Here is a 70,570-nt window from a genome sequence, read left to right on the forward strand (position 1 = left end):
GGCCCTTCCCACCCGCTGCAATTCAAGGGGATAGGAGGAGCCTGTGGCGAGGCACAAGGGGACAGCTGGCGGTGGCTTTGGTGGCTTTGCCCCGAGGCGCTCAGGCCCTCCCAGGGCGTCAGCTCCGTCCGGCCCAGCATTAGCAGGAAGCGGGGGCCCCTTCAGTCCCTGGTCCCCACAGCGCGTCTCAAACCCCGAAGGAGGCACAGCTTGGAAAGCGGTTGAAAGCGGTCTCTGGACAAAACTCTGGTGACGATAATGAGAGGACACGAGTGTCAAAGCTGAAGACAAGTGACATGCTTGGTGGGTTCTGCTCACAGTCCCAGGGGCTAGTCCGCATCTAACAACCAGGTCAACACAAGAGGGTTTTGTGCCCGGGGCCCTGAGGCAGACCGTGGGGGCCCCCCCGCCAGAGTATGAGGAGGGGGCCCAGGGGTCCCAGCTCCCTGCCGCTCTGAGCCTGGGCTGTGCTCTTCTGAAATGAGCAATTCAGGCCGGCTGAGTGCTTCGCGTGGAAAGCAGGAGGTGGCCAATGGCCGATGCCTGGCTGTCGTAATAAAATGTCTAGACAGCAATCACCATTCGTTTCCCCTAAGAGTGACGGTGTCATCGGACAGTCTTCACTGCTTTACAGGAACCAAACCAGGCTATCTCCTCACGCATCGCTTTCTAAATCTGCCTGGGATTTGCGCAGACCGCGGCCAGAGGATGCGGGCCGGCCACCCAACCCTGATTCCAGGAGTCCCCTCTGTCCCTGTGCCGCCGACCTGGCTGGTGGGATTTTGAGCGCACCGTGCTCAAAGGAGGAAGAGGAAGCTCTGTTCCCTTTCTGTTCAGCTGTGAACCCTCTTGTGCTCGAGCAGGGAAGCAAAGCCTGGGGACACGTGGCTGGCGACCCGGAGCCAACCGTCCCTCGCACACGGTGGCCCGGCACAGGCAGGGACCCCAGAACCCCTTGCGGAGCTGGGACGCTCCCCCTCTGACGGTTCATCCCTAACCCCACCTCGAGACCCCACAGCTGCCCCTTTCTGGGGTCTCTTCCTTCCCAGCATGCCCCGGCCCTGACAGGTGACAGGCGGAGCGCCGTGGGTCACAGTCACGGCCGGAAGGTGGACACTGCTCACTCTTGAGACAAAAAGAAGGGTGCTCGTGTCCATCTGTTAAGCGACAGAGTCCTGATGAGTCTTTCTCAGTGAGGCAGAAATCCCAAGGGTTTTTCTCAAACCGGAGGGCGCTTGCGAGGGGGAGGTGCTGGGTGCCTGCGTGAGCAGGTCTCGAAAAGGAAGTGACGCCACTCAGAGTTCGGTGCTCCCGCGCAAGCCTTCTTATGTGTGCATTTGTATACTCCACGGAGCTGTGTCACGTTGGTGGCTGGTCTCCTGTTCCAACCGCTCGGCGATTGTAAACATGTCCCCACGTTCAGGAGCCACAGGTGATTATGCGGCGACGATGCTCCCGCAAACAGGAAAGCATTTCCTACTAATGGCCGTCTGCTCAGGTGCAGACACACGGGAGGCTTTGAGGACCCTGCTTGTGCTCCGGGCCCTTCTCCGAACAGCTCAGCTGCCCCCTGGCAGGGCCACGGTGACACGACATGGGGGCTGTGCCGCCACACCGTGTCACGGATGGACCAACTAACCCACAGAACAGCATGAGCCGAGACAAGTTTTCCCAAAAACTCACGCTCCCTTTCTCACGCTCTGGATACGCACGCGGAATTGCAGCACGCGTCACAGCCACTTACGCGTTAAATTACGGTAAGGTGTGATTCTCGAAGCTTAAATAAATTATTTTAAATGGGTTACTAAATGGGACGTGCCGACTTTCCTGTAACGTGATTAGGTGATTCGTCTCTCAGATATGGGGCTCCGAGCCTCGCGTTTTGTGGGGATTTTCTCAGGAGCGTTCCGTGGCTCGGGCTGTACGTGGGCAGAGCAGTCCTGGGTGGCCCGGTGCCCACGATGTTCAGGACGTCCTGGTTGTGCCGCGAGCCGTGCGCCTGTAGCTTCTCCATACGCCGCGGCGTCCCTCCGTGTCCACCGTGCGGCAGGATGCCCGCGGGTCGCGTGGTGGGTAGAGGAAGGACGAGATGTCGTGGCCGTTGCCCTCGTGTCCCAGGAGCCTGTGGGAGAGAGTGTTCGGGAGACCCGAGGGGGAGGAGGGAGGGGGAGGGGGTGGCTCTGTTTCCGGGTTTTGGCGCCCGGCTCTCAGGCCACACGGTGCAGACTTGGTTGAGGTGCGGTCAGTGGCCGCCGTGGGCATCGCGGTGGGCCCGGCAGGTGCTTCCCGGGCTCTCCTCAGCCGCCTCCCCCTGCACACGCGCACTGTGGGCGCCTGGAAGCCTGGCTCCAGCAGGTGTGGCCCCGCCTGCCCCGTGCCCCTGCCGGCTTCCTGTGGGATATCCGTCCCTGCCGCCCGACGTCCGCACGCTCACCGTCCCCTACACGCTCTTGAGAACGAAGCAAGTGCCACGGTGCCACGGGGCAGGCGGGACGGAGCCCGTCAGGGCGGGGCATCGGCTGCAAAGTTGTAATTGCAGGGGAGTGGCGTGGGGTGAATGCCTTCCGCCGCACATCGGCTGTCATCATCTGCCGCGCCCTTGCCCGTGCCCCCCGCTGAGCTCACCGCCACGGCTCCGGCAGGACAGGCTGAGCCCGGACACCTGGCAGCACTTGTGCAGAGAGCGGTTTTCACACTCGCCTCCCGGGACCCCTGTCCGACCAGCTCGGGCGCAGAGCGGACATCGGAGCCAAGGGGGGGCCAGCTGATCTCAAGGTCAGCAATGACGGTCTGTCTGGAAGGAGCCCACTTTCCCTAAGGTAGTGGAGGGCTGCCCCTCCCCACCCTCGCTCTGGATCCCCGGGGCCAGGGGCCCCGCTCCTGCCCTCGCCCCACGAAGACCACATTTTTAGGACCCTTTTTTTGCAGCTGATATTCTGCTGTGTGTAGGGCTCCTTCCTGGGCTCATTTGTGGTCAAGTGGACAGGGAAAGGAGGTAGCTTAGCCAATTGCCGTTTTAGCCAATGGAAACGTGTGTTTAACATCAGACTCCAGCGATGGTGGTAATAACACTCATGACCAAGTGGACAGGATTAAAGGTAAGACACAGTTATAATCAGAAAGCTAATAATTACCTTGCAGCCCCAATTGGACTTCTGAGTTTTACATTTCTTGCATTTTAAAATTCTTAATTACAATGGTTTCCTTAACGAGAAGCAGCCTTCTGGAAATAGAATAGGATTCATTTTGACTGAAGAAGACGTCCGTTCTACGCACGTGTGGGTCGCCCTCCGGGGGGAGCCTGGACGGAAAGGCTGTCTTCACGGGAAGGCGGCTGCGCCCTCGAGCACAGAAGGGCGGGGGCCCAGCACCCGCCGCGGACAGAGCAGGCCCCGGTGGCCGGGGGCCTCCGAAATCTGCTTCCCTGCCTCCTGCTCTTGACCCGTATCAAGAATCAAAGTTACCTCCCTGAACTTGAGACGGATTCGTCAGGACCAGGCCTGGGAGCGGGGGCAGCAGGGGAGGAAAGCGCCGGAAGGGCCGTTGCACGGGGATTTCAAGTGTCAGCTTCCTCGAGGGACTGGTCTTCTTGGCGCATCGGAAAGACCTCTCCGTTCGCCACACTGACCGCGTGGGTTTGGCCGCTGTGGCCGCGGAGCCGCCCGCGGCCCCGCACCGGTTGCACGTGGCTGGTTGGGGGGCACAGCCTGGGGGCCGTGTGGCCCACAGACAGGCTCCTGCCAGCGTCTGCGCCCTGCAGGCCTCACGGCCTCCCCTCCCCCCGCCCCGGCAGCGGGCGCCCCAGACGCACCTTCCCTCCGCTGAAGGGGCTTCCTGTGTTCCGAGGGTAGCTTTGCGGTTTGCGGCCTGCTCTGGGCTCGCTGCCTGCTGCCTCGGACGCGGCCCTCCCGCCGCTGCACGAAGCCGTGTTCCGTGGACGGGCCGACGAGGCTCCGCTCCTCAGCTCCCTCCCGGGCTCCCCTGGGCTCCCGTGCCAGCTGCTTGCAGACGGCCCGGGCTCGTGCGGGTTCCTGTGACTCGGACGGACGTGTGCGCAGGGCGCCCTGGCCTCGCACACTCCCGCCCCTTCGACCGACCATCCTGCGCGCTCAGGTCGCCGGTGGGTAGGACGTTCCTGCTGAAAAGTCCCCAAAGCGAAGGCCTAAGATTACAGGCCCCTCATTCGTGCTGTTCTGGTGCACGAGAGCAGAGCGGGGGCCGGGGGAGGCGGGAAGCACATCCTCGGGACGACGGGGCAGTGGGGGCTGCGGGGAGGGAGGGGACGGTGAGCGTGGTCTGTGTGCGAGTCGGGAGCGGCTCGGACGCTGCCGGAAAGAGTCAGGGGCACGAGGACGCGCCGTGGCCGAGCGGGCCGGGCAGGCACCTGGGGCTCAGGGCTCCCCTCCGCGGGGCCGTGCACACGCCACACCCTGTGTGAGCCCCAAGCGAGGCTGAGGCTCCTCTGGCGCTGACGGGGCCCTGGAACCGGCACAGATGCGCCCCCCCCGCCCCCACCCGCCGTGTCCTGCTGGTTCTCAAGCATCTTCCTCGCTTTGTGGAGCCCCATGGCACTTCCGACGGCCGTGTGCACGGGCCGGGCATCCGGGCGGGGACTGGGTGTCTCCTGCAGAGACACTCCTGCGGGACATGCCCGGCCACCACCCCAGACCCGGGAGTGGACGCCTGCCCGGCCGAGGGGGACGCCGACGCTGGCTGGGCCCACCGCAGGGGCACCGGCCAGGCTCCTGCTCACTAGCTCCTGCTTCCCCTGGACTGGACCCGGAGCCCCCAGGACCGTGGTTCTGTGGGGATGACGGAAGAGGCAAGCCGACGCTGATGGGCGTATCCCGGGGTCCTGCACTTTCGTCCCTTCCCTGGGAGTGGGGGTGTGGGGCAGACCGGCTGCACAGCGCTGGGCCTCCCAGGGTCCCCTCCCAGCCCCACCAGCTGGCCCCTCCGTCCCTGGGGAGGGAACCTCGTTCGTGCATGGCAGGCATCCTCGTCCCTTTCGTGTGGGGCCGGGGGCCGTGTGGACGGGGGGCTTCTGGCTCTAGGCAAGAGGACAGAGGGGTCATCCTGGCCCCCGCGCTTCTCGAGGGCTCCAGGGGTGTTTATGAGTTGCTGTAGCGGATGACATTCACCTGCCTTTTCCAGGTCGCCCTTGCCCACTGTGTCCTCCCAGCTCTCCCTGTCCCCCATTCGCGGCCAGCGGGGCAGCACAGCAAACGCCTGGAGGAAACACAAATACCAACTGGAACCACCGCGCAGGTTTCTGTGGATGGAAGGCGTTCGTTCGGTGTGGCCCCTTCCTGGCTGCAGCGCGGCCCTCCGGGCGGCTTCCCGGGAAAGAGTCCGTCAACGCCGTGGGGTCCGCACGGTGGCGGGGGCAGCCCTCCCACAGCCCGGTGCTGCGTCCGCACGTTCTGCACACGCCGGGCGGTAAGTCGCTTTGGTCCCTTCCCGCCTGACTCTTGGCACACACCGCTGGAGGTTCTGGCCGTCGCGGGTCCACGCGGCCCTCCTGTCCTTCATCTGCAAAGGCGGGACCAGCGGCGGGGGCGTGAGCGCTGCGTTTTCTGGAAGGCGCGGGCGGCACGCTCTTCTGGGCCCGATGCGCGGACCCCCTTCATTTCATTAAGCACGTGGCAAGTATTTTTCTCCCTTTAATTAAATTTAGATTTCAATTACAAGCTGATCTTTTTGACAAGTACTTTGCCACTCAGCTATTTTACTGCCGCTTGCGCTTTGATCAAATACATCTGAGGAAGCGTCACGCGGCCGACCGGGAAGGACACAGGCAGGGCCCGGCCAGGGACCGTCTGTGCGCCTTGGAGAGTCCCATCACTAGACTCCGGCCACACTCTGTTAGGGCTCATTTTTGGGCTTTGTGCTCAGACTTCAGGATTTCAGAGCGGATCCGTGGCGGGGCAGAGACGCACAAGCCCTCCCGTCCGCACCAGCGTGTCCGCAAATCGCGGCCGAGCTCAGGCACGTTCTCCAACCGGGTGATGCCGGTGTGTTTGTCTTCGGGGTTTGACTTATTCTATGATCTTGATGTCTACTTAAGGAGCATTGTCCAAAGTCTTTGCCCTAAAAGCTTCCTCTTAAAGAGACACGACTACTATTTGTTGAAGGATAATAATGATGATAATGTTGATGATTAATGGGGTTAATCGTCTCAGCGACACCACAGCACATTTCGGCACGGAGAAACCGCCCCTGCCCTGGGTTCCCACACCGCCAGCAGGAGACCACGGATAAGGTGACGGGGCCAGGGAGGGCCTGCACACCTGCTGTTTGTGCTCGGGACGGCCTCCACGCGGAACAAGCCATCCCTGGTCCCAGCGCACAGCAGGTGCACGGTGGAGTGTGCTGACCGAGCAGCTGAAGGTCAAGCCAGGAAGTGGTGGGCCAGCACGGTGGGCCGGGGCAGGTAGTCGAGGACCCTCTCCTGGGACGCAGCTGCGTGGGGACAGGGTGGTCTGCACGCAGAGTTAGTGTCTGAAGTGGGGGGCATGGGGCGTGAATGACAGGGGCCACGGTGGGAACCAGGACAGCGGGGACAGAGTGGGTGTCTGAGCGGAGGCCCCACCACATGCGCTGGTTTCTCGAGCACAGATGAACGACGCTTGTGGAATTCACCCCTGGGCGATAGCAGCCAGGGGCTGGCCTTCTTGCTGGGAGCCCCTCTCACCTCCGCCGGGCCTGGGCGCTCTGGGGGTCAGCTCTGCACCTGCGTCGCAAGGACGGGAGATTTAGACACAAACCTTTTTAGGCCAGTTGTTTGTTCAGTTAGGAGCACGGCTTAGCAGCCAAGTGAGCTGAATTTGGGTTCAAATCTCAGCTTTGCCTCTGGACATACGACCCTGGGCAAATGGTGTAACCCGTGTGGCTGCTTCCTCACGTGCAAAATGGGGACAGTCTCGGCACAGGGTCGGCGTGAGGGCTGACGTCCCACCCAGCACACTGAATGCCCCGAGTGTGCCCCTGGCTGGGGTACTTGCCCCGGAAGGCACGTCCGTGGTGACTCTGGGGGTCCTTCCCCCCCCCCCCCCCCCGGCAAGGGGCAAGGGTGTCAAGGGCCATCGGGAAGCCACGCGTATCAAGCGGAAAGACGGCACGTTTTGAGGTTCAGAAATTCGGGGAGATAGTAGCCGGCTAGCTGATCCCGAGCACAATTCCTCACCTCTCTGAGCCTCAGACTCTTTACTTTGAAAGGGGACAAGCAACACAGGGATTGTGAAGGTGAGTCAAGGTCAGGTGTTCTGGGCGTCCTGTGAGCCGTTGGTGCTTTTGTGATTATGGGCATGGGTGGCAAGACGGTCTCCACCTCCCGGACAAAGCCCCCCAGAGGCCACGTCCCTCTGCAAACCCTCCGCGGCAGGCAGGAGCGGTGGTTAGTGCTGGGGTCCGCCCTGCAGGGAGCGCTCGGCCCGGGGACGGACGCGCCCCCGGGAGCTGCCCAGGGCTCCAGCCTGAGTCTGCACAGCAGCTTAATGGGTTTGGTGAGGTCCCATTTGGAAGTATTTACATTCTATACTTAATTAAGGATGCTCATCAAATCCATTTGGGCAACTTGATATTAAGAGAAGGAGTAATCTTTATGGGGATCGTCTACTATAGAAAGATTAAGTCAAGATTGTGGAATGCTCGGGCAGAAAACATTAACAAAGGGCCCCTGCTCTGGGGGGGGAGGCTGGGGGGCACGGGGCCCCGGGTTGTCGCCCGGCCTTCCCTCGCTCCCGGGCCGTGCCAGCCAGGCCACCCGTGAGCTGCAGGCCCATGAGGAAAACAGCTGCTGTGAAAGGGAAGCAGGCCGCCGCTTATATTTATTAAATGTGGGGAGAGGCTCCATCCATCAGGGCAGAAGGTTTTCAGTGTTTGCTGGGCCGGGTGAGCCCACAGGCCTCTTTGAAGTGTCTTTGCGGAAGGTAACATCTGAAGAAGGTAAACACCTTGTTCTTCTGGTCCGTGGGGGTGGGGAGGCTGTCTGAAAAGGGACGGCCATAAAGGACTCCTTAGGACAGCAATTTGCACGTTTACTGCTCTTTGATATGTTAACTAGATTTTTAAAAATGGAATTCTCAGTCTTCGAGGCCCTGGGCAGTGGCCAGCCGGGGTGGCGGCCCCTGTGAACCCGCGAGAGTGGGGTGTAGAGAGAGAGGTGTAAGGGGGCAGTTGTCGGGCCCTGGGACTGGCCAAGGTGGGGGCGGGTAGAGACGGGGCTCAGGGAGCCCGGGCCCTGCTGCCCAAGCCTGCGGAGGCCCCGCGAATCTCGGAGCGGTTCCATCCTGAACGCCAGCCGTGCTGTCCAGCGCTAGAGCGTAAACGTTTCGTTTCAGGCCATCAATGTCCTCTGAGGACCAAATAGTTCTGGATGTTTAGATCTACTGCCTTTAACTCAAGGACAGGCTTAATGAACAACTCGTTAAGGTCTTTTGCTGTCATATATGTTCTGGACGTACTATTTGACAAAACTCAGCGGTAGGCTGTGCCGATTGACGGGAAAGCCACGTCTCCCCAGATCTGGTCAGTAGCGGTGCAGCAATTACCCGCTGCAGGTTTACTTGGCTGCTAAAGTATGAGCCATGTCTTTGACTTTGAAAGCTTGCTAGCTTGCCAACAGCAGGTGAATGAGACTGTGGCTTCCAGATTATGGCCTTAGAGTTGGTGTTTCTCCGCCAGCACTGGGGGTGGAGGCTCACCCTCTGGGGCCCCGGGAGCTGTAAGGCCGCCGCCCTGGATGAGCAGAGGGCAGTCAGCCGGGGGTTCGTAAAGTGAGAAAGATGCCCCTCGAGACACAGGCGGGTGGCAGGGCGACAGACACACTCTTCCTGTCTTGCACACTTGCTCAGATCATTTGCAGTCTTGCCCCCAAAGAACGCGGTTTTGACCGTGTAAAAATGTCCCGGGGACGCCTACTGCCCACACTGCTGTGAGCGTCACGGTGACGACATGGCCCGTGGTCAGCAGCCAGCACCTGACAGCCGGCCTTCCTCCGTCTCTGAGCAGCGGGGAGGCAGGAACTTGCGCCCTGCTGCTTCCCAGGGGCGGGGAGGTCAGGTGGCTCAGCAGGCGGTTCGAGGCCGCGGCTGGCGCAGGCGCCTTTCCGTGGAAGTGCCTGGTAAGCCGCACGGTCCCGTGTGGACCCAAGGCCTCTGCCCTTGTGTCGCATTCAGGGCGAGTCCCGGACCCTCATGCCCTTCCCAGTCAAGTAAACCGGGGACACGCGTGTGTCTCCCAAGGGCTCAGGGGAGCCGTTCGGTCACACAACACATCACCTGGGGACAATCACCCCTGTGGGCAATTGTGAACTGCACCTTCCCAGGGGTGTCACCGGCAGGACGGGCCGTCTGGAGCCACTGTGGGCTGGGGGGGGGGGGCATCCTGAGGGCCCTCCTCACGCGCCCCTGCCTGGGCCCCCTTGCCTCCACCTGGACATCGTCCGCACAACCCCCGGGGCCTGAGACTGAGTGTAGACTCCCCAGGGGCACCTTCCCAGGCGCCCTCCGCCCGTGAAGCCCGGGTTCACGGCCCATGGGAGGAGCGCAGCCGGCACGTGGACGTGAGCGAGACGGCAGCACAGAGACGAGGAAGGCGTTCTTCGTGAACCTTCTCTGGTCTGCAGGTTAGCAAGTGGGGGGCTGACGTTTCCCAAGGAGAGGCTGTGGGGCTTGTGATGGCCAGGAGCCTGTCCCACAGCCGGTCCCCAGACTCCTGTCCCCTGGGGTGCCCTGCACGCACAAGCGGCATGGGCAGAGGCACAGTCCAGCAGGGGTGCGTCCAATACCCGAGTGCCCGCCCTCCTTGGGGGGGAGGGGGATGTGCTGCACTGGGTCTCGCGTAGGACCTGTCGGGCCACTTGCAGAAGGACGCGGGTGCCCGGGAGGTCTACCCAGGTCAGAGCTGCGGGAGCACGGTGGGGGTGGGAATCGTGTGGTGCAAACAGGCAGAGTCGGGTCTGGAAGAAGAGGGTGAGTTCTAGAATGTTCCAGCCGGAGGAAGGTCAGCTCCTTGGCTTTGTGAGTACCCGTGAAACTTTCCTACCCTGAAATTTGCCTGTTCTTCTTCCCAGGTCCCCAACACACGATGTGAGTCTGCGTTTTTGGCGGCTTTTGCTCTTTGCGGTTTCCCCTGTGACAACTAATTAGAGTTCTGTTGATTTAATTGGGGTAGCAGACAGGGACCCAAGTTGCTAGCATTTATGAACCCTCGTGTTTTTGGACACTGCGGTTTGACTGGAGAAGCTGCCCTGACTTTGGTGCAGAACTTTGCCCTGATGGCACGAACGACGTTGCTCCGGGCCCAGGAAACCCCGATTTTATCTCCTTGCTAAATTTACATGTTTCCCAGCAGAGACCTCCAGAAAGGAAGAAGATACGGGGCTGGGGTGTATTTGATCGCACGGTCTCGGGCCTTACTCTCTCCGTCTGTAAGGTGAGACGGCTGGGCAGGTGGCCCCCTTTCAGCGGCAGCTCTGTGATCAGATCGGGTGTGTTTGGTGCGATTCCTTGAACGCAAATCTTTATCAAATTCTCCTGTGGACGAACTTCTCATGGTAGAGAGGTTTTGTGCGTGTGTGGGTGACAACTTTGTGAGCACGTGAAGCTGGGTGGCCCTAAGCTCTCCGGGGACGGCTGTGGGGCTGCTCACGTTCATCTGAGACTCGGATGTGCTCCACGACTCCGCGGGCTGCCCGCTGGGGCGGCACCGCTGACAGATCCCTGCGTGGGCCTGGACCCCGCCAGGCAGGGGTGTTTCCCTTCTGAAGCTGCTCCGAGTTCCTGCCCCGTGGGGCCCGTGAGGAGACCTGGACTTAGATGTGGGGCTCGCGGGGGAGGTGGTTCTGCACACCAGTAACACCACTAACAGGAGTGACTTGGAGGGAGTGCTGTCTGGAGTTTCTCCTTCACTTTGAAAAATCGAGGTTGTGCACAAAATATTTCTTAAACAAGTGCTATCTCTCCGGACAATGTTTGAAAACACCTGAGTCACCTCTGGCAGATAAATGTGCATGAACCTGCATGCGTGTGCAAGTGTGAATGCATGTGTGCAAGTGCATGTGCGTGCGAGTGTGAGTGCCTGTGTGTGTGAGTGCATGTGAGTGTGAGTGCATGCATGTGTGAGTGTGAGTGCATGCGAGTGAATGTGTGTGTGAGTGTGAGTGCACGTGTGGGTGCGTGTGTGAGTGCACACGAGTGAGTGCATGCGTGCATGTCATGTGTATGCGAGTGTGCGAGTGTGAGCACGTGCGTGTGTGTGAGTGTATGCGTGTGCGAGCGCATGTGTGTGAGTGTGAGTGCACGTGTGGGCACGTGTGTGAGTACACACGAGTGACTGCATGTGTGTGCCAATGTGCACGGGCACGACCATGACTGTCCACGTGTGTGGTGTGCATGCGTGCACACAGTACTGCATGTTTGTGAGTGTGTGCATGTGTGCTTGTGCGTGTACACATGTGTGCAAATTTGTGAGCGGTGTGTGCATGAGTGTGCATGCACGTGTGTGTGGTGCATGCTGCTGGGTTGGGTTGATTTAGCTGCATATCGTCTGGCTTTGTGTGGTTACTCACGAATAAAGTCATCTCACAAGCAAGGACTTCAGTAACCGGGTCTCGCTGACAAGCTGGCGAGTATTCGGATGTCTTAACAAATGACGACGTGGTTCCTGCGGACGGACAGCGTGTCCTGGGGGCTTTTGTGATGTTCCAGGTCCCGGCAGTTTGGGTCGGATTCAGGATGCCCAGAAGCAGGATGTGATCCCGTCTCTGAGACTCGCCATGCGTCTGCCTCCCGTCTGAAAGGCTTCCGCGACATGATGGTGACTGCTGGGATGGTCACTGAGCTGCTGGGGCCCTTTGGAGGGAGTCTGTCTCCATAATGTCCATTTGCTCACGCCCACATTCTGATGCTGGAAATACTGGGGGCGGCCGAAGAAACCTGGAGCTAAGTAAGAGAAACCACTTCAGATCCTGGCGTGGTGCTGGGCCTTCTGGGGGAACCTTCCAGACGCTCTGCTCGCCCAGCCTTTCCACGGGGCTCCACAGGTTTGAGAAATGGCCAAGGGAGCCTTCACCGCCCCCAAACTATCAGATGGCCCCCAGGGAACGATGGGGCTAAAATCGAGGTCCTTGCACAGGCAGAATCTTTTTTGTTAATGGTTAAGACAACTGTGGCGTTAGCCCCGTCTCATCACTGTTAAGCCCAGATTTGTCCTCATTACTGAAGATAAGACACCTTAATTTTTGCTGTGGGAAACCAAAGAATCAAGCAGGCAGTGAAATAAAGGAGAGGCCATCCATCTGTGTGTGTGACTGCTGGGGACGGGACCGTGGAGCGGGGCATTGGTGTGCAAAAACAAATTTCAATGCCAGGTAGGGGATCACAGACCTAAAAATCCTGGGTTAGAAAGTTAGCTGAGCAGCAGTGGCCTTGGGCGTTCCAATGCTCCTTGGGGTGTGAGGATGGGGTGTGAACCCCGGGCACGGTCTGTGTGATGGTGACTGTGAGGGCAGCCGGGGCCCGGGGGGAGGGGAGGCCTGGCAGGCGGGTCGCGGCCCAACGCTGTTGACGGCGTGAGCTTCCTCCGAAGGAGAACCCATTCGCGTCCGGTCCCCAGTTATAGGTGTGTTTACACACACACGTGTGTGCTTCTGCACATCTATGTGAAGTAGACACCACCACTAGTTGGGGAGGTTCCGTAAAGTCACGGTGAACGCCGAATCAGTGAGCAGTGAAGATACGGGGATCGGTCCCTGATGGCCTCTGGTCACAAGTTACTTGTCGAAAACCCAACGCATGACCTCGTGTTGTATGTCTTTACAGACGCCTCGTTGGGGGCGCCTGGGTGGCCCAGTCCGTTAATCGTCCAGCTCTTAACTTCGGCTCAGGTTGTGATGGTGGGTTTGAGCCCCACACAGGGCTCTGTGCTGGCAGCCTGGGGCCTGCTTGGGATTCTCTCTCTCTCTCTCTCTCTCTCTCTCCCAAAATAAATCAACTTGAAAAAAAAGACACCTTATTTACTACATATTGCAGGCTCACTAACGAGCTGGTGGCCGGAGCTCACGCCTGAAGGAAGCTCGTGTGACACGCGTGTTTTTCCCACGAGCACATCACGCCCTCCTGCGCCCACAGCACTTAGACCGCTCTCCGGCACTTGACCTGGGGCCGTTTTAAACCCCGAGATCGCCCACAAAAACCACCCAAATGTGCGGACCGTGGCGCTAAGCAGGCCGCGAGGGCCCGTGCTCGCGGTGTCACAGCTGGGGCCGCCAGCTTGCTCTACCTCCGCTGGGGGCACGCACGTCGGGCAACTCGACCTCTCACTGCCCTGCACACGTCTGTGGGTGACCGTGAGGCACCGCGAGAGTCGGTTTTGAGGTGACAAACTTTAGCGAGTGGGGGATGTGCCAATATGGAATCCATGGCTGGGAGGACGGACTGTATTGAAGGAGTTCCTGGCCGGGGGGCCAAACGTTCCTGTTTTATCGGAGGAAATGACACGCGTCTCTCGGTGCAGGCGGGTGAAGACGGGAGCCCGGGCCACACGGGCCCCCGGGGTGCCGCCCGCGGTGAGGCTGAAGACACTGAAAACAGAAGCGGGGGTGGGGTGATCGTAAACTAATATTTTGCAGTGAGAGGATAAGAAAGGAGAACAGAACTGTGAGTGTCTGCAGGTTCTATCGGTCTCACGTCATGGTTCAGATGTGAGTCTAGGAGGCAGGTGTGGAGGACCGCGGACTTTCTTTCGCTGGCCTTGTGTCCCTGCTAACGATACGATGGAGTTTTCTGTGAGTTTGTTATGATTTTTCCGATCATTGCCATTAGCATTAATCTCCAGGAAAATGAGTATCACACAGGAGAATGTCCTGGCCTCGATGGCAGGACACCGTTTTCCGGAACCAGCTTCTGCGGCATTGAGTGGCGGGGCCTCCGTTCGGCCCGCGTTCAATCACGGGTTGTCTTTGTCTCCCTGGGCAATCCCATAACTCCGATATTGACCTTAACTGAAGTCCTTTGTTTTGTACCCTAACAGCCCGAAGCATTAAAAATGCGTGTTTACTTAATTTGTCCTGGCATGCAGTGTAATTACAAGCAGTTCGTTTTCTCTGTTGTAAAATATGGTCTGGAGAAGGAATAAAGTAATGTGGAAAATTAACATCGTGATGTACTGTATAGCAGAATAGCACTAAAACGCTGCCCGGTGCTGCTGCTGGAGGTGCTGTTGTGCTGTGTTCGAGAGCAATAAAGAATTAAATGCCTCTTTCTCAACTATATTTGCATGATTTTCAACTGCAGTAAAATTAATCTGATCTGCCTCTGAGAATAAACAACAACGGAATCACAGAGCCCACAGAGTCGCACGCGCTCTTGCAGAGAGAAGCTCCATTTCTCTGTTTGTTTTAAGGGGATACCTCGTAGGGAGAGCGCGCTTGGCAAGGACCAGAGGGTACGCGTGAGCGCTGGGTCCTGGGAGGCTCTGACAGGTGTGTCTGTGGGGCCGGTTTCGGGACAGTGGGCCCAGATGGAGAGGGCTGTGGGGACAGAGAGGCCCGTGGCCTCCGTGCCCCCGTCGGGGGAGAGGTCTCGCCAACTTGGCAGAGTTTTCCGCTTCTCTGTCTCACTCTTGCTGCAAAACATTTTGTGATACTCTGTATGAAGGACACTGTATAAATAATAAATTACACTGTATCACTTACCAAACTTCAAGTGATCACAGAAAGAAACACAATAAGCCTCTTACAAGGAAGGTAACAAAGTCCCCGATCCGCCCGCGGGCAGGCTAGGACGGGGTGTCTGTGCCCAGGGAGGGTGGCCCAGGCGCACGCAAAGTGGTGCTGCACTATGTGCTTCCTCGTCAGCTCTGTGTGTCAGTTGTAAACGAAGCAAGGGGACGCCCAGGAGAGACTCAGCGTCCCTCTTGGCTGCTGTCTGTTCTGCACTTGGTGACCTGCCTCAAACCAGGCTTATTCCGTGCGAGGGGCTGTTAAAATGGACTTGCTTTAAACATGGGCCTTTGGGGGGACACAGGAAGCCTTCTGTACTTGTGTTTGGTGCGAAACAGCGGCCGAAGGGGCCCTGAAGTGCTCTAATGCCTGTTTCCCTTGTGCAGGTGGTCCCCACGTGGAGATCTGACACCCCCCCGCCCCCCCGGGAGCGGCCTCCCGGGTCCCCGGGGTCCACGCGTCCACAGCCCTCGAGCTGAGTATCCAGTCTATCCCCTGCCGTCGGCCTCGGGAAGTGGGGTTCCCCACAAGGGAGAGGGGGGGCCTTTTTAACAGCAGCCGAGGAACAAAAGTCCCACTGAACCAACTAGTCAGTGGTAGGAAAATCATTACACGAGGTCAGGCTCAGCAAATATCTTAAGAATAATTCCTCCTGTGATTCATGACCTTTGGGGATTTGATCAATAGCATTAAAAACAAGAGCCTCAGCCAGTCGTCCTGGTGGAGTGAGCTTCTTGTCTTTGCAATGTTTGTGTTCTGTCTGCTCGTGTGCAATAACCCTGATCAGGGTGACCTCCTTCCCTCCTCCCGCCACCGGCCTGGGGGACACACGATGTCACCCTCAGCTGTCGCTGCTGCTTCGCCCGGTGCCCGGTTCCTCCCGGAAGTGGGCGCAAGGCGACGGCGGGGCTGCCGGGTGTGCTCTCCCCAGGGCGCTGGGCAGAGAGAGCCTCACGCACTGTGACCACGTTGCAGGTGGCACTCCCGGTTTCCCCACAAATTCCTACCAAGGCGGAACTAAAGAGGAAATGGGGTGGGGCGCCTGGGTGACTCGGTCGCTTGAACGTCTGACTCCTGATCTCGGCTCAGGTTGTGAGCCAAGCGTCGTGGGATTGAGCCCCACGTCAAGTTCCTCGCCGACAGCACGGAGCCTGCTTGGGATTCTCTCTCTCCTCCCCTCTCTCTGCCCCTCCCCCACTCATGCTCCAGCTCTGTCTCTCTCTAAATAAACTTTTGCAAACAAACACTGTACTTCCTTGCCTGGGTCGTTCCTAGAAGCACAGGAAAACGGACAAAGTTGATCCCTCGTATCCTGGTTCCTTCCTCCCCCCAGGCGTGGAGTGGATTTGACCTGCGTGTCTGTTTCGTGCCCTCGGGGGTGCGGGTGTGGGCAGCAGGTGTGGGCGAGCGGGGACTTGCTGGTGCAGGAGCTGGTGTGTGACAGGCCCGCACCCGTGGGGCCTCCGGGGCGAAGAGGAGGCAGGTGCTGATCAGGACTGCCTTGGGCCTCGAGGACAGGGTGGTTCCTCCTTCTTCTTCCTACGGGGTCCCCGGTGGCTCTCGGTGACCGTGACAGGAGAGCCGGGCCTGGGTGAGGCCAGCGGCCCCTCCTCGCCCCCAGCCTTCCTGCAAACTCGCCCACGCACGCCTGCACTTGGCCTGGCTCCCACCCGCCAGCTCCGTGTTCTTGTTCTGTGTCCCTCACTGTCCTTGCCCGGACGACCTTGCACTGATGTCTGTGGCTGCCCGGCGCCTGGAACGGGGTCCGGCAGAGCAGAGGGGCTCAGCGAGAGCCCGTCGCGTGGATCCACGAGGTCCCAGGACACACTTTCTGGGGCCAGCGAGTTCCAGAGCCGTGCGGGAGAGGTCATCACACGTGCCGGGGCTCCTGTCCACCCCACACCCAGACGCTGGCCCCGTTCCAGGCCCCCGTTCGCAGCTCTTCGGGCCGAGTCTGGGGTCGCTGAAGTGAAGGTGAGATGTGTGGGCTCGGTGTCCGGGCCGCTGTGATTGTGCGCAGAGTGTGGCCCCCTTACCGACGGTCCCGGGTGGTCCCGCAGGGGGGTCGTCTCAGCAAACTGGAGCAGGACGGAAAGGGAGCTGGGTCACGTTGTAATAATGAGGAACGTTATCCTGGATGTGACACGCGGGCGCTCCTGGAAGAGATCGGCGTCCCGTTCACCCCGTGTCCCCCTCATTTTGTACCCCCCTTGACGTGAAGCTGTGAGTACATGACCATCTCTGGCCAACGGACTATGAGTGGGCGCCAGGGTCCTGTTGTGGAGGGGAGCAGGTAACACCCCCACCGTGGTCGTGAACTGGGGAACCGGAGGTCCCCGAGGTTAGAAGCAGCTCGGCGGGGGGCCTCCCGACCCACAGGAGAGACAGTAAAAGTCCAAGCTCACTCTCAGCTTCGTGAGAGAGGAGAATCTGCAGACACGGTAGGAGCTGGGCACACTGGTTCCTGGGAGTCCCCGCCCCCAGGACAAACCCTCCTTCCCCCGGCCGTTGGACAGGGTCCCAGACACTCCCCGGGAATCACCCCAAATGTCACGCCATCTGCCTGGGGCAGCGAATCTCCAGTGACCCCAGTCGGCGGGACGGAGCTGCGAAGGCCCCTGCCCCCATTCAGGAAAACACCTTCAGGTTCCCTTCTGCCTGGTCCTGACCCGACCGTGTAGGTGATGTCCCCGGGCGCACGCCCCAGGGCGGGCATTCTGGAGATTCAGAGCCATGTGTGTTGGGGGGGGGGGGGACTGTCGCACGCCCCGGGGCACAGGACACCAGCTTCTCTTGTCAGCCTGTGTGTGTGGCTCTGAGCAAACCGGTCTCCGGGTCTGCGGCCCGAACGGTGAGGTCGGCGTCCAGGCCTCTCCTTATGGCGATTTCCTTCCAGGCCGGTGTCAGGAGAGGATGGAACGAGCCGTTCTCTCTGGAGCGTGGGCACGCCTTTCCCACTTCTCTGAGCGTCTTGCATTTTTGCGGGACACTGGACCGGGGCCTGGAGGGCTGCTCTGCAGTTCGGCCCTGAGCGGCTGGTCAGGGCTGGACTCCCGCGGGAACTCGCGGTCTCGGTGCGCTGCTGTTCGAGGCACGCCACCAGCAGAGAGGGTGCGTCGTGCTGTGCCTGGTGCCCGTGGGACGACCATCAGCCCGGGGGGGACGGGTCACACCCTGCTGCCCTGAGCGACCCTGCGACAGTGCGCTGACGGTTCTGCGGGCGGAGCATCGAGCCGCCGTCTCCCTGGGGCCTTGAGCCACCGGGCTCGGTCCGCTGGTGCCCACAGGCCAAGGCTCAGCAGGGGCCGGTGACGTGGCCTCGGGTTCGCCCAACGAGGAGGTGGGGGAGCAGCCTTGGGCCTATCCTGGGTGAGCACTGGGCGGGGACAAGGTCACGGGGCTGCTTCAGAGTGGGGTCTGGGCGTTGCCGCCGGAGTTCAGGACGTGGCCCCGGAGCGGGGGCCTCGGCAAGGCGAGGGGAGGGGGGCTCGGAGGCCACCAGTCCGTAGAGGCGAGGGCCCGAGCCAGCGGCTCAGCGATGCCTCCCCAGGGCCGTGTGGGTCCTGTCGTCGCCTCCGACCCTAAGATGGGGGGCACCCCGCACCCGCCACTTCCCCTCCGTGGCCACCAGCGTCCCCCTCGGAGGTCCCCTGATGAGAGCTGCTGACGGCATTTGACAACGGAAGCGGGGTGTCCGAGCCTCCTTCCCCGAGGAGTGAGGTCAGTCCTGGGCCACGGGGTTGGGCGTCACACCACACGGGGTCGGGCGCCAGCAGGAGGTCAGCGGCCTGAGGTCTGTGAGGTTTCAGGAATATTATGTATGCACCTGTTGACTGAGACCCTGTAGGAATCGTACTGAGAAAATACCTTCACATTCAAGGATATATTTTCAGGTTGGTTTGAATGTTACAACCCAAGCTGCTTTAGGGAAATCAGCACCAAAAAAGCAAATGAAATAAAATAAGATAAAATAAGTTAATTAAATTAAATTAAATTAAAAAGTCATCAGTTAGAAGATCGTGCCTGTGTTTGTGTCGCAAACCTGACACCCATAAATGAGATGTTGGAGCCCGCCTCAAAGATTTTGGTTATTAAGTCCCTGAAAAGTTGATCTGGGGAAGCGTCCGCCCTCAGAGGCGGAGGACGTGGGCTAGAGGAAAGAGGGGAGATGCAGGGCAAGTGAGACGAAGGGCTGCATTTAGTCGGGACAGGCCAGGTCATGCTGTGCTAACGAGCAAGTCTGATTTCAGGTTTCCTCTTCTATTTCCAAGCGTCTGTGAGTCTGGGTGCCTCTCACGTCAGGGGTAAGCTGCTGATCCGACTGCCTGAGGCTCCACGGACGAGTGTCGGAATCCTCTCTCAGAGGCAGAGGTTGGGCGAGGGTGGGGACCGTCATGACGACTTTGGCCGTCCCGGCGGCTGCGGTTTGAGCTACGGGGTTCCGTGGGGAGGCCTCTGCTGTGTTCTGGGGGAAGGTGTCAGTGGCAGCTAGAACGAGGCCACGTTGGTGGCTAAGGGCAGGGGGTGAACGCAAGCAGAAGTTGGGACGTGCAAACCAGGAGCAGCGAGTGGAGGGCTGATGAGGGGCGGCAGGCCCGAGAAGGAGGGTGCCAGGGCTCTCGGCAAGGACCGCAGCGTGGCAGGGCTCTGGGTTCGCTGGGAAGTGATGACGTGGGGCTGGGGCGTCCTCATCCTAGGGCGGACGGGATGCATTTTCAACCGTTAGCAGTGACCCTGACATCTCCGAGCCCTGACTGACCCCCAGCAGGGAAGCTGTGCGGGGTCAAAGCAGGTCAGGCTCCCGGGGCGGGGGGGGGGCCGGCCCTGCGAATTGAGGGGCCAGGAACGAGGCCCCCCTGGGGACCCGGTGAGCTCGCTTCTGCAGTCTGCCAGCGGGCGGCAGTGATGCCAACGTGGGCCCCCCAGCTCCCCTCCCACTAGTAGATGCCCACTAAATGCACCTTGCTGCAGTCACGTGGGTCTCATTGGCTCTCCAAAGGCCTGCGGGCATTGGTGCATTTGTGACACTTGGGCTAACAGAACGTCTCCGCCTGCTGAACTCACTTTAAGAAGCACTGATATTTCCTGTACTATAATTTACCCCACATTAACTTAAACATTATGGGGCCTGTTTTTGGATACGCGTGTGTAACTCTCATTAACGCTAATTAGGGATGTGCACAGGCATCGAGAACAGAGTGTCCCTTGCACATCTCCTGCGGCACCGGGGGCGGCCGGGCTCTCTCCCCCGTGACGAGGCGCCCGCTCTGGGCTGGACAGGGCCCAGGGTATGGCCAGTACCAAAACCATATCAAAGGTCACGGCAAAACACAGCCTATAACGACTCACGATGGAATTAGAGAACTACAGTAGCCACGGTTTCCATGCTTCGCTTACGTGAGATTATGGAAATGTTTCGGGAGGAAGAAAAATACTTTCTGAAATCTGTCAACAAAGTTAGCATCGTGCTCACGTAGCTATCACACTGCAACACGATCCCAGAGTAAAATGGAAACGTTTTTTAACTTTTTTTTCTTTTTTACCTTTCCGTTTAGTTTCTGGTCGCACATCCATCACATAATAAGTGACAAGCAGCCTTCACAGGAGAGGCCAGGGCCTAACGGGGCCCGGCTGGGAATTGCCACCTATAAAACAGTGAGAGAAGCTTTCTCTCCCGCAGCAGCACGAAAATGCACGTCACTGAATAGTCACCATTAATTAAGTGTCATGGTTTATTCCCGTAAATATTTCAGGGTTCTCCCTTCGCCACCTCAGGAAGTCAGCTGCCTAAAGACAGACAGCAGCTCCTCGCAATCTTCGATAAACCGGGTGGAACAGGCCCGTGGAACTGGTTTTCCTTAGTGCGTGGTCACCGAGCCATTTTACTTTGAAAATCCCGTTTCTCCTCCCTTTAACTCATACAGGAAGCGTTTGCTCTCCTTCTGACTGGTGCCCGACGGAGCCGCACCTGTAACGTTTTCCTCGGGGCTCACGGCCCTCAGCGCCCCTTCCGACGCAGCCTCGGCGGGTGGAGGCTCCAGGGCTGTGACTCTGTCGCCGTCCTTCTGGGTGTTGATCTGAGGGTGGTCGTGCCCAGCGTTGGAAACGCGATCCGCTGGGCAGGGGAGGCATGTGACAGACATTCTGCCACCACATGGGAAGCAGGGCACGCGGACCCCACAGGCTGACGGCACTCGGGAGCGGGGCCCAGCAGGCGCCCAGCGGGGAGACCCCGGGTGCCCCAGGCTGGCTCTCCCTCACTCACGGCTCCTGTTGTGGCTCGGGGCCTGTCTGAAACGTGCTTGCAAAGGCTCTGGGGGCTGTGCCACCACCTTCACACCACCGGCCTTCCCACCCACCTCTTTACGTAATTAGGATTCTCCCCCAAATCAGCCCCAGACGCTTCCCCTCCGGCCAGTTTTGGAAGGGACGGTTTTTGACTCTCTTAACGGTATAACAAGGAGGCTTTTGACTCCCTGGCGGTTCTGAATATGGGCGACGGAGCTTCTGTGTCTGTACTTAACTCCTCTCCCCTTTCTAGCTGACGGGGTTTCGGGTTTCACATTTGCCGAAACTCATGTAACGGAGTCCTGGTCTCACACAGCGAAACCAGAGCTGAGCCAGGACACGTGGATGGCCACGTGGGCGTGTCCGGTGGCCAGGCTGGGGCCAAGGCGGCCTGCGGTTTTTGATGGAGGTTTCAGAAGACTCTGCTGTTGGGGCAAAGACCAGAGGTCCGAATCTCCAGCTGGACCTCAGGCGGGAACCTTGTCCTGGCTTTGGGACTCTGCTCCCCAGTCTGCTTCCCTTCACGCTCAGGTTAGCCCACGCTCATCCAGGGCGTTGAAGAGGCTAGTAGGAAACCAGGGCCCCTGGCTGTTTTTAGAACAATTCTGAAATAATTTTAGACTCACAGAAAAGTTGCACAGGTCGTACAGCGTTGCGGAAAGCCCACCCCCTTGCTCCTGGTGTGAACACCGTGTGTCACCGGGTACAGCCACCAAACTTGGACATTAGCCCTGGCGCCATGCTGCCCGCTAACCTGCAGACCACATCAGGGTCTCTCTCACCTGTCTTCCCAGTGCGTCCGTGTCCTGTGTCAGGATCCAGCCCAGGTCTCTAGTCCACGAGCTTCCCTCACCTTTGTCTTTCTCGGCCTTGACGCACGTGAGGAGAACTGGAGGGTTACCCTGCAGGACGTTCCTCAGCTTAGGTTTGGGGAATGTTCCCTCCTGGCATTTTTGGCCAGAGGACCAGACAGGTGACGTTGTACGATTTCCAGGGCATCATATCCGGAGGGACGCGGTGTCGGCAGGTCCCGTAAACCTGGCCACTTGGTTAAGGTGGTGGCTGCCAGACTTCTCCACAGGGAGGTCACTGTATTTCCCTTGGTAATTAAGAAATGCCTTGGGGAGGGAGTGGTACTTGAAATTGGACCAATGTCGAGTTGGTCCTCAAGCTTGTGGGCACCTCCTTCAGGGTCTCGAGAGGCCGTCTCGGGCCACAGCTGTTGCGGTGCTGTCGTGATGGCCGTGGCCTACTTCCCTCCCTCCTTCCACGCTGTTGCTTGGAACTGTTCCCTGAGGAAGTGCTACCCTGCCCTCCCTCGTTTAGCATACGCGCCTCCACCGTGGGGGCTGAGGACCTGTAGACGGGTCCCAGAGAGTGCTGCATGGTTGTACTGGCTGGAAATGCATACTGAGATTACATTTTTTTAAGTTTATCTATTTTCAGAGCTGGGGGAGGGGCAGAGAGAGGGAGAAACACAGAATCTGAAGCAGGCTCTGCGCTGCCAGCGCAGAGCCTGCTGTGGGGCTCGAACCCACAAAACCATGAGATCATGAGCTGAGCTGAAATCTAGAGTCGAATACTTAACCGACTGAGCCACCCAGGCACCCCTAATTTTTTTTCTGGGATTTATTCTGTAAGTTTTCACATGTCTGGTGTCATTTTATTTTCTGTGTGAATTCATGACATTTTTCTCATGCCCTTCTACTTTGTACCTTTCTTGCTCGATAATGTGGTCAACTAGCTACCATCCACTTAAATGGATTTTAAGATTGCTGTCCACGTATAACACCATCTTGTGATTTAAAAGCAGGCATTAACCCGAATTCTCTTAAATAATCACAGAAAGTATGTTTATAAATTCATAGATTTAAGTAGAGACAGTGGAGAAAAATGCAGAGGAATCTAAAATTATCCCTGGGGGTGGTTCATTGAGAAATGATGGAGACAAGTAAAAACTTTTGGGGAAAAAAAACATCTTTACAGGCACTACATGTCTCCACTCTTCAGTCTTTCTAAAGAAATGACACATGGATATTAAAGAATATTTTTGCAAGATTGGGTGATTCGGATGTGTGTTCTTGTGCATATAAACGTTTTACTGCCCTTTAGCAGCTGGTGTTAGCCAAGAAACCAAGATAGTTCTTCCTAAGCTTTAAATCAGTTGTTTTATAGAGCACAGAGAATTTTTTATTATAACATAATTCTGTACATAAAATATCACATTAAAAGAAGAAGATAAAATTTTGTACTTTCATTCCCCATTAATTTGACTGAAAACCATTGCAAAGAAATCCAACCAATCAGGATTCTCTGTTGTGAAGCCGGTAGGGCTGACATCCAGATCCAGGAGCCCGGAGGGGAGTCTTCGGTGGCCAGACCCCAGAGCCGCTGTGGGGGGCCCGGTGACTGTATCGAAAAGGTCACCTTCACGGTGACCAAACAGCTTCGCCAGAGGTAGCGGTTGTACCGGATGAGCGGTCTGCGGGCCAGACCCCGCTGCTGGGGTGTTGGCTGCTAGGGGCTTGCAGTGAGGACCCTCCTGTGCCGCCCCTCCTCCGGGGGCAGCCCCGTGCAGACTGGACCGCGAGGCTGACTCAGATGGGTGGCAAGCGTCCGGCCGACTCGCCTTGACCATCCTCAAGAGCGATCCTGAGCCCGTACAGGTTGCGATGCCGCGCCGGCATCCGAGCTGAACGCGCCCTGCTGTCCCTGCCTCCCTCACCCTCGCGGGTGCTGTCCCCGGGAGCCCTGCCTGGTCCACCGACTCCCACCTCAGGCTTTTTCCTGGGGAGCCCAGCGGACGGCAGATGTTGGAAGGAGTTCATTTTTTTGAATATACTGAAATGCCCTATAAAGAACCGGTCTCCACTCACTTACATCCTGAGTATATTGTAAACAGGCTGAAATAGTGTGTTTTGACTGAGACCATGGAGAAAAAAATCAAGGTCCATCTTTTTGAAAAATGAGAGAATTCTACCTCGCACACACACCTGTTCTCCTTGGTGACTTCAGCTCATGTGATACTCTTGTCAGCCAGGCTCAAATGTCTCCGTGCCTTTGAAAACCTGGCCGTCAGGATAATTAAAACTTCCTGTCCTATTTTTCTTCCGCTTGGATGATGAATAGCAAATAAACTTTCCAGAGGACCGGTCCCTCAGGCACACTGGCAGTTATCTCTGCTGCAATGCCACCTGTGTGGAAGCCCCTGCTAATGTCATTCAGCACTCCTGTGCCAGGGGGACAGGTGATTACCTCTTACGCAAAGAAAAGTTTAGCTGAAATGTTAAGTCGGTACTTCAGAGGATGTGTCCAGAGAACGCCGAGGACCACGGACAGCTCCGTGGCTAGACCGTGGGTTTGGGGTCAGGAAGAGAGTGGGGTGGAGAGAATCTCTGCGTCCAGCCATCACCTCAAGGAACCAGGGCTCCCGCCGCACCGTCTTCACATCAGGAAGGTGTGGTGAGCATCTCGGTTTCATGCACGAGCGTGCTGGAGCAACAGTACACACGAGGAGCCGTCCAAAGTTGTAACTCGTCCCAGGAAGGCAAGCTTCGGGCGGAGCGCTGGCCCCAGCTCGTGTTTAGTTTTGGGCACCTTGTTGCCATCATTGCGCCACGAGGTCTGGACATAACGAGCAGGGAAAGCTGCACGTCTCTCCATGGCCAGTCCTGGCTACCAGGTGACACTCTAGAGCTGCTCAGGTTTTGTCTGATGCCTTCATTCTCTCTCAAGTTGCGACTGTCACAAAGCAGCGAGCGTGCCCTTCCGATGTGCACAGTGAGGCTGAACGGACATCACGGTGGTTCCGCAGCCGCTTCCCAGCCTTTTCCTTGTTGGCTGCCCCGAACCCGTTATTCACGCTTCTCGGTGGCACGGGCCATTCGCCGCACGTGTTTCCACACGCCGTCTTGGCTGGCGGGTTGCGTTTTCCTCTCCCTAGCGCCTGCGGTTAGCACAAGGTTGGACATTTGCTAGGTGCTTGTTAGACGCCTGTGAGAAGTTGGGGTGTGCTTTGAAACGTGTCGGCAAAACGTTCCGTTGTTCCCGAGCAGGAGCTGTTCTCGTGGAGGTATTTTTATTACTTACAAAATGTCGAGCCAAGTTTGGGCAGGGGCATGTGATTCCTCAGTTTATCGTGTGTGGTTCTGATTTTACCAGTGAGAGGAGACCCTGGGGTCTCCAGGCGTGCCAACCTGGCGGCTGCGATGATCTCCTCTCCCAAGGTCTCCCAGCATGGGGTGCAGAGACTCGACACCACGCTGGGCCCACTGGAAGCAAATCCTCCCTCTGCCGATCAATGCTATGTATCGATCCTTTTTATGAATCACTTTAGACTCCCTCCTGCTATGTTTCCAAGTGCCCTCCGCAGAATCTCCTGGGGCACTCGCTAAAAATCCAGACTCTCAGAGCCCCGTGCCCAGACTCGCTGAACCCACACCTCCGGCCGTGGGACCGAGGAGCCTGTTTTTATTCTGCTTCCAACAGTGATTCTTCTGCACAGAACGATGTGAGAACAAAATGTAGCGACCCCTGTGAATTTTTTCATACTACTTTTGACGAAAATGAGAAGGTCTCGGAAGAGATGGTTTTGGGGACTGGGTTTTTCTGTCCACGGTTGCAGGGAGGGCTGTGTGCATGGGGGCCCGCGTCACCACCCCCCTGCATCGAGGTGGGCCCAGAGACTACTTCTGGCCACTGGGACGGGAGTGGAAGGTGTGTGCGTCAGTTGTGGCCTGAGACAGGTAACGGCTGTGGTCGTCACGCTCCCGCGGCCGAGCGCAGGGCCCTAGAGGAGGGCAAAGCCATAGGATGAGAGGAGTCTGGGGAAGGAGCAGGCACAGCCCTCCCTGCAAACAGGGGCCACGGCAGGAGTGAGGACCTGTGTGGCGGAGGGCTCTTGCCTCTGCTGACGGGGACACGAAGGGACTGACACAAATAGGCCGGGCACGTCCTGACCCTCCGAGGCATTGTTTTGGGAAAGGAGCGAACGCCAGGTTATAAGGTCTTGGGGCGTCAAGCCCCCAAGTCTGCACGAGCAGGAAGTGGGTGGCACCAGCGGCCGCTGCCCCAGGACCTCAGCCGTGCCACGGAAGGGTGCGGGTTCTCTCCAGGGAGGGGACCCGGGGGCCACGAAAGTGCCGGCCATGCGGCCTGCTGGAGCAGCGGGAGGTGCTGCCTCTGCGTTCCCAGGTCTCCAGACCCGGAGGTGCGTCTGCACCCGGTCGGGGGCTGCCTGCGGTTGAGCTGAATGCGTGTAGCTGGGGTCTGGGGCGGCTCGAACGAGAGGCGGGTATCTGGTCGCCAGCGAGTGATCGCAGATGTGACTTCGCCCTCTGTGCTGTCTCTCTTCCGTGTGTCTGGGGTCCTCAGAGGTGGCTGTGTCCGGGGGCCGTGCTGTCCTGCTCCGACCCAGACGAGTTCACGTTTCTAGCTGTCACCAAGGGCGTCTGAGCGTCATTGGTGCCCAGCAGCTCTGGCTTCACCATCTTTTCCGCTGGGTGGTTGAATGAAGGGCCGGCTGGGGTCCTACAGGAGGTCAGAGCCACGAGACGGAAAGAGCTTGCGCCCCAGACGGCCGTGTGGAAGCTGGAGCCGGAGCAGTCACACGGGACCGCAGGCCAGAGTGGACGCCGACCGCGTTCGGGCAGGTGCCTTCTGAGGTCGGCGTGTTAGACGTGTGAGGACCCGGGGTTCCCGTTAGTGGAGGTGGAGCCCGTGGCCCTCCGTGCCGCTACCACGGCTCAGTGTTCAAGCGCCCCCAACTCTGGTGCCTCACCGCCCGTCGCAGCTCTGTCCCGGAGACTCCTCACTCTCCCTGCGACATTTCCTTCTCCCTCTTCCTTAATGTGCTCCGTTTGCAAAGCCCCTCCTTCGCCCTCCGCTCTCCACTGCTTTCTGATTTGTCCCGCTGGTTCTCAATCCCGACCTCTCCCCACCGGTGAGCCCTGCGTCCCTACCTCCAGCCCTGGTGCTGGTGGTTGTCCGAGCACCTGCCTTCTCCAGCTCGGTCCCCTCGGCCCGGGGCTTCATGCATTAGATGCACCCTTCCTTGTCCCAGGGCAGAAACCTCAGACTTCGTTCATGGGGCAGTGGCATGAGCCATCACCTTATGTGTGTGAATGACGCTAAGACTGGGGTCACAAAGACACGCATGTGGATGGCAGGCTCATTATCAACCCTGGAAGGGGTCTTCCAAGGTGGGCTTCAGTGCCCACATTCCCGACAGTGCCCACCCTGCCCTGTCCTGCCCTTGAGCTCCCATCCTTCGTATCTTCTCTCCATGCGTGACGCCGTGTCTGGCCCTGCCCCCCACTGTCCCCCTTCCCAAGAGCAGACCCCACCCCCATTTCTGTGTGGTGCTCACAGGACTGGCGGGTAGAGAGTCTTCTGCCACCCACCGCGTGAATTTTCGGGTATGACGTCTGGCCAAGTTACTGAGCGAGCAGGTGGGGTGCACATGTTCCTGTGAAAAGCAATCTCAAGGGCACACGTAAGCGATCGCTGTCTGTCCACAGGGTCACCTTCGTCACGCTGGTGGCAGTATTCCCGGCTCTTCCGGGACTGCCGTCTACACTGCAGGCTGTCCCCCCAAATGCCAGAACACTGCCTGCCCCTTGCGGAGGCACAGCCCTCACATTTCCACACCCACCCCTCCCGGGGCCTTGCACTCGAGGTTCCCGTAAGATGGGCGTGTTGCTGGGTCCTGAGAACATAGCCACGGGGCCGCCGGAGGAGGGCAGTGGGCAAAGGGGCAGCCCCGGGGGCTCGTCCTGGTGCCAGGCCCCCTCGCTCCACCGCGGCCGGGCCACCTCCACGGCCAGGGCCCCTGTGCTCAGCACTGCGTCCGTCTGTTGGGCACCAGCCACGTGGGGAGCTCGGGCGCCCACTCTCCCGGGCTCACACTCCGGTGGGGCTGGGGCATCACTGTCGCGCGGGGAGTTAAGAACACCTGAGCCCAGCAGCAGTCCTGGGAAGCCCAGACGAGGGGTGCTCTGATGCCCCCGGAGAAGCCGAAGGGCTCAGTGGGGCTGCCGACTTGAGAGGTGAGCTCGGTCCACCATCACGGGAAAGAAAAGTCCGCGAAGGTCCAGCAGGTGCCGTCAGACCTGCTTGTGTCCTCGCTTTATACCAAGACGAGTGGCCACGGACTCGGGGGAGGAGCGTGGGGGGGGGGCAGCGAGGCTGGGGGCTCGGGGCACCCGTGAGAAGTTTTGTGACAGAATTTACATTTTCCTTGTACTTTACAAGAAGAAGGAACGAAGGAGTATAAAGGAGCACATTAAACGTTGACTCTGTCACAAAGTTCCGAGCAAAACCTTTCACAGTCTTGTCTCGGTGAGAAACTGGGGCCCGTTTCTGTGAACCGAGCTGCAGGGTGGGGTCTGGAAGGGCCGGGTGCCCTGGCGGCAGTGTCGTGGCCCAGACACCGGCTATTCTGGCCTCGTTATGGAATTATCGATTACTAATACTCAATGCAGAGCCAACGTGCGGGGGTTCTGGGCCCTCTGGCTGAATCTCACTGCATCACAAAGACTGTGGAAGAACCCAGAACGTGTCAGGTTGTGATGAACCCACAGTGGTTATAAGTCAACACTTCATCCCCCGAGGGAGGTGGGCGCACGGGGGGGGGGGGGGGGGGGGACTGTCGCCGAGCCACCAGCCGTGGCACGAGCACCACAGGCGAACCAGGGAAATCACTCCGTCTTCATGGATCGTATCGGAGGAGCCTCTTCTGGAGAGTGAGACTTTCCCCTCTCATGGAGAGAGTTTTGAAGAACTATTTGATTTCCTAAGAGGGAAATAGAAGTTCAGGAACAAAATGTGTTTTTCAGGATGGCTTCTTTCCAACGACCTTGTGTATTTCATTTTGCTGTTAATTTTACTTTGGGCAAACACAGTGATGTCCCAAATCTGTTCTCGACGCTCACTGCACATTATCATTAGCATCTCATCCCAAATTCCAAGTTAAATATTGTCTTCATTGGAAAGTGGTTCCTCCGCAGCCCTGTTGCATGACCCACCCCCTGCTCCTGTGGAGCCTCTATTTTTCTCATCAAAAATCCCAAAGTCAGATTCATTCCCTCATGTTTCACAAGGAGTGCGTCACGGGAAGCCAATCACGATAGCTTTGAGCTCTTTAGTTTCCAAAAGGACACAGAGTGGCAGTTATTTTTCAGGGCAAAGAATGAGAACAGATCAAGAGGACCGGACTTTGTGCAGTTTGGGGTGGGCTGTGGGGGAGGGTCTCCCTGTTCTCCCCACAGGAAGACTCAGTTTGCAAAATTTTCTCTTCTTTCCTTCCTTCCTTCCTTCCTTCCTTCCTTCCTTCCTTCCTCTCTCTCTCTCTTTCTTTCTCTCTCTCTTCTTTCTTTCTTTCTTTCTTTCTTTCTTTCTTTCAGAAACAACTCAGAGCAAACGTTTTAGAGAACGTGGGGAGAACTAACTAGAGCAACGGAGAATCCCCTGACGACCCATCATCCAGCTGAACGAGACGGATACGTACGCATGTGCAAACGTAAACTGTGCTCCAGGAGATGATGGCATCACACCCTCCTGGTGGCCCCTGTCTTCTCGCTTTCTTGGTTCGTGCCCCGCCCTCTGTGCCTTTTCCACCGTGAGGCCGGCCGCTTTGATGGCAATCCCGATGTCCAGCGCAGGCGTGAGTGAGCTGCGTCGGGCCCCCCATGCTCATCCACGGCTGTAAAAGCCGGCTCGGAGGAGGCCCGGGGCTCTCGGCGAGCTTAGCCAAAGAGGTGACCGGGAGGGTGTCTGGGCGTGACAAAGGCACAGAGGGCAAAGGACCGGCCCACGTTGGCCGGTCGGGATGCACACACCTCAGGCCCTGGAGCGGCCGCATCGCGGGAAGGTGCGGTCGGGGCAGGGCTGAGGGACAGTCAGCTGGTGACTCATCCCGTGGCAGGGGCTGGGGGTGCTCCCGTTAGGGCGCTTTGAAGCCACTGCAAGGTCACGGCTAAGATGGCATAATTGGGTCTATAGATGGGAAAGATCACGGCAAGGCTGTGTGCAGGGGGCCAGAGTGGGCTCGAGGAGGCCAGCTAGGAGGGGGTCGTGGCTTGTGTGCCCGGCAGCACCAGCCTCTGCTTCGGCAGCGGCATTTCCTGAGGCAGGAGTGTCAGTGAGACAGCAGGTGCCGCGGGCAGTGGGGCCGGGGAGGGGGCAGGAAGGTGCTGGAAGAAGGGACACATTCAATTAAAGGAAGAGGGTACAGGTGCGGTGGGGAGGCTGGGGGCCCCTGGTAGATGGAGAAATGAGAGGGACGTACAGTGACTGTGACCACTCCTCCTCCACCCCCTCCGCACACACACATGCACACACACGCCTGTGTCCACACACACACGACACACACACGTTTCTCTGTGCACACACACACGCACACACGTGTGTTTCTGCACACACATGCACACACGCATCTGTGCACACACATGCACATGTGTATCTCTGTGCACACACATGCACAAGCCTATATCTGCACACATATATACATACACATATATACTCCTACACACACACACACGCACACACCTACATCCGCGTGCATCCATATCTACGTGTGAACGATTCACACACACGCACAAGCACAGAACCCAGGATGCACGAGGGTCTAAGGGGACAACGCAAGCGTCCATTGGGTGAAGGAAGGAATCAAAAAGAAACGATGACTTTGAGTTCTCTTTGAGTAAAATCCTAGGCCGTCTTTTTATCTTCTGGTTACACAGGTGTAGGAAGTAATAAATGTTTAACGGGCTCAAGGAGCCAGGAAGCAGCGATTGTGGAAGTTGAACAAGTTTTATCTGGAGGTGGTCAAAATCACATGACTGGTCGGTGAGGGGGGAGCCCCCACCCCGCACACGTCTTTGTTTCCAACCTGGAGGCAGCAGTTACCCTGGCTTCTGACTTTCCCGAAGAATGCAGCCCAAGCTTTGTCTTGGGAGGTTTTCCCGTTAGTGTTAAAATACACACATTTCTCTCTGCACAAAACACGGGCCTCGTCCGCACACATTTAAAAAAATCACACATGGTCTCATAGTCTGTCCCTGGGGAAGGATCTTTTCTGATCAGGAGGGTCCTGAAGAAATGCAAGTTTACGTTTTTTCTGGTTCGCTTCCAGTTGCTTCAACAGAGATGGAGAATCTCTCTCTCACCACCGCATTTCCACAGAGCGATTGAAGCCTGACACACGGGACAGGGGAGGCACCCGCCCCCCGCATCCGCGTGCGCTCAGGGCCGGGTCGCCGGGCCACGGGGAGGGCTCCCCAGGTACGCGGAGGTCCACTCTCCCGCCTCTGAATCTGATGCTTCTCCTCTCTTTCCGAAATGGTAATTGTCTTTTGCTTAGTTAGCAATTGCACTGGAGACTGTGGCCTTTGGACATTTGGGGAAAACGTGTGATGTGAGATTCATTCCCTGGAGGGGACTGAGCTGTAAAGGGTTAAGTCACTATGGGTAAAGTCTCCCAGCTCTCTGAACTCTGCTCGAAGAACTTCTTGTAAAAAAAGCTGGCACCTCAATCATTTTTTTTCCAAAAATATCATTTTTTTTTCTGAATCAAAAACAACGCAAGCACGTTTTAGAAAAATTGGAAATGAGAGACGTGCGAAAAGCTAAGGCATCTCCCACTACTATTTCATCCTGAGACACTGTGCCAAAATTTTGTGCCACCTGCTCACAGGTACGTGAACCTGCAAAGGGTCCACACCGGCACGAGAGAGCGCGTCTTCTCCACCTTGCTCACTGTTGGGAGCGGGAAATTGGCCGTCGTGGGAGAATTTACTCCTCAGAGATTGTCGCCACTCTTTCTCTTTTCGCACACCAGCACACCACCGTCCTGTCACACGCATGTAACACAATTAACATAAACTTTTGCTCCCCTGAAATTTAGGATTTTTCCAGTGACTTGCCATTGTCATAATTGTGAAGATCTTGTACGTAAATCTTTCCCCACATTTCTGCTTGTTTCCTTAAGAGACCATGCAGGACGTGGAGTTTTAGGGTCAGAGAGTAGGAGCATTACTAAGGCCCTCGATGCACAGCTTTGAATGACTTTCCAGAAAGACTGACCCCGTTTCTATCCATAGGAGCAGGTGTGTGAGTGTCCTACACCTGTTGGCCTCAATTATCACCGTCTCAAACAACCCTCCCTAATTCGGGAGGAGGCACAGCATGTCACTGTAGCCTTAATTCATGTCTCAAGTGATTAGCGAAGGTGAATTTTAAAAAACGTGTGTGGGCCACATGTGTTTCCTTTCCTGTGAGTTCTTCGTGTCCCAGTGATTCAAGCCGCAAATGCGGAAGGAGGCGTTCACGACTGTCTACGGCGCTCACGGACGTTAGAGCTCGCTGGTTGGAGTGGGTCTGGATGCTCGTCACCCGCTTTCCAAGTCACGTGAGTGGATGGCGCTCGCTGGCGGTGTGGACCACGCCCGGCCCGGCGCCCACCGCGGGGGGCCTTCCTGATCCCATCGCTCTGTGCAGAAGGCACCTTGGGTCACAGGGATGGGGTGAGTGTCGAGACTCTTGTCCAAGAGCCGTTTGGTTGCTCTTTGGACTCAGTGACGACTCCACACAGAGTAACTCTGAGTGCGGTGAGACCCGACTTCACCTCACACACGTGGTTCGCAGGCCTGGAAACCACAGGGGGCTTAGAGTTACCTTCCGGAAGCTCCTCAGTCATACCAGCAGCCATCGAGCATGAGGAAAACTGGGTCCGATTTCTGGAAACAATAACACACGTGGCATTAGGGTCTCGGGGCAGGAGGCGAAAAGAGGGATTGAGTGGACACGTGTGTGTGGGAGGGGCACACACACGTGCGATTTCATGGAGGGAAGCTGCCAGCCGGGCTCCGGGGTCAGAATGGGCTGGTGACGAGGACATGGTCCTCCACCACTGAAGTTCCTGGACACTGCTCCTCTAGGAAGGCACGGGCACGGACCCCACAGACGCCCGGTCCAGCCTCCACACTGGACTCAGGATGCTGCTGGGGACACTTGAAAGGACCATCTGCTTCTCTCAGACCTCCTGCTGCTGCTGTCACCCTGGAAGTTCCGGGAAGGTCCCCATCCATCAAGGGGGAGGGGGCCCCTGTCCACCAGGGGGGAGGGGCCCCTGTCCACCAGGGGGGAGGGGCCCCTGTCCACTGGGGGGGGCCCTGTCCACCAGGGGGGAGGGGCCTCTGTCCACCAGGAAGGAGGGGCCTCTGTTCACCAAGGGGGAGGGGCCCCTGTCCACCAGGGGGGAGGGGCCTCTGTTCACCAAGGGGGAGGGGCCCCTGTCCACCAGGAGGGAGACCTCCAGTGCAGTGGCAGGTGGGGGAGCTGGGCAGCAGGTCTGTAGCGGGCGGTGGCCTCTGCCGAGTTCTCTCACCCTTACTCGTGCAAGATGCCGAGGCCGGACGTGCAGGAAAACGAAGCTGGAGACACGATGTGCGCTGACGACCCTGCACCTTTGTTTTCGGCCTTTGGGGGCAGCGAGGAAGCGACGCCCGGCTCGTATAGCCTCCGGACCGTGTGGGCGGTGAGGGCAGAGACACCTTCCTCACCGCTGGGTCCTCGGCACCCAGCACGCGGCGGAGGCCTCGCAGATCTGCGCAGCGCCAGGCTGTGCTACGGCGTCTGGTCACACAGTAAAGCTGACGTTCTCTGGGGGAAGGGCCCCGGAACTTTCCACAGCAGGAAGTCCGGCCCCCTGGGTCTGAGTCAGAGCGCAGGTGCTTCGGGTGGCCCTGTCCTCCAGGTACCCTCTCTGCGCAGAATACGAACCCGCTCTGAACTTCCGTCATCGGGGAACTGCGCCTTGAGGGCTGGGACCAAGCTCAGGGAGAAGCCTCTCCTTGAGTCTACCCCGGACCCCGCAGCATCCGAGTGGGAAGACGCCCCGTGGTGACCGTTTCTACTCAGCACAAGTCTCCCCTCGGGTCCGGGGACACCACAGGTCCACGGTGGCCACATGTACCTCCCTCGGGACCTCCGGGTCACACGCCAGGCCTGCCGCGTGTGTGCGAGGTCCTGGCTATTTTGGGGGAGGGGGAGGACGGCCCAGGGGAGCGTCCCTCTCCCCCAGTTTACTCATCACACACACCCGCCCCTCTCGGCTGACTCTGGGAGACACGGCTGGAATCTGACCTGAGGGTTTCCTTGTCCGGAGTCCCGGTCACCTGCACGCTTGTGTGGCCCGTGTGGAGGAGGCCACGGAAGCCTGGCGGCCTGTGCACGTTGCAGGGAGGGCTGGTGTCCACGTCGACGTGCCGCGCACCCTCTCAAGGTGCCACGGTTTGCGAGGCTGGGCTGTCAGCGGGAGCCTGCGGGCTCCGAGGCCCCGGACTATCTAACAGGCACGCACCACAGTGGGTGACTGGGGCTAAGACAGAAAGCACACCCATTTCTCTTGACAAGTAAGGGTGTGACTTTCTCCCGTGGCTACTAGTTGTAGGCCACAAGTACCAGCTTGTACTTGGTACTACGAGTACCAAGCACAGGACCTGCTTCTCGTAAATGCAAGGGTCTGCGATGTCTCTGGCTGGGGGTGCCGCCAGGGGTCCTGAGCGGAGCGGGTTTGGGATCTTCCGCTCTGAGAGTTGTAAGGGCCTGGGGCCAGCTGTGCCCAGTGGCCCGGGGGCAGCCACTCCCCGGGAGCTGGCCTCTGGGAGGCCCGGGCGTGGGGTCCAGGGGTGCCGGAGTGCCAGGAGCTGCCCCTGCTACGGGCCACGGGGGACGGTCACTCAGGACAACGTGGAGGGCCCGGCCCGGCCTCGCAGCCTGATGCGGCTCTGGCCCGCGTCCCCAGCCCGCTGCTCCCTGGGCTCTTGGCCACCGCTCGGCCCCATTGCTGGCTTGTGGGTCGGCGCTCACAGGACACACACAGGAGGTGTGCGACCGGCTTGGGGAAGGCCGGGAGCTATGTCCTCGTCCATCTTGGACAGGAGTCCGGGTGAGGCGGGGGGGCGCCTCAGACTGACGGCGTGGAAGCCGCGGTCTCTACAGTCAGGCTTCTCTTGAAAACCGCCGTCGTTTCCGGGATCTCCTTCACCGGGCCCTTCCTTTCCAGTTTCTACGTGGCCTAAATAAAAAGGGCAATCACGCACACGTCTGCGTACCTTAGGAGAGGGAGCCTTCGGATGGGAGCTATCCCCAGGGGTCCTGCAGCTTCTGGAAGGTTCTGCACAGCGCAGGGCACGTGCGCCCACCTCTCGGTGAGGACCTGTTCTGCGTCGTGGAGGCTCCAGAGGTTTGGTGAAGATGTCTGATGCTTGAGGGGCTCAGGGCCAGGCCTTCGGTAAATTTGGAAATGATAAAAATAGGATCGGTTCAATGCTGTGTGCTTTTCCATCATCAGCAACTTTACTGAAACAGTGAAAATAGGTCAGATTCTTCCATACAAGCCGGTTTAGTGTTATAATTAAAAATCCAAACCCAAACCCAACCAAAAATTACATTGCAGGCTGACATGCTGTGTGGATAATTTGTGGAAAGTTTATGTGAACCACAAAATATTCCCTTCATTTGCTAGTTATTTATATTGAGGAGAAATGAAAAACTTTTGGACTTCAACCAAGGTAAGAATCATGTGCAGTGTTTTGGTCATAAATATAAATGCTTAGAAGCACTTAGCTGAATATTCCTAAAGTGAGTGGGGGTCAGTCACTGGCCTTCACCGGTTCATTCAGATCGCTGAACGCAAATGCCCCCGCGCCCTCCAGAAAGCCTTCCCAAATTTGCAGCTGTTTGTGAATTCGCTGTTCCCAGTGAAGCAGGTTCACCACCGACACACGACTCTCTCTCGGTTTGCTATGGCTCAGTGCACAAGCACACGGTGTAATTATGGGCTTTAGAAGACAAATGTTATTTACCTATTTCAGATCATTGGGCGAATCGTGATTTCAAAAACATTAGAGACTTTCCCTTTACGGTCCGTATTGCTTGCTTGCGTGTAAGGGAGTGCTTGGCTTGTGGCTGCGGGAGGCCCCTCTCTGCTGGCGGACTTGGGAACATCCGACCTTTCCCATAATTGGGCTCCTTTCTTCTCTCAGGTCTTTCCAGAAGCCCCAGGGCCAGGAGTGAGGGGAAACGGTGGCTCTCCCTGGACAGGAGCAGAGGCGGGCGTCAGACCGTGACCCTCTCCAGACGTCCCTACGCCTGCGTTTCCACCGGCACCTCTCCCTGGCCAGTTCCCACTCGGTGGTCCTGGGCGGTGTGTCCTCTTGCCTACTGGAAAGTGCTTCCACAGGGCAGGGACTCTTGATAACTTCTGTTTGACCCGTGAGACAGCCCTTAGCTTTTTAAAACTCTGTGACATCAGAGCCACAGGCATCCACAGGTAGTAAGAGTGGCCAGCTTCTTCTCGCTGGGCCTTTGCCGACGTTGACACGAACGTCATGGGTTCCCACCGTGCCGAGCAGGGACACGATTGGCTGGAACTTTCCGGAAAGCTTGGTTTCTCCCGTGGAGAAGTTAGGTGTTCGTGCTGTAGGACTTTCTGTTTGCAGAGGACAGTGAGGAGTCGGGAGAGTCCCAGGAAGGGTTTGTACTGAGTGCACATGTCGTGGCAGAGAGCAGAGGCACCTTCTCGCTTCTCCCAGAACAAAAAAACCATCACATGTTTGTGGTTGACATTGGCTGGAAAGTAGGGATTGATGGTTAAGTGAAATTAGACAGTTGAATACAAAGTTTATTTATTTTAAAAATACATCCGACCGTACAGCTTTGCTCAGAGATACCTAGTGCCAGGAAGTGTCCCTTCTGAGTTCATCCTGTAGAAGCAAAGGTCACCGCTGACGGTGAGCCCCAGCAGGGGACAGAGTTCGAGGGCCCTTCTTTGGCACCCGTGTCCGTGCGATCACGCCAGCCAGGGGGGTGGACAGGGCACTTCCCCTCCGGGTTCTGGTTCTTGGTAGAACAGCCCAGCGAGAGCCCTTTGATAAAGCAAAGCAAAGTGTGACTTCCTTGTTGCACCTGTTTCGAGAGGGGGCTTGAGGGCGAGACAAGAGCGGACCTGGCACGGGTCTCATCTGAGCAGCGCAGGAGCAGACAAGTGGCCTCCCGCTCTGCTCAGGCCGCCGTGACACGCGCTGACCTTAACCTCACCCGCGAAAAGACAAGGTTTTGAGAAGTCTGTCTAGTCTGTGGGCTCCGAATCTGGTCCTGGGCCCCAGAAGTGTACCCGAGCACAGGGTAAGTCACGCCCAGCGGTGTCCCCAGCGGCTGCTGATTCCAGCCCGGCTGCTGCTGGGCCCTCCTCCTTTGAGTGCCTGGATCTGCTTATGGGGCCGCGTCTCTCCGGAGGTGCCCCAAACATGGGCACCCATGAACCTTGCGGCCCACCCTGCCCACCTTGAGCGCCCGCGCCCGACTCGGCTGCGCCCACTCCCCAGGTCCTCTGTTTACCCGTGAGGGGCTGCAAATGTGAGCTGGCTATGGGGGTGATTAGCAGGCTCCAATGTCCTCACATTAGCAGGCTGGAGCCCCTTTCCATTCAGTGCAAATTGAAGCGCCAGGAGGGGTCCGCGGGCATTTCCTAGAGGAGTCTGCGCACAGACAGGCTTCACGTGTCGTGAATAAACTCTGGAAGCAACGGAAGGGGTGGAGCGGTGAGAGTAAAATAAAAAGGAATTTTATGATCATTGTGGGAAATTGATGGAGTGTGGCTGGCATGGATTCTATAAAATGGAACGAGCTCCAGCCAGCCCCACAAGACAGGCATGCACTTTCCTTCCTGGGGCTTATGAATTATTGCCACTGCGTCGTCCCATATTTACTTCTTAGCGTTGAACCTTTGCAAAGCTGTGATCTAAAACTACGCTGCTGTTAATTGGAAATGCCCCTCCGATGCCTGGAAAAATTAGTCTTAGGGAGGAGAAGAAGGGACGCTGTAGCCCAACAGGTCAGTTAGCTCTGTGATTTACAGAAGGGCGTCTGCGCTGACCTACGGTTTTATTCAAAATTCACAGCCGGATGACAGAAGGAAAAAGAACAGGTTTCTTTCAGGTTGCTCTGTGCATTGACATACATATAATTTAAATATTTATCCGCTGGGAGAGGCTGTGGTTCTTGGGCCCAGTGGTGCCAACGGGGACTAATCCTGGGGCGTGAGCCTTGCTGACTTCGACCTGTTTCGTGCCTGCCGATTGAATAACACATAGCACTTTTCTTGAGAAACCCCCACTATGATTTCAAAACACATCAGTTTCAATTAACTCTAAGAAAAAAATGGGCTCACTAATTCTGGGCTGTAGTTACTGATTGTGGAACTGGCTGCTTTGAATTCGAGGACTTTGATGGAGACTTAACCAAAGGACATACAATAATGGGATTTTTTTAATTATTATACCTGGAGTGATAAAATTGCCAAGCGGTGTACTTTTTGGCTTTGAAAATAAATCGCCCCAGAACCTGTGTGCTGGAGAAAATCTAAAACAGTGATGTTGAATGTGACAGGGACCAGACAGTGCTCTGAGGGCGAGAAGGGCTGTCTGGTTTATTTTATTGATTTAATCGGAACGCTTCTTACCTGGTTTGCCGCGGACACAGGGAGCACCTAGCGACGCCCCTTCCCTGCCCCGTTGTCCCGAGACGCGCTCGGGATGGGCTTGGGGCTGGCGGCGGGGTGTGTCGGGCTCCCCCACGGCCCCCCGACAGCAGCGCAGCGGCCCGGCCCCGGGGACACATGCCAGCCCGAGCGGCACGTCGCGTCCCCCACGGACACGGGCTGCATCCTCGCTCAGGGCGGGCTGTGGATTTCGGCAGGAGCATTTTGTCGCATTTCCCCGCGTTACTCATTCCGAACACAGCGTTTGTTTTCAGAGATCTTACAGGAGTTCGAGTGCGCGTAGCCCTGGTTACAGTCTAGTCGAGAGGGACTTGGTGGGCAGATGTTTTTGTAGGAGCCCTGAGTTTACTGTCCAAAGGGCGGGAGAACTTACAAACCACCCGGACACCTCTGACGTGGACGTGGTCACTACACGAGTGTCTCTTCCCATAGGTAAGAACCACTCACGTGTACTCATGCACTGGCCTCAAGTTCAGAGCCTCTAGGTCAGCCCCATGTGCAATTTCAAGTGGTCTTCACAGGTAGAGATGACGGGTTTTCTTTGGGGACAAATGAGGAGAAGGGGTATTTTGTCAGGCATGTCACGGTCGAAGCGGATGAACTTCCTGTAGCGTAAACATCTTCACGGTTTCCGTCTGAGACCGATGGCGCTGGCCTGGCCTGTGAGTCTCAGTGACTGGGCACGTGATGCACCTAAAGCCTCACTGGGAAGAGACCCCTTCATGTGCGGGAGGCTGCGCCTGGCCTGCCCTGCTGGGAGCTGCCGTCCCGGGGCCTCGCTGACTCGGGGACACCGTGGCACCTGTCCTGGTGCTCGATCTCGCGCCCCCAGCCGTGTGTCATCTTGCCAGATGGAGGGCCCCTGAAAGATGAGGCTGTCTCCAGGGGTGCTGGGACGAGCTGGTCCCACAGCCCCAAATGCTGCTTTGAAGACACCCGAAGCCACGGGCGGGCGTGGGGCAGGTCGTGGAGGCCAAGCCGGGTCCCCAGAAATCCCGGACAGGAGCCGGCTTCCCCGCGACAGGCCACTCTGCAGGGTCTCCCGTGAAGAAAGAGTCTGAAGGGAGAGAAAAGAAGAGGAGAAACCTTATCAGGAGAGCTTATAGACTCCAAGTCTTCTTAAGCTCCTGCCTTTCCCATTGGGCTCAGATGTGTCCCTACAGCGGCAAGTTCCAGAATGCTAAGTGACTTTCGCGTGAAGGAATACTGTTTTCTTTGTGGGCGACTTTTAGACGCTTGTTGCTGGTGAAGATACTCGCTATCTAGAGCATATTCTCATGTTCCTCCTGGTTGCTGCTTGCGGACAGACAGTGGGTGATCACGGGATCACATTCAGAGTTGGTTTCCTCTCTGCAGGGAGGACGGCCCCGGGCTTGGGGTGAACGTTACCCAGAGTGGGGCGGGGGTTGGAGCAGGGCGTGGGGTGCCTGCCCTGGGCTGGTGGAGCCAGGGGGAGAGCGGGGCGTCTGCTAACAGGCAGGCCCAGGGGAGCATGGTTCTTGGACAGTCTCGATCTTCCCTCCTATATTGTAACTTCTTTTTTCTTCAACGCTTGGTGAGGTCTGTACCTGTTGTCGAGAGGTGAGGCCAGGCCGTCAGAGGGGCGTGAGGCCACCAGGAGCGGTGTTCGGGCCCCCATCCAGCGGGAAGGTGGTCCACGAAGTCTGGCTGGGACCCTGAGAAGGGCCCTGGGTGAGGGTCCCTGCAGACAGGGTGGAGGGTCCTGGATTCTTCGTTAGTGACAGAGGCCCAGGGACACAAGGGCGCAGTCAGGACAGGGCCCTCCCCCTTCTCTTGCAAACGTTCTCCCCGGGGATGCCCCCTTTGGGGACGAACGGTATCCCTGTTCAACGGATGCCCTCCTCCTAGCAGCTGCCGTCCGTAACAGAGGCTCTTGGCGGGTGGCTGGGTCCCCGGGGGCTCCGAGTGTTCTTCCCTTCAGGGTCACGGATCCACCGGACACCCTGCCGTGCCACCTAGAGGTCTGTGCTGGGAAGCACGGGGGCCCCAGGGGTTCGGGGCAGGCCCTTCATGAACTCACCTCGCCCTGGGCTCCAGCTTGGTGTCGGCCACGTCTCCCCAGAGATGCCCAGTGACCCTTCAGCTGGGCAGCCGATCGGTCCCCTGGCACGGGGCCGGCCACCCTGACCCCGCCGGCCACACCCGGGCCGGAGAAGCTCTCCTTTCTGACTTTCCCTGATCCCCAGAGTGGGTGGGGGGGCTGTGGGTGAGGGACCTTTGCCACCTCCCCGTTGGGTGGCGCTGTCTCTGGAGGGTCTTAGCACCCTCCCTCTGGTGACTGTCACGTGACACGGGGTGGATGACACGGGACATGTGGCTTGGTGTCCGACCCTGATCAGCACCCACCAGAGCCGCCTGCCAGGGCTCTCCGCTGGGTGGGAGGTGCAGGCTGGGTGCCAGGTAGCAGCTTGCTGGAGCTTCTAGTAATTTCAGCCGCCAGTGCATCCCCGGGCCCCGAATTCCGAAGAGGCATCTTGTTGGAAATGCAGATGAATAAGTCCAACGCCTTTCTCTGGGCTCACTCACCTTCAGGGCTCTGGTTCCCCCAGGACACAGGGTGAGACAGCTGCATTTTGCAGAGCGAACCTTCCCGGTCTCCTGCAGCTTGCGTAGAACGCTCATTCTCTGAGTCCTCGGCCCGCAGGTCAGCGGGCCACCTCACGGGGCCAGCGGAGCCGAGGGGCCGGATCTGCAGAAGCCATGGGCACGAGACCCAGGAGTCTATGTGCAAATGCACTTGGTGCCCGCTAAAGGTACACCCGGCCCTGCTTCCCTCTGTAGGTGCTCTGTGGGGACAGCTGCCTGGCGAGACGGCCGGGGGCCAGGACTCTCTCGGGACTCCGGTCACTGCTGATCGCAGGAAGATAGCCCGGCAGGAGACTCGGTGGGTGTAATCATCCCCTGGGAACACCTTAGCTCTCTCGCCATAAAGCCTGCCTGGGCAGGAATCGGGCGGCTTACAGGCCGAGAGGTGCCCTCCCTGGGGGCGGGAGTGTTCCTGCCTTATCTGCTTTCTCTGCTCTCCCGACAGGACCTAAGACACCCCAGAGGAGCTGCTTCCTTAACTGCACAAGGGGAGCGATGTGACATGCCTGGCCCTGCCCAGTTTAAGTAACATACACCGGGGGCAGGCGGCTCCGAGCGCCCGTGGGGGCTGGGAAGGCCTTTCCCAGATTTTGTTCATAAGCCTCAGGTGTTAAATTTCACGAGGAGGCTGGGAGTTTGCAAATGTTGTGCAGCATTTGGAAAGATCTCTCGTCGCCGTGAACATTCCAGAAGGTGACATGCAAGTCTTCAAAGAGATCCCGCCTTTGGAGCAGTGATGTTCTCTCCTTATTTGCCTGGTAAATGGAGCTTGGGTGTCGGTTGCAGCCTCACATCCGGGGACAACTCACCTTGGATGAGGTCCAGCCAATTTTATTGAAAAAAAAAAAAAAAAAAAAAAGAAAGAAAGAAAGAAAGAGAAAAAGGCTGTTTCCTCAATTGCTCAGTTGTCTGGCTCTGGCTCATCATGTCTTGAACTTCCTCACAGGGACAGACAGACAGTTGCGGGAGCACGGGGAGGAGAGCACGGGTCTGGGACCCAGAAATGCACCCCTGCGCTTGGAAAGCCCCAGGGACAGACATGTCCAGGCGGGCGGTCCCCCCCGGGGACTTGCTCCCAGTGCTGAGTGTCCGAGGGCGGCAACCACAGGGTGACTCCAGAGAAGCGGCAGTGTCCTCCCTCCCGAGCGCGGTCGAGCCCCATGAGCCCTCCAGTGGGGGCAGAACGTGAGAGTGTTGGGGACCGGGATTCACGTTTCCGACGCGCATTGAGCCACAAGATTTAAATAGCTGTTTTAGAAGATCCGATGTGTGTGGAAACGGTAAAACTTAAAACTCCACGCAAGTTGGATTTTAGTTCAGAATTCCTGTCAAGTCATTGAGGGCTAGAAATTTCTAAGTGTGTCATTGAAGCAAAAATGTTCCTGCCTGACAATAGAAAATCTGGACAGAATTATGGGAGGAATACAGAGAGAAGGAAGTGTTTTCTGCACACGTATTATGCGCTAATTCCAATAGAATGCTTTATTTGCCTCAATAATAATTCATGACAAGCTCCTTTTCTTTGAAAATGTTTTGAAATTCAGACTGCAGTTTTTATAGCAGAGCCAGTTCGGATAACTTGGGGTTTAGGTGGGCTGTGATTTAACAACCGGGTCGGCCCTTCTAGCTCTCCAAGGCCCGCAGGAGGCTGGCACTGTGATCCCCTTTCGCAGGTGAGGCTGAGGCTCTGGCAGGAGGGGCCGCTGGCCCAAGGTGGTGGCGCGTCAGTGGCTCCCAGGGGAGCCAGGTGTCACTGTAGGGCTTTCCCCTGACACCGTGAGGCCACCTCCCGTTTTGGGACTGCGGACATCCCCCGTCTGGTGAAAGTGTTTCCAGTTCCGAGAGTACAAACTCAAAGGAAGGAGGTAAAAGTGTCCCAAATGCAACTCGAATGCATTTAAAAATAGGAAAACACTGAGCGTGTGAATTGGCGGCCGTGAACTTGGATCCAGGATGTGCCCCCGGGAGTGCACCTGATGGGCCAGGGGCTGGATGGGGGCAGCACCAGGTTTGCTCGGGTGGAGAAAATTCATCTTCCCAAATCAGTACCTGCCTGTCCCCCAAGCACAGGGAGGGCAGGAGTAAGCAGGAAAGAAAAGAGCTGAGCTCTGAGCAGCTGCCTTTCTGTGTGCGGAGGACAGTCACCGAGTTAAAAATAAAGGACAACAGCCTGTTTCCAGCCACACCTCCTCAGGGGCCTGTGGCACCGCTGGGCTTGGTATGCCGGGTGAGCTTCCTCCTGGAGGATACGAGGGTACGGCCAGTCCTGGAGGCGGGTGTGACTGCCAGTTCGCCTTGGAGGGGGGTGTATGGTGTGCTGGGGGGTGTGCACCAGTGGGTGCGTGCCTGGGGTAGGGGGGCGTGCGTGTGCTGGGTGGGGAGGGAAGCAGGGGGTGGGGTGTGTGCAGGGGGTCGGGGTAGGGGGCATGAGCTGGGGGTGCTCTGGGGGGGGCGTGCACACCCTGCCCACCCTGGGTCCCCCACCCGGCTCGGACCGCCGCAGGACCTGGGCTCTTCTGCTGCAGGACATTAGTCCAGGTTTTTCCCCAGAGGGCGGGAGCTTTGTTGGGGTATCGGTGTTCCGCGGTAAACTTGGAGGTGCTGCAGAGCCCGGGGCAGGGTTGTGTGTCTCCGTGTGACCCTGGCAGACACCCTGGTGGGGCAGGCGGTGGTGCGCTCAGGTTAACTCTCAGGGGCTAGCTGGGCGCGGTGCGGAGGGGTGCCACGTGGGCAGCGGCCGTCGGGCCAGCGGGCGAGGAGCACAGGGCGAGGGCCCGAGGGCCTCGGGGCCTCCTTGGCATTTGGGGGCTTGCTTCCGACTGCAGCGCTCGCCGTACAGAGTGTCCCTCTGTGTCACGTTCCCCAAAGTCGCCGTCCTCCGGCCTCTGCCCAGCGCGTGAAGGCGGCGCGGGGCCCCGCGTGTGCGTGTCCCTGGGACGCAGCCTGCCGGCTGGAAACCGGGCACCAGCGGAGGGCACTGGCTCTCAGGCCCGCCCACCAGCAGGCCAGCTCAGTTCAGAAGGCAGGCCGGACACGTGGCCCGTCCGTGGCTGAGGCGCGGCTCCGTGGTCACCCACGTGGAGGTTCAGCTGGGTTCCTGGGATGCAGACAGCGCCCTGCCTTCCCCGGCCCCCTCTTGCGACAAAATAATACTTCTTTTGAAAGCCCAATTCCCGATAGATGAGCAGTAATTACAATTACGACTGCATACGCCTAATAAATGCCGAATTGGTTCTCAATGCAGGAACCTCAGGAAACTTGCCTTTTACAAACAAACTGATGAACACAATCCCTGGGGCTGTCTTCCTTTTTTTTTTTTTTTTTTTTAAGTCATATTTAACACCACCACAAACGGTTTGTTGTTTAAAGGAACTGATTAGCCCTTGTTGCCTGTGGCGCACACGCTTCTCCCAGGGCGGCCGTCCGGGACCCGGTGCCACCACCGTCCCCTCGGCTGGTTTCCTAACGTGGCTTGCGAACAAAGCTCTGTTTGCCCATATGGAGAAGGTGACTGACCAGATGTTCCGCGCTTTAAAATAATCTGTTGGTGTCCCTGCGATTTCGAACGGGAGGTTGAATGGTCCCCGATTTCCCCGCGGAGAACCAGGCCAGCGCCATGGTCACGGGCAACGCGAAACCCTTCTAGCCACCAGGGCGCCTGGGGTGTCGGGGGGGAGGGGAAAACTCCCCCGGAGCCCGGGGTCTGCCGGCATGATGCTCGTTGACGCGTCAAAGACAGCAGACCGCAGTTTCGAAGCCATTTGCAGTACAACGAAGAAATCTACTGGACCCAAGTCTGGACCCCAGAGGGTCACAAAAGGGAGCTCGGGTGTGCCCTGGGTCGCGCCCGCTGCGGCACCCCGACCGCCTGGATGGCAGACCCACCAGACACAGGAGCGACCCCCACGCCTGTTTACCGCACGGAACGAAGGGAGGGTCTGCGTGACCTCAGGTAAAGCCAGAATAAAGTCACATCGATTAACCGGAGCCCCCGTCCCCTACCTGTCACGCTCCCTCCTCACGGCCGAGGCCTGCCTGCTTGTTTACCTGCAGAGCCCTTACGATACTGTGCTTTCTAGAGAGATTCGCAAGCCACCTGCCACACCTTCAGCGTTTTCTCTGCAACAAAGCCCTTGAGGCCTCCGTGCCGGGCCCACGGCTCTGCTCCAACCCCGGGGGCCCACGGACGAGTCAGGAGGAGCGGGTCCACGCAGAAATTATTATTGATTTAATCACATAATCGGCAGCAAACACTTCAGGCTAAGATAGCAAATCCATAACAGCCGGCCCACATGGCCACCCTCACAAATGTGCCAGCAAGCACGCTGCACACTTAGCAAACAGGCGGAGCGTGGGGTCAGCCCACTCGGAGGCAGACCTCGACGTTCCCAAGGCCGGGACAGGCTGGGAGTTAAGCGTTATCAATCAGTGATAAGAGCCGCACGTCTGTTAAACATAACGACATTGGCAGGAGGATTATGGAATGCTTTCTTGCCATAATCTAGAAGCATCTTTCAGACAAAACTCTGCTTGAAATCAATTGTGTGCAAGGAGCTGCCTGCTGTGGCCGTTTCGTGTCACACAAAAGGGGTGAGCGTCTCCCTGTGATCTGCAGCCATAACCGGTTTATCTAATGAGACCAGAGCTTTAATTTCTTTTCACATCAAACACAGAATCAATGCCCCGCACTCAGCAAAGCGCGGCCACGTCCTCGGGCGGCCACGTCCTCCGGCGGCCAGCTCGGCGGCCCGAGGCCCAGGCACGGCAGCCGTGGGTCCTCCACAGACCCCCGGGCTCCTCCTGGCGCCACCCCCACCCCCTCCCGGGCGGTCTGGGCACCGCGGACAACACCTCACTGCAGCCCACAGTGTGGAGTCAGGTTTGGTCCCCACTCCAGAAAGCCACATGACCGAGTTTCCCACGTGGTACCCCATAATGATCCCCGGTGGGGTGAGGGGTGACCCGGATTAAACGTTGCCTCGGGGTCCCTCCCGGGGGAGGGACTGAGGGAGAGCAGGCGTGCTTCTCCATCATGGCCTGAGGCCCAGGCTCCGGCGAGGAGAGGGCGGCCGGCACCCCCAGAATGTGTCCTTTCGTGGGCGAGCCAGGCCACACTTCACCCCCGGAGCGCGAGCTGGCACCCACAGCCGTGTTGGGGCTGGGGTGCTGCACAGGCGTGGAAAGTGCCTGCCGGGTTAAGGCAAAGGGCCCGCTCCCTGTCTCCCCCGCCTGTGGGGCCTGTGCGGCCAGCACATGGGGTCACACTGAGCCTCTCGCAGTCAGCGCGGTCCTGTCGGGTCACGTGCAGGGAATGCGTGCCGGCAGCCGGGGTCACAGGTTGCAGGTCCGGAGGTCACATGTCCCTAGGTCACAGGCTCATAGGTCACGGGCCCCTAGGTCACAGGTCGGGCAACGGGGCAGCCAGGGCAGGCGGGACGGAGGGTCCCCACCTCCCAGGGACCTGCCTGCAGGGCCGGTGCCCACGGCCATCTGCGTCTGGTATCACCCCCTGTCCTGCAAATGTGGCTATGACCTGCATCCGGCAGGCTCGCCGGTGGCGGGCGCCGTCCCCGATGTCCCCGTCGGCACCCCCGGAGGTGTCGTCCTTCACCCCGAGGACCGCCACCGTCGCGCCCGTTCCTGCCGCAGCGCCCACGGAGCACCCGACCGCCGGGCCTGGGCCGCATCCCACCCGCGCGGCGCCCACAGGAGGCCTGCCGGCGGGCGAGGGAGGCTCGCGTGTCGAAGACGCGGGCGAGGACGTGGCAGAAAGGGGCGAAGAGCCTCCGCTGCCCCTCGCTCCTGGGGCTGCAGCCAGTGACCAGCGGGGCCGCGTGTGCCGGGGGCCGTGCTGGGGACCCGGAGGCACCGGGACCTCACGACAGCTCAGGCCACTCTCGCCCACACGGGCCTCTGCTCGAGGGTCCTTTGTGCCCACCTGCACTCTGGTCCCACCCAGCATGCCCTACCAACATTCCAGCCAGTGCCCGATGCCCGATCTTCCTATCCCTGCGCACCCGCGCCCTGCATGGCTCTCCTCCTGAGGCCCACGCCAGTCCTTTAAATGGCTCAGACACGAATAATGCACATTACTTAGAAAATTAGAAAGGAGGCACAGGATCCCACGCAGGCGGGTGTGATGAGTTCGCACACCCGTACGGCCCCGGGAGACAAATGCCAACACCGTTCCCTGCGCTGTGGTTTTAGGTGAACGCTCCTCTTCCACTGAAATCACACCACTTCCTCAACACTGAAAGTGAGACCCCGCGTCTACACAGCGACACCAGCGTGCCTCGACCACACCACTGGGAGCCGCTCTTTCCAATAGAAAGAAGGTGATGTGTGTGGAGACTCACATCTGAGAAAAGCCTATTTGCAGATAAGCGCTTATCGGTTCAGTGGCCGAACCAGCCTCTCCCCAATGTGTAGGACAGTGTGGGGACACTGGACCCAGAAGGTGCAGTGCTTGGAGCAGGGCCATTAGCCTGTCAGGCTCCAGCCCAGGTGGCGGCCTGGGGCATCTGGAGTCAGGGTCATCTGCCGCTGTAGCCCCACAGTGCACGGCGGACGCCTTCCCACCCTCACCGCTGCTCCCGCAGGCGGCGTCCGTGGTCTGAGTCTAAATGGTCCTTGTTGCCGTGATCTCTGGGTCAGGCGCTTTGGAGGCCCCGCCCCCCCCGGGGCTGTGTGTGCATGAGACCCCTCCCCAGAGCCCGGAGTGTGAGAGCCCCGTCTGGTCTCCGGCACATTCTCTCCTGCTGCCCTGTGCCCGGTGACCTGGGCCCGGTGATGGTCATGTCACCGTGATTTCCTAAACCTGCTCTTTTTTTCCTTCTCATAGATCTGTACCTTTGACTATCCGGGGATATCCTGCAACATCCTTCCCATAATCATCGATTCTGAAAACCCACCCTGTGCATCGGTCCCTGGACACCCCTCAGGTGTCAGCACCACATCCACGCAGGTCTCCTGTGCGCCTTCCCCCCCCGCCCCCCCACCTCCCCACCCCAGGGCCACACTGCTGGTATCTGAGTGACTCAAGTGACTCAAAGACAGCTGTCTGTCTGTCCTGGATTCCCAGCCACCTGACAGTGGGACCCAGCCTTACTCAGCACCGTGTTTCCTTCTCTACAACTAATGCTTAGAGCTGAGAGTTGGTCAAAGAAGGTGCCCAGAAAACTGTCTAATGAATCATTAGTAAAAAAAAATAATTACAGATGGGCACCCGGGTGGCTCAGTCAGTTGAGCGTCCGACTTCGGCTCAGGTCACCGTCTTATGGTTTGTGGGTTCGAGCCCCGCGTCGGGCTCTGTGCTGACAGCTGGGAGCCTGGAGCCTGCTTCCGATTCTGTGTCTCCCTCTCTCTGCCCCTCCCCCACTCATGCTCTGTCTCTGTCTCTCTCAAACAAAACATTAAAATAAAAAAAAAGTACAGAAAGAAACTAAAAGATTCGAAGGACTCTCCCGTGTTAATATTTTCCATTAGCAAACCCTTTTCAGCATGCGTCCGTCACGTCTCAGTGCAGCTGGGAACGAAGACGCAGCCGTTGGGGGAAGTTGCGTGAAGATCACCCCCCCGTCCGCCCCCCGCCGGCCGTGCTCTCCACCACCTTTCGGGAAGCTGTAACTCTTTCCAAACCAAAAGTGTAAACAACCAAAAAATACTTTTCCCACCTGGGCTGCGTTTATTTTGCCTGCATCGGTCTGCTTGTCAAGTCAGGACTCGGGGCTGTCGTGGCTTGTGAGTCTGAAGTCTGGGCGGGGGACGCTCAATCAGTGGGGACCTGGGTTCGCTTTCTCGAAGCTTCAAAAATACCGAAGCATTTAGGGGCGCCTGGGTGACTCAGTCACTTAAGCATCCGACTTCGGCTCGGGTCATGATCTCACGGGTCCTGGAGTTCGGGCCCCACGTCGGGCTCTGTGCTGACAGCTCAGAGCCTAGAACCTGCTTCGGATTCTGTGTCTCCCCCTCTCTCTCTCTCTGCCCCTCCCCTGCTCACGCTCTGTGTCTCTCTCGCTGCCTCTCAAAAATAAAGAAAACTAATAAAACATTTTTTAAAAATACTGAAGCATTTTGGCCCTGTTAGTATTTCATGTGAACGCTTCCCTGTCTTAAAAACTGCTCCTCAGATGAAACAATCGGGTAGTATCAGTATGTGAATGCCGCCAAGTCCCTTTCTTCCTGAACGCAGACACCCTGCCTGCTTAAGTTCCAGCCAGGCCTGCTCTCGCGAGCGACGGGAGAGCGGGTTTGTGTGTCCCTGTGCCGAGGGCGCTGGAAGCCAGGGGCTGCCTTCACGGGGCGTCTGGTCGGAGGGGAGGGGGTGCGGCCGCGAGGGGTCTGCAGGCACCGAGGGAGCGGGCCTGGGGGGCCTCGCGCTGCTGTCGGATCCAGCCTTGGGAGGAGGGAGGCACGCGTGTGGCTCGCGGCTCTTTGTTTATGAGAACATCTGTCTAGGGCGGGACAGCTGGAGATGCGCCTTGGAAGGGATTTTACTACTTGGAATTTGTTTCAGCAAATAGATTTACTTCTGTGTATCATTTTCTCCCTGTCAGAGAAAAGGGGGGAGGAAGTTAGGCCTTCTCCTTTATTGTGATTACTTTTATTCATAGATCATCAATGTGCTGCATATGTTCATACATCTCACACAGGATGGACCAGATTTTCATGAAATGTCCAGTGACCAACCAAAGGAAAAGCAAATTTGCCTAATTTTGGCCCACTCCGGCCTGTTTCCAATGTCTCTGCCAAACTAGCTAAATTTATCAAAGACGTCTCTGGAAATCGGGAACAGGAACATTCATTTGAAAACATGGTTCTTCATGTTGAAAGTTTTCTTCAAAGCAAAACTGTGCTAACGGCATTGTTTCTTCCAGCCATTTAAACGCCCTACGTACTGGAGACACAGGAAGACCAAATTCATTAGGGATAAATTATTAAGTTAAATCTTCAAAGCAAAAGCTTAAAGAAGGAAAAGCTTACCAAATGGAAAGAGAGGCCCAGCGAGCCGCACATAACTTCACACCATTGTTTGTGTATTATTACAGCTATTATAACTAATTGATGCACTAGCGGCTAATTAGTAGCCTGGCTTCTCCAAATGTTTTGCAGGACAATTACGCTGAGCTGCTTCCAAAAGGCTCTGCGTTTAAGGGCGGTATTTCTCTACCTCTGCTCACCGTCCTGTGTTCCCCCAGCTTATTCCTCGTGCGCTGGGGAATGACACGGGAGGTGTCCCCGTCCACACCGCCCTGTTTTCTTTGCCCAGATACAAACCTGCTTCCGGCCTCTGTGTGTTTCTCGTGGGCAGAAGACAGAGCGCCCCGGGACCGGGAAGCGCTCCGACACAAGACCCGCGGCCAGAGCAGCGCACGCACGAGTGGTGGCTCGTGCGGCACCGGCCTGAGCGCTGCCCCCGCGACTGTCCCGCGACCCCACAGCCAAGAGCCCCAGGCGCCATGGGATGAGCCAATGGGGTTGTGCTGTCTGTGCGCCCCCTACAGGGACGGCGCATTTCTCTGGACGCGGATGTATTCGCAACGATCACATGGCCCTAAGGACTTTCTAATTTTTGTGCTTTTGAACCATCCGCTGGATGAAGGCAGAGGATTCCTGTCTTAGGACAAGAGCAGCGCCTCCAACGGACTCGTGCCGCCTGCAGACCCAGGTTTGCACGGATGCCTTTCCTTTCCTCTTTCCTACCGTTTCCAGAACAGTAAAGCCCGCGCGTGCGCAGATCTCTACCTGGCTGGTGTTTCACAGGTTCCCGCCGGCCCTCTGGCTGTGGCTTCTGTGTCAGCCGAGTGGGCAGTGGCACAGGGAGGGACACAGTTTTGTGGACCAGGATGTGTGTGCGGTTCCCTACACGCGGGACGCGCGACCACAACAGGACCCCCGCCCACCACCACACACCCCCGCCCTGAGCAGCCCTGTGCAGCTAGACCTTTGCGGAAGAATGAGCTAGGAGAACGTTTGTGTCTAGGTGCCTGTTTCTAGATCCGGGGATTTTATACGATCTTGGAGGGTTGGACGTCCGGCAAGTTAGAGTGACAGGCACGTGAGCCTCCTTCGTGCTCTTGCCACCAACGCCTCCCACGCCGCCGGTGCGCGGTGAATTCTCGCTGGAAATGATGCCTGTGCTCCCGGGGTATCAGCTCTTATTTACGGGGCGTTACTGCAGCCTGCGCAGTGCTCTCAGGTGAGCGATCCCCTGTGAGCCTCACGAGCCCACGGGGCACACGTGAGAACACCGGGCTCAGGCTGACAGAGGTACCACAGCAGGCGGGGCAGGATGGGGACTTACCTCCCGTCCTCTGGCACTCCGCTAGCTTCTTACCAGTTCATGAGAAAAGATCTGGTGAGTCCAGAAGCGCATTTTATACTGAGAATCTACAGATTCCTGTCTGGAGGTGTAGGCAGTAAATGACCATGTCGAACAGTTTGTTTTGGAGAAATACGGCATCCCCGGAATTAGACTTGAAGTCTGGAAGAGGTTTCTGGAGGAGGCACCATGAAGCTATGTTTCGAAGGATGAGTAGGAGTTGGGTAAATAACTTGAGGACAAGCATTGCAGGCAGAGGGAACAGCATTGTGAAGGCACAGAGGCGAGGAGCCAAGTGTTGATGTGGACGAGCTAGTCGTGGGCAGGGGGCTTTCAGAGCTAATGCCAGGGGTTACCCTGTATCCCGGAGGGCGTGAGGAGCCTCTGACAGACCCCTGATGGGTGTGACCGGAGCCCGACCAGACTGGATGCAGGAGGCAGGTGCCGGTGCAGAACGAGGCACCGTGGTTGGACAGACAGGAGGGGCGGGTTCAAGACGAGACCAGGCCTCACAGGGCCCGGAGGTGGGAGGGGAGCGTCGCCAGTGTTGCTGGGCTCCCAGCCGGGACCATGGGATGGTCCTGCTTTTCACCAGGTGGAGACACAGTCGTGGGGTGGGCATCGGGAGATCCACAGGTAGTGCTTGCAGAGTGTGGGTGGGGGGCGCTGGGTCTCGGAAAATGGGTCGGGCGTCATTTGCGTAGAAGCAGTTAAGCTGTGGATTTGTGCGTGGCCTCCCGGGAGAGAGAGAGCACGGCTCTCTGGGGCTGTTCGGGCTGTGGATGCACCTGGGGTTCCGAGAAGAGCAGCAGCCCCACTGGGCACAGCTACCCCTCCCTGGGAGGGCACATCTCCTGCCCATTCTCCCCTTCCTCCGGTTCGAGCTGCTTCCTCCCTGGGGAGTCACGCGCGCCCAGGAGGACACCTGTGGCCCCTCCCACCCACTCACCTGTCCTGCTGGGCCGGTGCCAGCTGAGAGCTCAGCGGGATCGGGGGGGACCCTTCCCAGGGTGACTTGTCCCTGCGTCTGGAGAGACAGCTGCACGCGGCCTGGCCAGCGCCCTCAGCCCCGCCCACCCGGGCCGCGTGTCTGTCTTCAGTGGGTTTCCTGCCCAGCTTTCCGGCGGGAGAGCTGTGGAACCTGCCTCGTAAGCAGGCCAGCATGAGGCCGCTGTGGTCGGAGACGGGGTGGTGGGAAGGTGTTTTTCAACAAGCAAAGAACAGATTCTGCAGAAAATATACCTACCGAGATGATTCCATTTCATCCGTAAAGATGCGGCTTTATTCAGAAATTGTCAGTGATATGATACAGCTAATTAAGGCATGGTGTTAACGGTTTCATTAGAGGAGATAATATTGCACAAGAAAAATAAGAAATCATTATGATGAATGTCTCAACATTACATTACATGTTAATGAAGTGTAAATGATCTAATTATTTTTGAAAGAATACAGATTCGATTAAACTGTCGGAATTAAATTGGAAAGGACAGCCTATTGTACTTTTTATGTACAGACAAGTTAGCGTTAATTAGGCACAATCTACAGGAACAAATGAGGCACAGCCCTCGGTGAACAATCACGGATCCATTGCTCAAGGCAAGGTTTCATAAAGAATTATATTAGGGAAAAATTGTAAGTCAGTTACGTACATGCCGCAGCCGTGGGAGGGGCGGGGGGACGCTCGGCCCCCTTCCTCGTGTCGGGCTCTGGCACAGCGGCTCTGTCAACGTGCCCCACCGCCACGTTCATGAATTCTGATTCTGCTCATCAGGGGCGGTGATTGATTTTCATTGTCTGTCCCTGAAATAGCTTCCAGGAGGCAGCATAACCTGGCTGATAGCTTCCTACAGAAGGTTCGGGCCCTCAGAGGTGGCTTCTCTGCCCTCTGTCCCCACCAGGATCCCCAAACAGGACGCTCTTTGGTGTTATTGTCATTGTCATGGCAACACGGCTGCCACCTTTGGCCATGCCTTTCCAAGTGCTGTGACTGAGCTGTGAGGGACCACTCGGGTTTCCCTCCCGTTATGTGTTTTAGATCAATCGACCCAAAGAAGAGGAGGAGGAGGGGGAGGAGGAAGAAGGAGGCGGAGGGGGGAGGAGGAGGAGGGAGGAGGAGGAGGGGGGCGGAGGGAGAAACCACAGTGAAGCAAAAATCGCAGATCTGTAAACTTCATCAATACTTGATCAATACAAGTCTTTTTTCTCTTCTGGAAAGGCAATTTTGAAAACCGAACATCGTGCATCCCGCTTTATTTCTGTCTTGTGTACATTTCTATGGAATCCAAATCTGAAACGAGAGGCGTCCGTGTCTTAAAGGATGCGGCTGCTGGGCGCCACGAGGGCCCGGGGGGCGGGCCGAGTGTGCCCCAGCCTCAGGAGGGCAGTTTCTTGGACCTTCCGCCTACAGGCAGAAGGTGGCCTGGTGGCCCGTCTGTGGGGGCACCTGCCTGTATCTCAAACCTCTGCGCGAGGCCTACGCTTTCGAAGTGAAACCGTCGCCTGGTAAGTGATATCCTTGCTGCATCGCACAGTCGTCCTATTTTATGGTTGTGTACTAAAACCCAGTACACAAAGATATGACGAGAAACCTCCAGAGAAATGAAAGGGTGATTATTTATGGAGAGCGTTCGCCGTGTCAAAGTGCTTGCTGCCGGGGTCCGTTAACTCTTCTGGTCCGCTAGGAATCAGACAGAGTTGGCACGGTGGCCCATGAATCTGCTTCATAAAACAAGGGACGGCTGTTTCCTCCCTTTCCTCTCCCTCGGGAAGGTTCACCGGGGGTAAGAAGGAAGGGGGCATGGCCTTTTGGTGTGCAGAACAAGACATTTCTTTTTACACCCAGCTCCCAAACTTTGGGGTAATTATTAATAATTAGAATTGAGTGAAAAACCCACACCGAGTGAGTTATTCAATGTAATTTGCAGTTAACAATAGTTGCCTTTTTGAAACCTCAGGAGTCAGAACAAGAGAGTCATACAGTCTTTTTGTTTTAATTTCTGGCAGCTGAAGGGACGGGATTTAGAAAAACCCTATAGAGGGAACCACATGCTTAAGAATTACCAAAATAAAAAAAAAAAAAAAAGCACACACATCAACAACAACAAAAAGTAATTTGTAAAATGCATGGAATTTGGGGTTTTAAATAAAATATACTTGGACTCTGCTCAAACAATGTTCACAAAAGGTGCTCGCGGCAAGCTGGGCTTTTTGTTTTAAAATTTTTCAGTATATGCTAGCGAAACTCCATCCTGAAAAATATTCCCGGGGGAAAGCTTCCAAAGTTGTGAGCCTTTGGTCCCCGGGGCACTGGTGACCGTGGGCACCCGGTGACAACCCCCAGGCATCAGGTGATGACGGTGGGCACTGGGTGATGACCCGTAGGTCCGAGGCGGTTACCACGGATCCCAGGCGATGCCTGCAGGCACAGGTGACGATGGTGAGCACCAGATAATGGCCAACAGATACCGGGTGAGGACCAGTGGGTTCCAGGTGATGGCTTCTGGCTGGTCCAGGTGGGGATGGCTCTGAGAGGGAGCCACAGCAGCCCAGCTTGCGGTCACAGCTGGGCGCTGGCGTCGGGGTGACCGAGACCCTGCCATGGACTCTGGCACCCGCCCAGTGTGGCCCTGGCTGGTCGAGGCCCAGGGCTGTGTCTGGAAACTGAGCTCAGTAGCGCAGGTGCCTCCTGAGGGTTTTGCAGGGGGTCAGGAAAACGCCTGCGGAGCGTCTGGACACCTCGTCAGCCTGGTGACGGTGACTGTTTGACGAACCGGGTGGCGGGCGGTGCCTGGCACTGGGCTACCACAGACATTTCTGTCTGAGGGTCAGGAGCCCTTCTCCGTGGGGTCGAGAGTCTTCTTCAGACCTGTGTCGCCCATGACGAGTCTAGCCGTGGATCCGGAACCGAAGCAGGGTAGGGGCCTGAGAGCACACGTTTCCACGGCCCCCGGGAAGGAGGGTGTCACACGTCCCCGTCACACCAGCCTCGTTTCCGATCAGACTAGAAAGCAGGCCGGCTCAGCGGGACGCAGGTACCACAGGGCTTCCGGACATCTGCAGGCAGTGGCCGCCGGTGGGGGGAGGGAGTCTCCACATCTCAGGGTCCCGGGACCCTCGTTTCCAGACCAAGGCTTCGGTTTCTGAGTAACGATCTGAAGACGGGAAGACTCAGTGTAGGTGCCAGACGTGGCTTAGCACGGAGCAGGACAGAACGTGGCCGTGACAAACGAGGCACAGCTCGAGCGCACCGGGGAACTCCTCTGCGCCAGTCCCCACCTCTCCCCGGGCCGGCGCGTCGACGGCCGCTCAGACCCTCCCATCTGTGCGCGGCCGGCCAGGCAGCACCCGGGGACCCAGGGGCCTCTGCTGGAAGGCCGGGGGCCGGGGCAGAGGCTGGGGACCCAGGCAGGCCCTGGCACCGCGTGTCACGCGCTGTGCTTCTCCTCCTCCCGAGTGAATTCATCCAGGAAACCTGAGGGAGGTCCGGGTTTGTCAGAGCACCTGGAGCAAGCCTTCCGTTGCACACCGGCCGCCTGTTCCTTGTGAGTTCTATTTCGGAAACGAGATTCCCCGCGCACAAATACTGGCGAAAGATCAGCAAACGTTAGAGATCGTGTTTAAGGCCACTGTTTCCTTAGAAATGCTTAAAGACAAAATACGGTCTGAAGCAGGAATCGGTGGGCACTTGCTGGAGGTGTATCGGGCAGCGATGATCTTTGCCCGTGAGTGCATCTCACATAATCTTCGCTTCAAAAATATTCTGAGTTTTGCTTTGCAGTTCAGGGTGACACCGCCGGGAAGCCCTTGAAAATAACTACCAAGCTGGCGAAAGAACAAAATAACCGTGTGAACTAGGGTGCAGAATCTGTGTGGTAAAATGTAAAACAGAGTATTTCGCCAGTAGCTAATAATGCATTAACACTTATTCTCTTATTCCTCCCAAGGGACTCAGTATAATCAATTTCAGGTAATATTTATTAGGCTCATGTCCTGTATATCAACCACTCAACTGGGTTTTGTAAACTTTTTACAGAGGGGAAAAATAGAATATTTTATTCAATGGTACTCAAAATAGTAAAATATTGTTTAACTGAATGTCAAAGGCAGAGCGGGTGTTGGGGATAAGAAATACGTCTTTACATTCTTACCTTAGGGTACCATGTCCCTGCATTATTGAGATCCAGACCCTTTAATTATAAACACTATATCGAGTCAGGCAGTTAGGGGGGCATAATACTCAGACGAACATGGCTAATGTCAGTGTTATTAACATGGTCACTCGGAAACTAATTGTAGAACGCAGTTAGGGTGTCAGACATATTGTGCACTAATGCTACGCAATGAAAGATTAATAATAGCAAAAAAGAAAGGGGAATCCGGGGCTGCCAAACTTCGCAGCCCGGCTGCCAAGACGGCGGGGGCTCTGGAAGAGGAGGGGCGGCCAGGCAGAGATGGCTTACAAAGAGAAATCCTAATTTGTTTCTCTGTTTTTTCCAGCATTATGGACATGCTTTTCTGTTCAGTTTAAATTGATTTTTCAATTTGATCCCAAGCCAGACTATATGTGACCTGATGAAGTCTCAGGCCTCCCGAGCCCAGATCTTAATCTCTTGTCTGAAATAGTTAGCATAGTCTGTGTCTCCTGCACGGAAGCCGAATGGACTCCCTGACTCCTCCGACCACGGCTTTAAACAAACCAATTAGGGGTCCTCTGCGTGTGAACTATGGTGTCAAGGAGCAGAGGAACAACAGCCGTGTCCCCCCAGTGCCCCGTGCAGCGAGCGGGACCCCCTCGGGGCAGGCTCCCCTGCCTCTGCCCGCAGCCTGGCCGCTAGTAAGGAGAGCCGAGGGCGCTGGGCAGTCCTCCCGACCCCGTGCCCCGTGCCCCGACCTTTGCGTGTAAACAAGCCAGGGGCCGATCAGTGATCAGTGATCACGGTGGTGGTGGGGGGGGAGCGGGGGTGCGGTTCTGTTCTCTCGAGTTCAGTAGCTTGAAGGTGAACCTGTGCGGTAGATGTTGTCTTCTCTTGAGATCACTGTGGATGGAAATGTACGGGACTTCAGGCCTTTAATAGGAAAAAATACTGGATAAACTTGATTCAGTCTTAGGTCAGTGTAGATAATGAGCAAGTCTCCTGTGGCCTGGACTGTCGCTTGAACTCGCTCCCTCCCAAGCCCACAACGCGGTGTTCTGGCCTTGGTTTTGCCAGGGGCTTGGTCTGCCCCTCGCACACGCTTCAGGTCCCCTCCTTTACAAAGGTACACTCTCTCGATCTGTTCCAAGGTGTTTTGCTTCAGCTTGTCCTTACCTCTACGCCTCCTAGTTTTCTCTCCTTTTTCCCTCTTGACTCTCCTTGGTAGGAAAAACGAGTGAAGAACGAGAACAGGCAGAAAGGCATCTGCAAAGGCTCTCGCTAATCTGTGCGGGGCCGGGTGAGGCAGAACGCTGGCCCCACGAGTGGCTCTCAGGGTTGCCTACATCCATCGAGCATCGAGGGGCACGCCGAAGTCTCCGACATCCCGCAGGACGGCGTGAGGAGAGCTAATTTCTCTTTCCCCCGAGAACACGCGCAAAGCGACCGAGATACTGAAAAACAGAAGCACGAGGGTCATCTTCTGTGAGGTGGGGAGGCCCCAGTGACCCTGAGCAGTAATAAACGAGGAAGGGCTCCCGATGCTCAGGGGCTAACACGGGGTCGGTGCGGGCAGCCCCGAGGGGGCACGTACACCCGCAGCCCGCCCCCTCCCCCCCGCCCCAGCCGGAGAAGGGCCGCTCACCTGCGGGGCAGTGAGCTCGGAACAAGCAGGAGTGCGTGGAGGGCGGAGCTGGTCTCGACGGAGGTGGGCTCGAAGAGTCAGGGAAGGGGCGGCTGAACACGGAGAAACGCAGGCAGACTCGGCTGGCAGTGAGCGGTCTGTGGATGAGGCAGAGTAGGAGGCGCCCTAGGTCCTGGGTGGCCCGTTAGCTTCTGCGAGAAGCAAGAGCTGAAATAACACACTCACACACACGCAGCCTTGTGCCACGGGAGCGCAGCCCCAGCCCGTCGCCCACATGCGTTTTCTGCAAATATTCGGCTTAGAAACAAGGAGGTGGCGGTGGTTGTAGAAAAAACGGCTCTGAGAAAAAGGCAGAAATGAAAGGAAAACATGGCAAGAGAAGAATGTTTATCAGAAAATGCTGTCGTAATTGGTCTTGCCAATGGGTTTTTGGGTAGGACACCAAAAGCATGGACAGCAAAAGGCCAAATGAATAAGTGGTCTTACCTTAAACTAAGAATCTCTGCACAGCAAAAGAAATAGTCAACAAAATGAATAGACAACCCACGGAATCGGAGAAAATATTTGCAAACCATGTTTCTGATAAGGAAACATATAACACATAAGGAAAGGTATAAGGACTCCTATAACTCAAGAAACCGAAACAAAACCCAGAAAACAAAATCGAAAACAAAACCAAATAACCCAATTAAAAATGGACAAAGGACTTGAATAGATGTTCTCCGAAGAAGACATCCAGATGGCCAACAGACACACGAAAAGATGCTCAACCTCACTCATCAGCAGGGAAATGCAAATCAAAACCACGATGAGATATCACCTCACGCCTGTCAGAATGGTTATTAGAAAAAAAGATTAGACGTAATAGGTGTTGGCAAAGAGGCGGGGCAAAGGAAATCCTTGAGCACTGTCGGTAGAAATGCGAATTTGTGCAGCCACCGTGGAAAACAGTATGGCGATTCCTCAAAAAATGAAAAATAAAACTATCCAGCAATTCCACTTTTGGGAATGTATCCAAAGGAGTTGAAACAAAGATCTTGAAGAGATACTGGCACTCCTAGGTTCATGGCAACATGATCCACCCTAGGCACGACACAGAAACGTGTCCACTGACGTATAACACGAATCAATGGATAAACCTGGGAGACACTGTGCTAAGCGAAATAAGCCAGACACAGAAAGACAAACACTGTATGACCTTACTTATATGGGAAATCTAAAATAGTCAGATTCATAAAAGCAGAGAACAGGGCTGTGTGTTCCGGGGGCTGGGGGAAAGAGGTGGGGAGGTAACGGTCAAAGGGTGTAAACTTCCATTTATGGAGGATGAATACATTCCAGAGATCTAGCATACGTAGTGCCTATAGCTAGCAATACTGTATGATAGACTTAACATTTGCTGGGAGGGTAGATCTTAAGTGTTCTTAACCACACACACACACACACACACACACACACACAATAATAATAAATCAGTGGAAGAAACTTTGGGAATGGATGGGTATGTCTGTGGCCTTGAGTGATGATGGTTTCACGGATGGATAATTTGTCTCAAACTCATTGAGTTGCACACATTAAATATCTGCAGCTTTTTACATGTCAATCATACCTCAATAAAGTAAAAAAAAAAGTCATAGAGCAGATGGAAATTGTGACAAAGTATATTTTTACGGCTTAAAAACAGATACGTATTTCCTGAAGCAATCACTTTCACAAAACAAGAGGTCGAAGAGGAGACAGTGGGTCTAAGGGCAAGTATAATAAGGCCAAGAAGGAGATAACGCACACGTTGTGAGAGCTCGTGAAGGAGGTAGGAAAGTAAAAACATCACAAAAACCGAGGCCACATTGGAAGGAGCGTAAATCAGGCTGGATACTACTGAGTTCTAGAAAGGACACGCAGAGCAGAAGCAGGAAGGTAAGCGAGAGCAAGTGAAAATGACGATGATGTTAAAGGGAAGAGACAGAAATTAGAGCTGTAGCAATATGGGAGATAAGGTGTAAAATATGCATAACTAATTTTGATGAAAAAGATAATAAGTTATATTGTAAAATAGAATTGTTTTTTCCCCCTAGAATAAAAAGAAACTTTGAAGTTTTAGATTGTCCCAGTATAAAACAGCATAGAGCAATCAAGACAGGAACCTACTCCAATAATGTTATTGGATTTCAAAGACAAAGAAATAGTGCCTGGGCTTCCAGAACAAAAAACCCACAAAATACCCACCTGGAAAAATTGTGTGACTAGTGTCAGACGTCTCTGAGACAACTGTGCACTGGAACAGAGCTGGGCCATCACTACGATGCCCTCAAAAGAAGAAAAATGGGAACTGGTAATTTTGTACACAGGCAAACTATGAGTCGAGTGTGAGGACAATAGACAAATACTTTGAATTTGCGATAATTAAATTAATACATTTTCATAACCCATTTTAAAGTTAGCTGTGATGAACTCCGGCCAAGAGAGAGACAAATGAAGAAACTATCTGCGAAAGACAGACATTGGGTGCAGGGTTCATCTAACGGGAAGATTAAAAGATGGGGCATGGCTGGGTAGGAGACGGAAGGCAAATGTTATAAAATCTAAAAATGCAGACATCACAGAGCAAAATTTGAGAGTAGAGGAGGAAGGGAAGGTGGGAGGTGGTATCGGAACTTTGGTTCCATGGTTTTTTATAAGAACATAAAAGTCATGCAAGCACAGATGTATTGAAGCTGTTGTAGTCCATGGGCTGACCTTCCCTGAAGTTGAGCAGTGTCCAACATGAACACGTGTACATGTAAATTCCATTTCAAGACAACAGAGTAAATACTAGAAAAAAATAATAAAGTACAATCAGCTGTAAGTGGATGGTGACGTGCCGCGAAGGCACCAAAAAGTAAAAATACCCTAATTTCATTCTTGCTTATGGTAGGAGCCAATAAAAACTCCCTAAAAGCAATAAGTATATAAGTTTTTTTGTTAAAAATGCTAAAAATGCAAGTCTTTCTGCGTATGGAAACACACAGAAAACAAAGCAAACACTGAACATATAGTGAGAGGAAAAGGCACTAAAACCAGAAAGCACATCCTGAAATGTGATAAGGAAGCTAAGACCGTGTATATCTCTTGCATCTATATTTGTAAATGGACTAGATGAAAATATTAAAAGAAAAAGGATTTGTTTTGACATCACAGAGCAGAAGTCAGTTATATGGTGCATACACTGAAACAAAGTAAGTCAGAAAAGTTGAAGTTAAGAAGACAGGTGGGGCGCCTGGGTGGCTTAGTCGGTTAAGCGACTGACTTCGGCTAAGGTCATGATCTCGCAGTCTGTGAGTTCGAGCCCCGCGTCGGGCTCTGTGTTGACATCTCAGAGCCTGGAGCCCACTTCCGATTCTGTGTCTCCCTCTCTCTCTCTGCCCCTCCTCTGCTCTCTCTCTCTCTCTCTAAGACAGATAAATAAATAAACATTAAAAAAAAAAAAAAGGAGACAGGCAAAGGTCTACCAAGCAAATAGACACAAAGAGAGAACACAAGGAGGAGCATTTTCATAGCAAACAAGGTGAATTTCAGCCCAAACGTATTAAAGGAGACAGAGAAAGACACTTTGTAATAATAGCAATTGTGATCAAAGGATCTCATAATTTATGAATATCTAGATATTTTATACCATTCACCAAAATTTAGTAAACACGGGTGCGAGAAACCCCAGGGGGAATATACAGAAACTTGCTGGTAATAGGTGTTATTTCTGGTCTCTCAACCCCGGACAAATACAGCAGGATCGCAAAGACATAGGTGATGCCTGCAGAGCACACGGTGGCGGGTCTGAGTGCTATTCACCTAACGTTACGGTCTGAAAATAGGCTCACAACTTCTTTACGTAGCTAAGGACTAACGCGGCACATGTAAAAAACTGACCACGGGGAACAAAATCTCATAAAAACAAAAGCAATAGTTCAGAGTATGTTCTCTGATCATAATGCAATAGAGCTAAAAATTAAGCCTAAAATCATAAAACAAACATTAACCACAAGGTCATAAGACAGTAACCAGGCAAAGAAAAGTCTTGCTACTTGGAAGATTAAGAATAAAACAACCGAGGTAACAGAGGGCCTAAAAGCCAAAACCTCAGAGTCTCTCGGAAATCACTGTCATAAGAAAGGGTATGTTGGAAGGGATGGGCCACAGTAGTGCTCAGAGGAAAATTCACAGCCTTAAATAATTATCCCGCCCTCATAAATGAGAAGAAATAAAATCAACGAATCCCCCAACGTGAAAAGTTAGAAATTGAATAATCGAATGAAGCTTAGGGATCTGCATGGAGTTGTGCAGCCGGCTCCGGGGCCTGCGGGAAATGGCTGAGTTTTCTGGGGGGTCCAAATTACTGACGCTGAGCCCAGAAGATCTAGAAAATGTAAATGGACCAATTAATAGAGAAACCAGAGAAATAGGGCAAGTATGCCAAGCCTGGCTTCACAAGCAACTGTGTTGAATCTTTAAGAAAGAGATGTTGGCAAGGACACAGTTGTGTCCATGTGGGAACAGACTTCCGAATTCTTTTGATGGATTAACAACTGATAGCAAAATCAGACAAAATTAGCAGGAAAAAAGAGAACTGCAGCTCTAAACTCACTTGAAAGAGAACACCTTTCCTGAGCAAAGCACTAGGGAATACAGTGTGTAATGTAGTGAAAGAATCATATAACCTCTGCAAATGGCAATTTATTTCGGGAATCTAAAATGCAATACCCACAACTCACTATTAATATATTTTTTAAGAGTGTTCACTATACGAACAAAAATTTACATAGATATTGAAAAGAACTAGATGTGATTAAAAGACACTTTCACGAATCTGTGTCTTTTTTATTACGGGATCAGATACGTATTTCCGTGGTGTTGGAACACGTCCGTTCAACTACGTGACATTGTGTGTGGTGGGAAAACATGGGAGCGTCCCATTCAAGGCAGGAGAAAATCAACCCGACAACCGTTAACATGGCTGCTGTGTGACACCCTACAGGAGGTGCGGCTTCGACAGTCAGATGAGAGCCGGACACGTGCCCTAAAAATGAGAAAGAGCGAAAATTATCACTGTTTTCAGAAATACGATTATTTACTTAATAAATACAAGCGAACAGACTGAAAAGCCCTTACAAATGAGAGGATTTTGTGAGGTGGCTGGCTGTAAATGCACAGAAATTAATACTCCTCACATATACCGAAAATGTCCAGTTACAATTACTGGAGAAAAGAGCCCATCTGCAACCGCGACAGTTAAAAAATCCCAAGAGACACACTTCACAAAGAACGCTCATGTTGGGTCTGTCCGGAAATTTAAAACAAAGCGTGGGATCCAGAGGAAAATCTGAACGATAGAAAAGCATGCCTTCGGCTAGGAACACATGGCACGATAAGCGAAATCTAGCACCCCTCGACTTCAGACTGTAGAGTTGCGTGGTACTTGAATGACACTGGGCGATAGACGGTATCGGAAGGAAAGACACTAGCACAGAGAAGAGTCCGGAAATAGTCTCACATGTACATTGCAATTTATTAATTGATAAAGAGAGACTGCCCGAAACAGGACACTGGAACACTGGGTAATACTCTTTTTTAAAATAGAACCCTTATCTCATACCTTCATTAAAAATAAATACCACTTGCATCAAAAATTAACACAAAACTATATAAAAATGTTCGACCTAAAATTAGTGTTTCTCCCCCTGAATCTTGGGATGGGGAAGGTCTTTCTAGGTATAAAACCAAACCCACAAGGCATAAAACATAGATTAAGTAATTCAACTACATTGAAATCAAACGGTTTTTAATGACAAATATGACACAACAAAATCAAAAGACAAAGGACAAGTCAGGGAAAATATGTATAATTTATATCGTAGACACAAGGCTAATTTTCTTAGAATGTGAAGATCACCTACAAATAAACTAGAAAGTACTTAACAGCCCCAAAGAAAGATGTACATGAACAGTTTATAGATAAGGAAATACAAATGGATCTTAGGCATTTTAAGATACCCACCCTCACTGGTAACCAGAGAAATGCATGAAAGTCATCCTGAGATTTTCCCCACCTGTCACATACACAAAGACCAAAACTTTGGTAACACAATGGTTTGCCAAGAATACAGGGAAACAGGAGGCCTCGTGTGTTGCTAGTCATAGGGTAACTGGTTTCCGTGGCAGCGATTTGGTAATGTCTAATAAAATTACAAATCTGCATAGTCTTTGACCTAGCTTGTCCACAGACAGGAATTATTACATACGTGCATTTAAACATGTGTGAAATAGCGTACGTGGATATTCATTACACTGTTTTTAATAGCAAAAGATTCAAACAATCTAAAAAATCCACAAAGAAGGGACCAAGTAAATAATTCACGGTATATGTATTTTCTGGAATGCTCTCTGGATGTGTTAAAAATATGAAGCCGTTCTGCATACATTCGTGTGGAAAGATCTCCAAGAAAACAAACGACCCTCCCCCCCCCCCAAACACATGGCACGGGGGGCTAATGGTTTCAGTAGTGAATCCCGTTTACACATTTTGTTGGTAGTGTTCTCCAGAAGCTGGCAGTGGTGGTTACTTCCAGAGAGGGCTCTGGGGGGCCGGGGACAAGACCTACGTTCTGCCCAGACCTGGTATCATCTGGTGCTGTGCGCTCTTATGACCTTGCCGATAAAAAGAAGTAACATTTTTGGTTGCTGTGGAAGGGGACCACCACTCAAATAAGAGCCTTCCTCAAAAGTCCCTTAAGCCTGGCTGAGCAGAATGCAGACCGATTGTGGGCCGTAATCGTCTCTGACCATCCACATGCCGCTGGCCGCTGATTTGTTGCTGTAGCCACTTCTGCCGAGGTTTGAGTGGGGGCCGGGAGCCCCCCGCCCCCAACGACCCCAACACTATCCACAGATTATTTTCCCGGAGCGGTCTTGGAAATGAGGGGCTTCTGGTGCCAGGTGTCCTCACTTCCCTTTGTAAAGTAAAGGCTGCAGGTCTGGTTAGCTTTGCGGGGTGGCCTGTCACGGGCAACCCTCTTTGCATTCTTTTAGGGGACAGTCAATTCCTGGCCACAGCACATTACTTCTAGTTAACTGAATCTCATTGGGTCGAGATGGTCTCAGGACCTTTCCTGACCGTGGGGAGCATTTTTCCTGCAAAGACACCTTCAAGAGGCCGCTCAGGGCGACGCCTTGCAACCTGCTTGCTTGAGAAACACTTCCATTCGGAGTTCTGGGACACCGGTCGTAGACTCTGGCCATGGGAGGGGGCCAGACGCACTGACACCCACACCGTCAGTGGCGTCGACAACATCTGGTCCTTTAGAGGCAGGCTCAGCCGGGGACATTTGGTGTTGCTGATGTCAAGTGGCATAGCTGTTATGATTGAACAAAAACCAAAGAGAAAGGAAGGACAGTCAATATGTACTAAATTCATGCTATGTTATGCACTATCTGAGCAATCTACCAGCACGTCGGTTTTAGCTTTCACATAATTCACACGTTACACGTGAAGACACTGGGCACAGAGGGGTGGACAATGTGGGGTTAGGCCGTGGCAGAGCTGGGACGTGGGCCCGCTGCTGCCACGGAGCCCACGGTTTGGGGCCACCTATCGCAGCAGCCCTGGAACAAGAGTGAGCTTCTTGAGGGGAGCGCGGCAGTTCAAGTCCCTCGGTTCTCACCACGTGACCCCTGCCCCGTCTCAGGTGCCGGCTCGCCCCCCTCAGCACCAGGCAGGGCTTCCAGCTCGGGGACAGGTCATCGGCGGTAAGTGGCTACCGGCCCTCGGCTCCATCTCGAACGTGGTGCTCGGCAACTTCGGCAAAAAGAGTTTAAAAAGATACTGCGAGGCTTTCTGCTGATTATCGACGCGCCACAGAGGCGGGCTGGACCTTCCAGGAGCGGTTATGATAACTCGGAGAAAATACTGCCGCGTCCTGACCCATCTGGGCTGAGTCTTCGGAATATGATACAATTCTTTGATTCTGCTGTCCTGTGGTTAGTTGAGAGGGGCGGATGGGGCTTCCGAGTGGATCTCTGGGTGGCGGGCAGTGGCGTTTCTGGAGCCCTGCTGACTGTGTAGATGAGGCGGGGGCCTGCACTCAGGACAGGGTCTGTGTTTAAACAGACGTCCTTCGGTTCTGAGATGCGTGGTTTGCGGAAGAGGGACTTGGGACCAATGGCTTCTCTGAGGGTCTCCAGCCGCAGTCTATAGGAGGGAATGGAGGTGAGCGTGTCCATTTGTGGAACGTATGCCTTCAGGAAGGATGGGGACAGAGGGGCTGTGATGCAGTGACTCGGGGCAGTACGTGGGTGTCTCACTTGAGGCCTGTGTGTGTGCACTTTGGACACACGTAGACATCTCCGTAGCGCAGGCCCAGACATAAGCGAAGGGACTTCGATTTCTTCGGTGGGAACAAAGGCCATTTTGGGCACAGAGTGTTATTAGATCCTAGGGAGGTGGTGGATGGTTTCTGAGAGTGGATTTGGGCTTTCCCCGTGGCATCCGATCTGTGTAACTGAAAAATGTATGTTACATCTGACATCTCAGACCTTTGTGGCACTTGCAACGTTATTTTGAACCCACCCTGTCTGATTACAATATTTTTAGTGAACGATCATGAGAACTCAGGCAGCAACAAAATACTAAACTAACATCCCATTTTTTCTTTCTGGCTTTTCAGCCCCTCTTGCCCCTCCTCCCCCAGCATACCTAAATTTGGCTGGAGGCCATCTGGACATCTGAGGGGCTTGTCTGAGGATTTAGATGGAGATCAGGCTGGGGTGGGGTCCATCTGCTGGGTGTCAGCTTGCGTGAGAGAATCAGGACTCCGGACACCTGAGTTTTGTCCAAGAACCTGACTTTTGTCCCGTGGTCTCCTGTCCAAGCCGCCCTGCCTACCAGCCAGCACCGAGGGGCCTGATGGCGCTGCCCTGGCTGAGAATGGCCCATCTGGGCACAGCACAGGCACCCAAGGCTCTCACGAGGGGTTTCTGGAACCAAGCATAGTGGAGATTGGGCGGCAGAGCCGGAGAGGTCTGCCATCTGACCGTCACTGTGGCCCTGCTGTCTCTTCCCTCCCTGGTGTGTGCAACTGTGGATACGGTCTCTCTTGAGCTAAGCGGTGGGGAGCCTGGGGCTCGTGTGAGGCTGCACGGGAAACCGGTGGTGTTGGCTACATTGGCTGCTGGATGCAGAGTGAGTGGGGCAACGGAACGCGGAGGCACCGCGGCTTCTCTCCGTGGTTTGGTCCCGAGTCTGTGGCTCGCCGCGGACATGCAGACTGAGGTCGGGGCGCCCACTGAGCCCCCACTGGCACTTGGCACCTAGAGTGTTTTTGCTCCTTCCGGTGGTGCGGGGCCTCGCTTCTAGGAGGAGCCCTGTTCCTCTTCCTTTGTCCCATTCATTGAATGCACCGCTTGTTTCTCCTTCTTACTCCCCATACTTCACCCTGAATCTCGACGGTCTACCATTTGGGAAAAAATGCCCCGGAGCGAACTGATGCTTGTCGTGTGTTTCTCGTGTGTGTGAGAGGCCATGGTCCTTTTCCCTGCATCCCCGAGGATGTGCCCCTCACAGTGGTTGCCCAGCACGTGCTTGCCCCTCCTGACTCGTCCTGAAGATGTGTCTGTGAGCGGTAGCTTCAAAATCCTCCCGAGTTTACAGTGAAGATGAAAGAATTCAGCGGCAGGTGCATGGAACCAAGTGATTCACGCTTCTTGTCTCCTTTCATTCTTCCAACAACACTGTCGGGTCGGTTCTGTTGCCCCCATTTTACAGGTGCAGGGATGGACATCAGAGGTAATGTGCTCATAATCAGCCTTCGGGAGAGGCCACTATTCACGATGCCCGCCTCGGTGAGCAGCTGGCTGGGTCCGCCGTCGCCTGCTTTCCGGGACATTGTTGACCAGGTGGGCCCGTAGTGCAGGGCGCTTGTACCGGGCTTTGAAGCGGGGCTGTGAACGTGGTGGTGTGGACGGAGCCTGGGGTCTGGGAGTGCCCTGCAGGGCGACCACGGTCCGGGACCCTTTCGAGCAGCTCAAGGTTGCCACTCTCTCCAGAGATGACTCATCTAAAGGCAGGCATTTGTACTCGTACGGTTCAAGCTACTCAAACTCCCAAGAGACTAATGTGTCCCAGGCAGGAAAGCCCAGGCTTTAATTCAGGTTAAATACAGCTAAGTGACCCCAAAGAGTCCGGACCACAAGCAAGTTCCCCTCTTGTACAGAAGTCTTTAGAAGTCCTGTTTTCAGAAGTTTCTTTTCATTCGGACGGGAGCGTTGGTTGAGGGTCCCGGTGGAAAGCCCCTGGCCCCTGCCCGGGGATCACGTGTCAGACGTAGCCCCTGCTTCAGGAGAAGGTCACCGGCATGAGCTGCTTCCTTTACCTTGTTTCTTGCGCTCGTGGAGGGCGGTGGTGCGGGCCTCCCTTCCGGGGATGGCGGGCCTCGCTTCTGGTGATTCTGGACCTCGCTTCCTGTGGCCGCGGCCTCGCTTCCGGTGGCGCCGGGCCTCGCTTCCTGTGGCCGCGGCCTCGCTTCCGGTGATGTTGGGCCTCGCTTCCGGTGGCCCCGGGCCTCGCTTCCGGAGGTGTGTGTGTGACCCCGGAGCATCAGGCGTGGCGCCGTGCAGCACGCAGGTCATTTTTGCTGAGCCCTCGGGCTCTGGTTCCCATACAACGGACGGCGCCACGGTGACTTCCGGGACTTTCCCGTACCAGATCCCAGTGGGAGGGCAGCTCTCCTTCCGGGGCCGTGTGTGCCGGAGCCGGAGTGCCCGACCCTCGCCACCTTCGGGGCCGCCCCCCAGGCCGGGGCTGGAGGGCGCACGGCGTCGGATCCGCCGTCCTGGTGCTGGAACCGGGGGACGTTCGGGCGGCCTCCCAGGCGGGATCGCGCCCTCCTCCGGAGCCGCCGTCCTGGGGAGGCTCCGGTGTCCGGGTTCGGGTTCGCGCCCGCGAAGGCGCCCGCCGTCTCCCCCCGGGCCTACCCGCTCGGTGTCCTCAGTCGGGGGCGGCCGGCCGGCTTGCGGGAGGAGCGGCCTCTCGTGGGCACCGCCAGCAGGCCGCGCGGGGCCCCCGGGCCTCCCCCGCTCCGGGGACGCACCCGGAACACCCTGAGGGGAGACCCGGGTCCACTGCGTCGGGGAGGTCGAGCCTGCTCCCGTCTTCGTGCCAACGGCACTCACCCTGCGGGGTGCGGAGAGTGGGAAGCGAGGCGGCTCTTTGTGGGGCCGCGGGGTGTCCCCGTTCGCGTCGCTGCCGCTGGAAATGTTAGGTCTGGGCCCTCGGGACGGTTAACCGCGTGAGCGGCGTCTCGCGGGGCCCCCGTGGGCCTCCGCCCTGGGCTGAGCCCCTCGTCCGACGTGCTGGCGGGATGCAGCCCGTCCAGCCCGGTCCCTAGCGGACGCGTGCCTTCGTTTCTGGTAGTTTCTGTGCTGTCACCGGCAGCGCGTGTCCTGACTGCACCGCCTTTCGTATGCTCCCGGCTCCGAGCGTCGTGAAGGCGGGGAGGGTCGCAGACAGAGCGCAGGGCAGAGGGACCCCTGAGGCCAGACCCGCAGCAGCGGCGGCGGGAGCGTCGGAACAGACGAGTCCCAGCGCCCTGCGGGCCCCTGCCGCGTCCTCGGGCTGCACAGGTGTCGGGGGCCGGGGGTGAGTGAGCCGGTGCGGAAGATCGAGTCACGTAAATTTACGACGGTGGACGTGTGTGTGTGATTTACACGTGCGGCGAGTTGCAGAAACTGAGCAGGACGCACGGCGCCGTGAGACGGGGCACCGCTTCTCCCCCACCCTGCGCGAGCTCCTCCTTGATGCGGCTCGGACAGCTTCGGGGCCCGCCCCCAGCTGCCACCTTCCCCTCACCGCGCCCTCCAGATCCCGGTCACGTGGCGACGCGGAGCCCACCGGCGCCCCTGTCCTCGGGTCACACAGTCCGGGGGTAGGCGCTGTCCGTCCAGCCCGTGTTACTGCCGGCAAAGAGGTATAATGCACTCTCCCCGTCGGCTTGGCGGTACACGGACGGGACCCTGAGGAAGTGCTCTGTGGAAGCGGACGACCCCCCTGTCCCTAGAGATGCAGGCTTTGCTTCCGCGTGAGTTTGCCTTCAAAAGCTTTTTATGCGTGGGCGCATGAAGAGTGGGAGGTCGGAAGGGGCTCCTGTTCCCCGACTGCTGCTGAGCCCAGCCTGGAGGCTGGAAAGACAGGGCCTGGAGGTCCGGTGGGTGTGAGCCGGTCGGGTCTGTGGGTGGCGGGCCTTGCTCTGCACCCTGGCTGAGG

General features: G+C 56.2%; 1 long non-coding RNA gene across 1 annotated transcript; it reads left to right on the forward strand.

The window, feature by feature from the left end:
• Nucleotides 1-1,359: 1,359 nt before the first annotated feature.
• On the forward strand, nt 1,360-32,800 carry LOC121032609 (uncharacterized). The gene is made up of 3 exons (XR_005791384.1): nt 1,360-1,757; nt 29,416-29,598; nt 31,146-32,800. It is a non-coding gene; the product is annotated as an uncharacterized LOC121032609 (long non-coding RNA).
• The last annotated feature ends 37,770 nt before the right edge of the window (nt 32,801-70,570 follow it).

This window comes from Herpailurus yagouaroundi, unplaced genomic scaffold (assembly GCF_014898765.1).
Source record: "Herpailurus yagouaroundi ecotype Mexico unplaced genomic scaffold, PumYag 142, whole genome shotgun sequence".
Taxonomy (NCBI): domain Eukaryota; kingdom Metazoa; phylum Chordata; class Mammalia; order Carnivora; family Felidae; genus Herpailurus; species Herpailurus yagouaroundi.